A 72089-nucleotide genomic window follows, 5' to 3' on the forward strand; every position below is an offset into this window, starting at 1 on the left:
GGATCTTTCTGTGTGGGGTTTGCATATTCTCACTGTGTCTATCTCTCTGGGTACTCTGGCACAGGTACTCCCACAGCACAAAGACATGCAATTTGGGACTAGGCTAATTGATACTCTATGTTGACCGTAGGCATGACTGTGAGTGTGAATGGTTGTCTGTCTCTATGTGTTGGCCCTGCAATGGACTGGTGACCCCCTCAAGCCTGAAGGCTGCTGAGATTGGCTCTAGCTCCCTGCAAACAGGATAAGAGGTAGAAAATGGATGAATGGCTGGATAGATGAATGGCTCTACATTCTAAGTATGACTGTTTATGCGGGATTGGGCACAGATGATCTGGGAGAGCTCGGTCACCTTCATCTCACAGCGAACCTTGTACATCTGTTGTGGATGTCCAAGATACCGCGTACTCGTGACATAACAACATGTCATTGGAGGGGGCAAGTTCTAAGGTACCACCCACTCAAGACATGGTAACATCTCATTGGATGACCTCTGGTCAGGTCAGACCTGTCAAAAATGAGTCAGACAAGAAGTATATCACTCTACTCTCTCAGCTATATTCTTAGCTGCTTTCTTGTTGCTCAAACAATACTGAGATTCAACACATGTTTAATGTTGCTGTGGAAAGTTAGAATCAACACCTCTATCCATATCACTGACATTTTAAAGTCTTGATACAACCATCTTCAGTTGAATGATCTGTCTTGTTTATCATTTAATGCAAGAGACATAATCAGCTGATGGGCAAGAGACATTAGCTCTTAATAAGAGTTAGTGGCACAGCCAGCAATTCTTTCCTGGTGTTTATTCGTCTGAACAATACCACGGGAATGAACAGAAACAATGTGAAAGCTTGGGTGAGAGAGGCCAGGATTATAAGCTACAGTAGATGAGAGGAAAAGGGCAACATGCGTGCATGCAGAAAGCTCCAGGACCCTGAAATCACACCCAGCCTCTGAAAGCTAACACACACAATTACCAGTGACAAAGTAACAACATTCACAAAAATCCATCCACACACTAAAAGGTCAGCTGCATAGGAGGACGGGTCCTTTACTCTGGCATTTGAGGGGTTTAAATCATCAAAGAGCTATCTTTCTTGGCCTCCAGTAAGACAAAAATTCCTGCAGAAAGCATCTGAAATAAGCTTGTCATAATCTGTAAAGGTGTATGTCATCACAAAAAAAATGACAAGCCAAACAATGCATTATCATGCATGAGACAGGATATTCTGTTTCAAAAAATCAAGTGAAACCAGCAAATTAAGGTGCACAAATTGCACGTAAGACATCAAGCCTCCTTGCCTATATTTTACCACCAAGAGTCCCGTTCAAGCAAATTTGAACTGGAAAAATGTCAGTGTTGCAACTACAGGGCATAAAATGTAAACATTCGGAAAAAGGTGAAAATTGTTGTTAATGAATTAAGGCAAGGCAAGGCAATTTTATTTGAAGAGCTCGTTTTCACAAACAGTTTGTCTCAAAGGCTTCACATGGCATCATAACAACATCCTCTGCCCTCAGACCCTCACATCGACTGAGGAAAAACTCCATAGAAAACCCTTTTAACAGGGAAAAATCTGAGAAACCTCAGGGTGAGCAACAGAGGAGGGATCCCTCACCCAGGACGGACAGACGTGCAGTAGATGTTGCTACAGACAAGAAAACAGTTTACAATGCAGAATGAAACATGGAAATGTTAATAACAGTTGAAGAAGGAAGCTTCTGGAACCTTCTGGAAGCTTCTGTGTTTCCACAGATCCACCAGAGCCCCAACCGCCGCCTGCATCGCCCCCCCCCCCTTATTCCCTACTGTTACACTGGCCTGCGCTCCCCTTCCATGAACCAGTCTACCATCCAGTCCCCCATCAAGCTGGCTTGCTCTCCCTGCCTCCCCTTCCAGAAGCTTCCTTCTTCAACTGTTAACATTTCCATGTTTCATTTTGTATTGTAAACTGTTTTCTTGTCTGTAACAACATCTACTGCACGTCTGTCCGTCCTGGTGAGGGATCCCTCCTCTGTTGCTCACCCTGAGGTTTCTCAGATTTTTCCCTGTTAAAAGGGTTTTCTATGGAGTTTTTCCTCAGTCGATGTGAGGGTCTAAGGGCAGAGGATGTTGTTATGATGCCATGTGAAGCCTTTGAGACAAACTGTTTGTGAAAACGGGCTCTACAAATAAAATTGCCTTGCCTTGCCTTGCCTTGCCTGGAAGGGGAGGCAGGGAGAGCAAGCCAGCTTGATGGGGGACTGGATGGCAGACTGGTTCATGGGAGGGGAGCTCCGGGGGATCAATGGAAACACAGGGAGACTGTGAGACCCCAAGGCCAAACTACAAAGTGCTACAAGTAATGGTAATGACAGTTCCAGAAATGTGCAGGGAGGAGAGGAGGAGAGAGGGGGAGAGGAGAGGAGAGGAGAGGAGAGAGAAAAGAGGGCTCCATGTAACCTGATGTGTCCCCCAGCAGTCTAAGCCTGTAGCAGCATAGCTATCAATGGTTCAGAGCTACCTGAACCAGTCCTAACTGAAGGCTCTGTCATAGAGGAAGGTCTTAAGCCTGGACTTAAAAGTAGTTAAAGTGTCTGCCTCTCTGACCCATGGAGAGATGCTGGTTCCACAGTAGAGGAGCCCGGTAACTAAAGGCTCTACCTCCCAGTCTGTTTTTATTGATACTGGGAATCACTAAAAGACCTGCATTCTGGGAGCGGAGTGCTCTGGTCGGACAGTAGGGACTAATGAGCTCTTTCAAATAGGATGGAGCTTTATCATTGAGAGCCTTATAAGTCAGCAGAAGGATTTTGAAGTTGATTCTAGATCCTACAGGAAGCCAGTGGAGAGAACCTAAAGTGGGAGAGATGTGTTCTCTCTTCTTAACTCCCAAGCAATCAACAAGCAACAACATCCAAATTATGTTTCACACAGATGTATGTTATTTTCTTTTTCCCCTTTCTTACTACCTTTGAGGAAGTTATTTAATGAAGCTGGATTCCATGAAAGGACTTCATGGTATATGGCTCTCAATGCGCATACAAAAGAAATTCTGAAGGATGCATTTCCTTGTGAGAGTGGGCCGTCTCTGTCCGTTGTCACCTTGCAAGGAGTCTAAACAAAGCTTACAACTGCATGCTAATGAAATATGCTATAGACTAAGTGGAAACTGGGTGTGTTATCAGGAACAGGGAGTTTGCCTTTTCTCAAAGCTCAGGCATGTCCTCTGTTACCCAGAGATCCTCATCAGGAATGCAGCAGCTTATGAAGACGATGTCATGACAACCCTGAGTCTGACCTGGGCATCATAAAAATTTTCCTTGCTATAACAAATGCACATTGTTGTTTAAAATATAATAATTTATTAAGAATTGACATCTCCCACTTTACAAACACAAACCTGTGTTGATTTATGATGTTATTATATGGCACACCACTTGTGTCTTCTATATAGCTATCTTATGTTGTGCTCCCTATACAATTAATGGATATGCTAGCAGACTTTTAACCATTATTCTAACCATGGCTGATAAGATGTTTTTTACTCTGCCACTCTGTAAGAACAGTTGTTCCCTCTACCACATCTTTAGAATGAGTGGAAGATCATTGAACATTTAAAACTGGAATAACAAAGACCATAACTTTTTTAAAAGATTAATATCTTTAAATGCTTTAAATAAGTGAACTTGATTATGAGGTGGATTGCCGACAACCAACATGGTTTGATTCTTTGGGATTTCATCTTAAGTCAAATTTACCTTCAGATGTTTAGTGAATACAATGTGTTAGTACATTGAAACTGCTCTAAAATTCTTTGGCATGTGAAAATCTGAAACCTTATGTGACAGGCCTAAGGCAACACCAGATAATGAGCAAAAGTAGATTTAATATACTGTTTGAATTAAGTGGCTGCATGGTGGTGCAGTGGTCAGCACTGTCGCCTCACAGCAAGAAGGCTCCAAGTTCGAGTCCCCGCTGGGGCGCAGGATCTTTCTGTGTGGAGTTCACATGTTCTCCCCGTACGTGCGTGGGTTCTCTCCGGTACTCCGGCTTCTTCCCAGCATCCAAAGACATGCAATTGGGGACTAGGCTGATTGATACTCTAAATTGACCGTAGGTATGACTGTGAGTGTGAATGGTTGTTTGTCTATATGTGTTGGCCCTGCGATGGACTTGCGACCTGTCCAGGGTGTACCCCGCCTCTCGCCTGTCGACGCTAGAATAGGCTCCAGCCCCCTCGCGACCCTTAAAAATAGGAATAAGCGGAAGACAATGGATGGATTACAGAACTGAGTTTTTTTTCCTACAGACAGTTATTGTCTCACATGCAGTCTTTTCTTAAACATAGAGACGTGTTCATGTCCCGAGCTGAAACTGATCCATAGAATATGTGCCTGATGACTGAAGGCTCTGGCTCCCATTCTACTTTGAGACCCTAGGAGCCACAAATAACCCTGCATCGTAGGAGTGAAGGGTTCTAGCAGGGTAGTAGGGGACTTGGAGTTCTGTTGGATATAAAGGTGCCCTATTGTTGAAGGCTTTGTATGTTAGAAGAATAATTTTAAATTCTCTTCTGAATTTGACAGCAAGCCAATGCAGAGAAGCCAGAACAAGAGAGAAAACACCCCTTTCCACACCCCCACCCCAACCCCCGGGGCCAACTCTTGACGGTGCTCCTGGATGCTGCTGATGAAACCCCTGATTGTGGTTGGTGTCCAAAATGTTGCTGGCTGAGACCCAGGATCTCTCTTTGGGACCATACTCCTTCCGATCCAGATATTGACATCCTCACCCTTTTATTGCCAGCATCCTCTTCACCTTGTACACAGGTCATCCATCAATGAGGTGAGAAGTGGTGTTGGTGGCACCAGAAGACTGTCCTGATCTGGTTTCATCTGGCTGACATGAAGAGTTGGGTTGATGGGCATGGACCTATAGGGAGTCTAAGTCTCACAGCCACAGGATTAATGACCTTGAACGCAGGGAAAGGACCAATGAGCCAACTTATGGGATTCCACGTGGAGAGGTAGGTCCCGGGTCACCAGCCAGACTTGTTCCTCGTGGTACTGGGGGCTAGCCCTCTTTTTGCAATAAACAGCCTTCTTGTACAGCTTGGCGTGGCAGAAGAACACTTGACTGCCCAGTCAGTGCGAAAGTCAGGCAAAGCTATCCAAAATCACAAAGCAGGCTCATAGTCAAAAAGCAAAGCATGGTATATACACACATACAGGAAAACTACCTTGGAAGTAATGGGTTAACTAACTGGAACAGGACGAAGGAAAATGCTGAGTATATTTATACACTGACACAGGTGACACAACTAGAGAGAGGTGAGGCTCATTAGGCAGGCAGGGAGTGAGGAGACCTTAGGAGCGGGAGCTTGACATGACAGGAATTTAACGAGATGACAGCGTCACATCGATTAAGAGAGAGGTGCTAATTAGGGGTAAAGTGTCTTTAAGCAGCTTTGTTGGGATGGTGTCAAGAAGACAGGTATATGGTTTAAAACAGTGTTTCTCAAATGGGGGCACGTGTACCCCTTGGGGTACGTGGCAGCACTAGAGGGGGAATGAGAGAGTGGAAAATTGACAAATAAAAGCATGAAAAACATGGGGATTTTAAAATGTGTATTTTTGTTTAAAAATGATAATCCTAATAATGATGATATATCAGTCTTGGTCCAACACCAGGTGGGAGATGACCGGAAATGATAAACCATGCACCAGAGCTTATTTTCACTTTGAAAGCTGGTGAGCAGCAGAGGATGGAGAGGTGGCTATTAAAACAAGGGCCTCTGGCTAAAGATCCAGAAGAGCTGGTTGAAAAGAAAAAAAACAGAATCATAGAAATCCAGACAGTACTATGATGAGTAAATCGGGATGGGCTTCACCTGCACTTCACAGGACCCTCCGTTAGCTCAGTGCTTTTTATGGGGCGAGCTGCTGGCAAACAGCGCCATGAAGCCCTCCCATCTCCAGCGACATCTCTGGACAATTTTCATAGTATTCTGAACAAAATATTGTAGTCAGACAAAGGGGGTAATTGGATTCAGAAATAAGAGAAAGGGGATACTTGAGCCAAACAAGTTTGAAAACCACTGGTTTAGAAGAAGAATTTGTTGTACTAAGTTTGTGAAGGTAGAGGGGAAAAAGTTGTCCAGGTGTATGTCTTGGCCTATGGCTGCCTCTCAGGTTTCTGAAGTTAGAGTTAACGTTTCGGCTGATAGCAGGAGAAGCACTGCAACGTTCATTATCATATTACAATGGAATGGGTAGAAAACTACTGCATCCACCCAGGTGTCATGTTTCCATCACAACTGGTCTGTCCTGGTACTGATGAATATCCATGACTACAGTACATCAGTCATTTGATCCAGAATGAGTGATGGTTGTTTCCTTTCTTTGCAAAGACAAAATGGTTCTATTGCATTCATATCTGTTTATGAATGTCCATGTTGAGGTAAGTAACCTGTTTCCAGAATCCCATGTAATCATTTAATTTTTGCATTCAAGGAACCCTCAGTCAAATATGTCCATCTTTTATTTCAAATTTGATATTAATGTTATTTAATGGATTTAAGACTTTTTAATTGAGCGGTCGTGCGAGAGTAAATGGTGTCATCTCATTTAAGTGTTTCACAAATAATCATTCACCTCAGGGATGTCTACTTTCTCTTTAACTGCATATTCTATACACAAAGAGCTGCTGTAGCATATTTGATAGTGGAGACATAATTGAGTTCACAGATGTCTGGGTTATAGTCAGCCTGCCAACAAAAGAAAAACTGGGCCATTTGTGAATGGCTTTGTATCTGGTGCATAGTCTTTTTTTTTAATCAAATGTGGTTAAAACCAAGGACATCTCTCTATAAAATGAAGAAGTATCTGTCCATTTCTCCATCCTTTTGTCCATCCATCCATCTGTCTGATTCCACTTTTCTCCCCACCAGATCAAATTCATATGCACATGGCCATTCACAGAAATTGATGTGGCCAATGCCATTTAGTCAATGCCTTTTGGTGTACAAATACTTAATATGCAGTCAACTCCACCACTGCAGTATACATCGTGGTAACAAATGAAAATGTGGCAGACGCAAGATGGTGGTGTGTACAGATGCAGTGGCTTTGCTCCTCTGATTGTGGTTCCGTTGTTTGCTTTTCTATCAATCGGCAATCTCAACATAACAGGCAAAACTTGCCAAAAGACTGGGACATTGTGATGTGCAATGGAACTCACCAGCTATGTCAGGATGCTGTTTGTTGTCTTCAGCTCGGCATTCAATTCCATCGGCCCCAGCCGACTGATCAACAAACTGCAAACACTGCAGCTTTGAACCTCTCTCTGTCTGTGGATCAAGGACTTCCTGACTAACAGACCCAGCATGTCAGGATGGGCACCCCCACATCCTCCACCATCATTCTCAATACTGGTGTTCCACAGGGCTGTGTTCTCAGTCAGTCCTGTACACATTGTGCGATTGCAACGCCACCCACGCTCCAACACCCTCATCAAATTTGCTGATGACACACCTATTGTTGGACTGATCAGCAATGATGATGAGGACCCATACAGGGAGGAGGTCCAAGCACTGGCGGCCTGGTGCAGTGACAGCCACCTCAACCTCAACACCAAAAAGACAACAGAAATGATCATAGACTTCTGGAGGACAAGGACCATGCTGCACTCAGGCCTGAACATCAACAGGGATGAAGTGGAGTGGGTCAGAAGCTTCAAGTTTCTTGACCTGCACTTTTCAGATTGCCTGAGCTGGACTATGAACACCACCCACATTATTAAAAAGGCCCAGCAGCATCTTTTCTTTCTGAGAACGCTGAGGAGGAACAAACTCCCTCCACCTCTGCTCAAAAACTTTTACCGCTGCACAATACAGTGTGTTTACCTACGGATGTATGGTGTGGTATGCCAGCTGCACCGCATCTGAGAGGAAACAACTGCAGCGGGTCGTCAAGACTGCACAGTGGATCATTGGTTTCCCGCTCCCATGCCTGGAAGAAATTCATTCCAACCTTCTCCTCCAACGGGCCAGAAAGATCCAGGACAACCCTGCCCACCCAGGACACTCTCTCTTCTCCAGCCTCCCCTCTGGTAGACTCAGAGTCATGAGAGCCAGCTCCAACTGGCTAAAGAATAGCTTCTTCTTCTCCATGGCTGTGAAAAAACTGCTGGAGGGCTCATGACCCCCCCCCCCCAAAAAAAACCGCGCACACACACACACATAAACACACACAACTACTGCACAGCTTGCTATTTATTTATACATATATATAATTTTCAACTGCACTTTACTTAGGATACTTTATTTTTACAACTATTTTACGACTTTTCTTCTTCTTTTTAAACACATTTTAATGAATGTGCCATGTAGCTGTGTAAAAAAAGAGAGATGCTGCCAAACAAAATTTTGTTGTATTCCTGTACAATAACAATAAAGCTTCTTTTTTTCTTCTTCTTCTTCTTCTTCAACTACTACAATGCCCACATCCTGCTGCCACTGGAGACAGCTTGGCCAGCTGGGTCACCATGGCTTAGGACACAGAGCAGAAGAAGCAGGAGGCAACATTCAGCCCTGCACAGTCCCTCACTACTTAGCATCTTCCTGACCAACACCTCATTGCTCACCAACAAGATGGATGAGCTCACACTAATAATCGGGACTGATGCATTTCTCCAAAATACTTGATTATGGTTATCTTCAGAATTCATTCCTCATAGATATGTTTGTCTATAATGACCCAATAATCATATTATAAAATGTGATTGATCTATCTTTCTGTTAACATTCATTTGTGTTCTTATCCATTTCAACCAAACTAACATTATCTCCTATTATGCTAAGACAATGAAAAACGAAGCATACATATTTTTACTATGTACTTGACTTTTGCCATTTTTGTCTTCTCCTATATATGTGTTTGTGGAATGCAAGGTCTCAACAAATTTCCTCAACTCTGCCTTCAGTTGTTGTGGACATGGTTAAAACCCTAACCCTAACCCTAACCCTAACCCTAACCCCTAGGCATGGACTAATCATAATTGATTTAAGGAAGACAGCGCCCAGTCCCAAACTTCATGTGATGGATAGAAGTGAGGTTGACATGGTAGAGGACCGCAAGTAATAGGGTATCATACTTGTTTTTTATGAAAGCTGTGCTCTCAGGTGAATGCAAATACTGTTGAGGATTCAAAATTGCTTGCATTTATTGAAAAAAAATTCATGTTTCCACCAAAATGATGAGTGAATATGTGCGGTCTTTGGAATTGTGGTCTGGTTTGGCAACCTGAATCTGATGATATATATAGCCATGACAGAGAAAAACAAGCTAGCAGTAGATTTTGGGACGATTTGGCATCCCTGCCTTGTCCTGTTGTTTACAGGGATTGTGAGCACTGATTGTCTGGTGAACTGAACCTGGAAGTGGATGTAGCATGCTAGCTCCACTGGCTGGGAGGGTGGCCATACTAATCTCTGATGTGACGCTGACAAGAAATGGTCTTGTTTCAGTCATGGGTAAATAAATTTGAGGTTTGTAGCTAACTGGAATGTCTCTTTAGTGGTTAAACATGATATCTTAATTCCTGTGAGTCATGAAAATTAAGATAACGAGCAAACCTTAGCTGTGACCAGACAGAGCCCAAAGGTGCATGGCCAACCACTTATTGCAAGGACCACAAATTGCAAACCTCATCCAGATTCAATGACCATGGGTCAAATGTCAAAACAAGTCAATCACTGCTATTTCTGACTTAACAGAATAATGATCACCAAATAGGGCTTATTTTAAAGCCTGAGGAAACTATATATTTTAGCATTATTTCCATCTTTGATTGCCACCCAACAAAATATCCACTGGGCCCACTCACTTTTTTATAATCTATTTTGTAATTTTAATTATTAAAATTAACATTTTGTCGTGAGTTTTATTCTGCACAACATAAATATGTTGCATTATTAACTTGTCTGTATCAGAATATATACTCAATTTGAATTTATATAGACAAATAATTCATCAAGGGTACATTTCGAATATAACTACTCAGGAAATGGTATCACTCCTAAGTACATAAGTATGAATAACTACTGTTGCCACTATTCATTTTTTTAAAGATTTTATTCACTGGACAATTGATGAGGCTGCACGGTGGTGCAGTGGTTAGCACTGTCGCCTCACAGCAAGAAGGTTCTGGGTTTGAGCCCCGGCTCGGGCACGGGATCTTTCTGTGTGGAGTCTCCATGTTCTCCCCGTGCCTGCGTGGGTTCTCTCTGGTACTCCCACCCTCCCACCATCCAAAGACATGCAATTGGGGACTCGGCTGATTGATACTCTAAATTGACCGTAGGTATGAATGGGAGTGTGAATGGTTGTTTGTCTCTGTATGTTGGCCCTGCATTGGACTGGCAAATGGATGGATGATTACAGAAGGTTGCTGAATCACAATTGGCTAGCATTATTTTAAAACTAACTATACTCACTAATTATAAATAACTCAGGATTAGTGTAGAGACCCCATGGACTCTACGGTATTTGTTGTGAATTTAAATTTTCCTAACAAAATGAAAAAAATCAGCACTCATAGTGGCCTCTCTTCACAAATTACAAATACGAGCTCATTTCAAGACCTTCAAGGAACATACAAGGACTTTAATGGTCTTGTGCCATTTATATTAGCTTAGCTGATTACACTATATATAGCAGATCATCCACTTTACAGTAATGAAAGATTGTTCCTTCTGTTAAAAAAAAAATAGAAAACCCAGTGAATTTGTCCCCTGTGCCCATTATCTCTGGAAATGCCTTCCACTACATTTTTAGAGCCAAATGCAAGGTCAGGCTCATTGAAGTTTACTTTATGTGCGATGTGAATGAAAACTAAATGCTGTGTCAATTTAATGAATGGTCTGCTTTTCTTAATTAGTCATTGAATTTACTGTAAGTCCTCTGTTTGAGAATAGTGATGCTGCTTGCAACCTTGGTTTAGACTACCAGGGGATCTCCCGTGGTGCTGTGGGCTTCTCTCTCCTCCTCTCTCTCCTCATGTACTCATACTGTACATGTTACTAACTTGTCATCTTCTCCAGAGTCTTTGTGCTTTCCCACTTCCCAGATCCCTGACTGATGCTGCTGCTGGAGGAGGCTACAGACTGGAAGGACTCAAGCTGCCACCCTTCATATTAGTTGTAGTAGTGTTCATATCATCATTCCCAATATTATACTAGCATTGCTAGCACATAATTGCTCATATTATGGGGAAATTGATTGCTTGAGTAACCTGTAGATGTTATTGGTAGATACTTGTTGATATTGTTTGCCGTCTTTCTTCTAGCCTGTTCATTCCCCCATCTATCTGTCCCTTTCCCCTTTCACTCTCTCTCTCTTTATCTCTGTCCTTCTCTTTCCTTCTCCACAACTGTCTTTTTGTATTATCTGTCTTTGTCTATGCCCGCTCTCCTGCTCTCTTTCCCCCCAACCAGTGGGGATGCTGATGGCCGTTCCACATTCCTGCCTGTTAAAAGGAAGGTTTTCGTCGCTGCTGTTGCAGGATGTGCTTGCTGGAGAATTGTTGGTGTAAATTCATTGAAGGAGTGTGGTACTAGACCTGCTCTACCTGTAAAGAGTCATGAGATAACTTTTGTTGTGATTTGGTGAAATCTAAATAAATCGACTCGACTTGGCTTGTTTGCTATGTTATGTTAAAGCTAAAAAAGAGGAACATCTCATTACAACTGAGGGGGCATTTGGGTACCTACTGTTTTGAGTGAACATATTTGGGTGAATAAACTGATTCTTCACATTTCTATACAAACAGACAGTAGTGAAAATAAATGGTTTAATGAAACTATAACTATTGCGCAAATGTAACTGCTCTTGTAAAACTTTTGACTCACTCAGTCAACCCTGTGACACATTTCTAAGCCATACTGGTTCATAGGTCTGGCAAAAATTATAATTACATAACAGTGAGTAAATGATGTTTACTGTTATTTGTTGTTGTTTTTTAATTTATTAAAAATCATGTGTGTATAAAAACATGTATGTGCCTGGTGGGTAAATTTGATAGATGTATGTAGTAAAGTAGAATGTGTAATATTTCCCTGCTAAATGCAGTGAAGTGGAAGTGGAAGTGGTATTAGGTAAAATAACTTCCATTGTCATCTTCCGCTTTTTCCTTACTAGTAAGGGTCACGGGGGGGTGGAGCCTATCCCAGCATCTACGGGCGAGAGGCGGGGTTCACCCTGGACAGGTCGCCAGTCCATCACAGGGCCAACATAGAGAGACGAACAACCATTCACACTCACATTCATACCTACGGTCAATTTAGAGAATCCAATCAGCCTCGTCCCCAAATTGATGTCTTTGGACGGTGGGAGGAAGCCAGAGTACCAGAGAGAACCCACGCAGGCACAGGGAGAACATGGAGACTAACTTGAAGTTCAGAATTGTACATCACTGAAATATTGGATCAAATGTTCTGGGTTACATTCCATCACTACAGCAGCCATTTGAATCTGCAAATGAATGTGTTAATGTTTCCCTCTCACCCCTCTGTTATCTACAGCATACAACGGCAGTCATGGAGGTGGAAGGCACAATGGAACCAGCCTTTGTGGACGTGGACCAAGGTCTGACTCTGGCCTGCATTGCCTTCCTCTGCCTGCTGTTGGTGGCTATGATCATTCGCTGTGCCAAGGTCATCATGGACCCCTACAGTGCCATCCCCACGTCCACATGGGAGGAGCAACACCTTGATGACTGATGGTCTGTGCGTGTGTATTCCCCCACTCAGTACAACATTTCCAGACTGACAACGCAGGGATCTTAAAAGGTTCTGCAGTGAGGTGGTACTTATGTGGTACTCAACAGCTACCTCATTAAACCCATCAGTATATTTTTTAAAAATCTTATAATATTGATAGTTTGGATCATTGAACTTATTCTAAATTAATGAATTTAATAATTCATAGTTTTGGATGTACATGCACAACCTCTCCTATATTTAAAAGTATGTACTCTTACATAAATTAGCATTGTCCAATTCTATTTTTTTTAACATAGCATGTTTTTTTTCTCTCCTTGTTTTTTAAAGTATATCATTCAACAGAAATGTCCTTAGCAAAAACTGTCATATTTTAAAAGAATGACCTGGATCATATTCTTTCATAACGCCACAGTGCTTTTCTCCTTAGTCAGCAGGTTTTCAGTGCTGTTATAAGACAGGTGCTATCACTTGAAGAATATGAAGTTCAGGCTCTGTCATTAAAATTATTTTGTAAATGATATTATCTAGGGCTACATGGTGGTGCAGTGGTTAGCACTGTGGCCTCACAGCAAGAAGGTTCCGGGTTCGAGTCCCGGCTCGGGCGCGGGATCTTTCTGTGTGAGTCTCCATGTTCTCCCTGTTCCTGCATGGGTTCTCTCTGGTACTCCAGCTTCCTCCCACAGTCCAAAGACATCAAGAGGGGACGAGGCTGATTGATTCTCTAAATTGTGAGTGTGAATGATTGTTTGTCTCTATATGTTGGCCCTGCGATGGACTGGCGACCTGTCCAGGGTGAACCCCACCTCTCGCCCGTAGATGCTGGGATAGGCTCCAGCCCCCCCCCCCCCCCCCCCGCGACCCTTAATAGTAAGGAACAAGCAGAAGATGACAATGACAATGACCCCATGCTACGACAGTCACAGACAGACTATTATCATACAGACTATTATCAGGAGCAAACACAGTGGCCCTCATCTATCAAACAAATGCAAGACAGGAAATGGGTATGTAACTACCGTACAATCAGTCTCACGCACATCTTGCCATTCATAAATAAGTATATCAGCGGAGGCTACAATCAAATTTCATGTCAGGTTTGAGACTGTGTAGTTACATTTTCAACTCTGACTGACCTGATGGTGCAGCACAGGAGACCTGCCAGAGTCAGAGGATTGTTATGAGACCATTCTAATGGTCATCTAAGAATACATCGCCACATATTCATTAAAAAATAGATCAAAAAAATATAGATGTATGCATATACTGTATATACAGCTCATAGTGATTGCAGGGACACAGTTACAGGAGGGGAATCATCTCCTCACTTAGCAGCTGCACTGCTTTACATGCATGTTTTGCATTTAATACTTGATCAACTGCAGCAGTGCAAATGCACAGGTTCAACAGAGCATTGATACACTTTTATCGTGACAGTGCAGTGCTGCGTCAGGCAGCTGAAGGACAGACGACTGTCTGGATCAGCTGGGGGACTACATGCTGGAGGAAGTTTGTGACATTGTGGGGTTCTACATAATACTGCTCTGAACAGGGTATTATTGGATGTTCCGATGTGCACAGCAGTTCATGTGTGTCTTTTCCAACACTTACTGATGTATTCAAGCACAGCCATGTGCCTCTCTGAGTATCTAATAGTCATCTACTAATTCTAATCATCATTAATCAAACAAATATTAAATGATGTTTTAATGATGAGAACAACCCTGTTGACCATATGGCATTGATTTCAATCTGAACCTCAAATTCTGACGTCCTATTTTGCCTTTTCAGTCTGTCGCATTAAATGAGCTGAGTCAGTTGATATGGCGATGTTAAGGTTTCAATCTCCAGGTTCGAGAACTTCCTCTTTCAGTCAGAGGTTTCATGCTCCATGGCGTAAAGTCGCTGCATTTATCAATGATGGGTCATTTGTATGCTGTGAATCAAAAGGTATGATCAGTTTAATAAATCCATGCAAGTCTGATCATACCGTTGACTGTAGGGTTGTGTAGTTGTACGATGGCATCTGTGCTTGCTTGATAAATGAGGGCCGATGTATCAGATTGGAATTGGCATGAGCAGACACATTTGTATGGGGATTCGTATAAAGCAGTGTGGATAGGATCCAAGAAATTGTTCATTTGAGCAAAGGCTGCAAGTAGTACAGTATGCAGACAAAAATAATCAGAGTTACAAAGCCACGCGTTCAGTCACCTGTAAGCCGTTTGTAAATCATATTTCGACTGATGATGTCAGCATGTGGCTCAGCTTGATATCCCATTCTCTACATGAGCATGTTTTTGTTTTCAACATTCATGAGCTACTTTGAATTGACCATTTCTGGTTAAAATGGGACACTAAGACCCTCTCCTGTGCACTCTGGTGGGAATGTGAGGATGAAACGTTGAATAGACTAAAGATTTATGATCATACCACCTTACTGAATGTGTCACCTTTTCCCCCTGCCTCTAAAATGTTGGTATTGGTCAGAGTTTTCTTACAGGTGCACACATTCTTCCATCAGTTTTGTTTAATAGATCCCAACTTTTATACAAGAAATGGTGTACGACTGTCTGGCCTCATCTTATGCAAACAGATGGCTGTAAAAAGTGGTGGGGCGATGCCTACCATATGGCTGATTACTCTGCTATGGTAAAGCACAGCACCAAACATGACCATGCGACGTACAAATCCAATCGAATTTTATTTGCAGCCCAGAGGAAATAATGGCAAAGCCATTCTGTAACACAGGGTGGAGGATGACTGTAAAAGAGGAGACAGCTTGTGACATTGTGTCAGCCAGCAAAGCCTTCGTGGAGTGACACTGATACCCAAACTAAGTAAAGCACATAAACTTGGGTTGTTATCTACTTAGGGATGTCTTCAGGAGCCCACCGCTGCCTTACATTTCAGTTGGACAAACAATCGGCTGACCATGAGGATGCCAAGGAGCTGCACCTTCTTTTTCCACCCATTAAGACTCTACTGACAAAAATGCTGGACAGGAAGAGCAAACAATACAAGACTTGATAAACTCCCGAAAAACGTTTTTATTGCTTGCATAAGATGTGAAATTGTATGCAGGCAACCTATCATGAAAATATTCTAAAATAATGTATTAGCAAATATTTGCAGACTAGTAGCTTAATTTCAATAATAATCGCAATTTATCTATGTCAAATGATCTATGTTTCTAATTGCTGAGATCTGGGAAAAGAAGATGCTTTGACAGCCAAATTGGTCAACAGACTTAAACAGTCACACAGGTTGTAAACAAGCCCTCAGGTTAACCAGTCTAAAAATGAAATCAAGTCTTAGAAAAGAACTTAAGGTGGGGCAGTACAGTGGTGCAGTGGCTAGCACAGTTGCCTCACAGCAACAAGATTAAGGGTTCAAGCCCCGACCCAACTCTCTTTGTGGAGTCTCCATGTTCTCCCTGTTCCTGCTGGGTTCTCTCTGGTACTCCAGCTTCCTCCACAGTCCAAAGACATCAAGAGGGACCAGGTTAATCCAGACTCTAAATTGACCGTAGGTGTGGCTGGGAGAGCCAATGGTTGTCTGTCTGTATGTGTTGGCCCTGCCATGGACTGGTGACCCGTCCAGGGTGAACCCCGCCTCTCGCCTGAAGGCAGCTGGGATAGGCTCCACCCATGGATGGGTGGATACATAGAAATTAAGGTGAATAGTAATATGATTCACCTTTTTGTACACTTCCTTCTTCAACCTTTTCTTGCTTTACTTATGAAAGTAGTTTAGGTGTTTCTATCCTAATAATCTGACTCTTTGTGGTTCTCGAGAAAAGTGGCCATTACTGTCAAAACAAAGAGAAATGATGGCCAAAATGAAAAAAAAACAATAACCAAGTTATAATAAACTGTGAAGATGAGGGGATGAGTGAGGTCAGTGTTTGTCACTGCAGGCGTGAGCACTTTTAAAGCTATTTTAAGAACTCTAAGAACTCTTATGTACAAATTTATGCAACAGCTGGATGAATCTGCAAACAGTATCATAGGGGCACTCTCCAAACCCACAATGAGCTGTTTCTGTTGCTCATCCAAACTGAGGATACACTGGCTGACATGCCTATACATGAACTGTTCCTGAATGTATATTTTATACATATTTATTTACTGTTGTTGTAGTGGACGTTTTTATGGACCAGAGTCCGTCAATAAAGTTTGGTTTGATTTGATAATTTATTCAGAAGTAATGTGATGACAATATAGACATTAACATTTTTGTGACATTACTGCTGAGTAAATGGGTAAATGACAATTTTGCCATCACTCAATGGTTGAATTGCCAAGTAAAGAAAATTGATATAAGATACTCATCTCACTAAGGGACAGTCATATAAAATCACTGTTAAATCCAGGCTAAATGCTAAATTCTGTGACCCAAATGCATCTCACATTGAACAGTATCTAGTATTCATCACATTCCAGGGGATTACTATTCTCAGAAAATAAAACTATTGCTAAATATATGAAAAATATTCAGTTCAATTTAATTTGTACAGTACTACTACAACAGAGGCTATCTCAGGGCTCTTTTCATATAGGTCAGAAATGCTCTTCATAACTGCATAGAGACCCAAGAATTTCCCATTGACAAGAATTTGGCATCAGTTGTGAGACAAATTCAATTCAAGAAACCTCAGGGCGCAAGATGGGGAGCCATCTGCCTCAGTTAATTGCTGTGTTGAAAAGGAGGAATGAGCACAGCACAAAACAATTTCTAAGAGACATTTATAAACTTCAATAAAAAGCAAAGTCCCGTTAAACACAGATTCCCTTCTATCCGCTAATGTGGATACAAGTTTTGACAAAAATAACAGCACCATCAGAACCTGATCATAAGTGTTTTTCCTTTTTTCTCTTTTACTGGCATCCAAACCTCATACATACTTTCTGATCACCATAGTAACAGCACATATAAAAACAAAACACTGACCCCAAATGGGAAAATGCTCTTCTAGAATATGAGCCCAATGGTCCCAATTTAAGGCCCTAAAGTTGAAATTTCACACACAATTCCTCAAAAAATCAATTGCCATCAATCAAAATATCTTGTCTTAGGAGCTGAGCTGAGAAAGACAGTAACTTTATATTTAGCCAGTCATTGCAAATGTTGCCGAACGTGAATCCTTGTTCATGACGTACGCCAGAGAATTTTCTTGTCCAACCCACAATGTTGAAAACACATACCTCAAAAACTATATTAGTTTTAACCAATATTTGTGTGTATTTGCTTGCTCATAGTTCCAGATGCCTGATATAGTTTGAGTTAGGTGCTTCTTGACTCAGAACTAAACTAACTAAAGTGACTTCTTCCCCTTCCCCTTCCCCATTCCCCTTTTTTGAGGTTTTATGTCAGTAGGATGCCACAGTGTTGCTGTCAGGTGAGAAGACATGGCTCACCTTTGCGAAACCCTGAAACCTGCTCCCCAGATCCTTCCTTGTGGATTTAATTCTAATTTAGCTGCTTCTTTCTGCTGAGCATGTAAGAGTCTGAACCTGTGAATTGTTTGTGTTTGTCTTATTTTATTTTTAAGATTCCTCCGTTTTTTTTCGATTCATCGTGCTGTGTGACAATGTCCTAAGCGCTAAATTTTCAAGGGAATTGCATTGCTGCAAATTTCAACCTGATGTTATTATTTTTTTTGGTATTACAGTCTTTCAGTGGGATAACATGCATGAAAAATGGGACACAGAGCTGAGTCTGCTGGGCATTTACAGCATCATGGAAGCAAAATTCATGCTCACAGGGATTTTTTGAGTTTCTTCTAAATTAATTTAAAGCCATAGCTGTGCCCTGGGACATCTAGATTAAATACCATTGCAGGACCTCAGGCAAGTTATGGGCAGTGAGTAGTATACATGTTACATACATGTGTATATGGAAAGCAATTCCATTCCCAACTTCATTATTTAGGCATATTAGTCCGACTTTGAAGACAGCGCTCTCACTTGGACTGTGTTTAAGTGTATTCCTAGGTCTGGTTTTATAACATCACTGTCCTATGTCCATCTGAAAGAGGAGTTTTGAAAATTCTTTTCTGATGATGTCATTGGGCTTATGAGTTAGCATCTCAAGGAAAAAAAATTACGGAAAATCAATAAGAAGTTTGCTGCTGGACCCGTGATATTTTAAAATGTGTGTTTATTGAGGTGCAACAATTGGAGTGTCCAATCAGATGCGGTACCACCATATATGGAGGCCTTCATCATTTCATTTGAAACCACACAGGCAGGTTTTATAGGTTTTATGAAGAATTTTCTTTCTTCAGAGGAGTTGTTTGACCCGTGCTTGCTTCAGATTTAGTGTTAAAAAATATTCACTGAACTTTAAAGCATGGACCGTTTCCTGAACGCTTCGAAGTGGAAATCCCACAAAACTACTGCCACAGCATCTTGTCTCTTGGTACTTCACAAAATGTATGCATAAATACACAGACAAAACTGCAGAGCTGGCAGTACAGTACATCATAACTCACTGAGGTATGAGTTATTACACCCAGACACCATTGCTTCTATTAATAAATCTGCATTGTTTGCCTGTCTCAGCCATATTGTAATTTTAGAACAAACTGTGTTGTTCTTGCTGCTGATGATAAAATCTTCATCTAATTCATTTTTTTGCACAGACAGCGTACATGTATGAAATGATTGACAGTTTGCATGTTATGAAGTGCCTAAGCTTTCAGTAATCACAGAAGAGCACACGCTTTTTCACTCACACAATGAGCTCCACTGTCTGCTTCCCTTCTGTCCTTGGACAAAGGAACTCTTTTTGGATGGAAAATAAAACTTTACCCTGCTATTAAGATAATAGTTGTGCTCTGTCAGTCATCTCAGATGTACTAAAAAAAGGTGTCTTTCAGATGATTGCATTGCGCTAAATGTGTGAATGTATAGAAATGCCTACACTTGACAAATCAATTATAATGTTTGTGTTTCATTTGATTCAGAATTTGTGTAATGGTAAAATTCTTTGTCTGTGGATAAACAAGCAGCAATATGAAGTCTGTAATCATTCAAGCATGGAGAAATGCATGTATGCTGCAGGGAAGAACACATATATGTCTTTGTACTTTTGCGTATGCCAATTTAGATAAACTTGACTTTTGGTGAAAGAGGGGAGATGCTAGTCCAGCTTTATCTCCGGCGACAAGGTGTTGTATCGTGATGTTGAGATGCTAGCAGCCCCTAACTCAGTATGCATTTCCACTGACACAAGGGGTATCAGTTGCAGAGGCAGTTTTTCATTTTACTTTGATGAATTGTGCAACCCTGCCATTGAAACAATGTCTTCTTACTGTTGGACAACTGGCTGGGGGAGAGAGAATATATGCATTTCTTCATTTTTACTGCTCCATGTACTTGAATATTATTCAGAGCAACACAATTTGTTTGTAAAAAATAAAACATTGAGATAAATCTAAACTGAAAGACAAATAAGTGTGGGGGGACACAATTGACAGGGGACAGACATACAATAGAATAAGTGTAAACAATGATAAATCCATTGTTGCATGGGGGAAGTTTCCTTGGCCTTCTAACAGCTGGTGGGGGCAGATTGCCAGGATATACATGAATGAATCCATGACTGAATGATCAAATGCATGTGTGACTGAGTGCAGGTACAGTATATGAGATACTTTGTGTTTGTTATAGCTTGACTTCAGTGTGTCAGCTATGTACATGTTTGGGAATTACAGAACTGAAATACGCAACTGTCTCTGTGTGCTTAATAATTGAGTTCACTGAAACAGGAAGCTGATCACAGATCATTTCGGTCAAGTAATTTTGTCACACCAGAGGCCTTGATAAAACTTCATTCTGTACTTACCCATGGGGAACAGCCTGCCAGCCCGAAAACCTTTTTCATCAACTTCTGTCTCACTTAATAGGCTCAGCTGTACAGAGATGAAAATCTCCAGTCATGCTTAGAGGCAAGGGCACATTGTGCACATTCAAGTATCCACGAGCCTTAAAAGTTTAAGTTGAAGGTACATGCAGTATACTATCATAATGAGATGGACACTACACTGTGTGTATGTAAACGGTGAGTTAATTGGCCTTGACAGTTCAATTGTGCACTTCGCACTCTTGCTGTTAACCCTGAATACTTCAGTACAGTATTTGAGCAAAAATGTAGGTATAGTTACTTTCCACTGCTGCTTCTTATTGTCAAGAAGCAGTTAATGTCTTCTAGAAAAGCCTAAAGTTTTGAAGTTTAACTTATGTTTAATAGGTAAATACTTGGATGAGAAGGATGCTTCAGTTTCTGCCCACTAGGCCATATTTCGTAGTTTTAAAAGGATTTTTTTTTTAAAACAAAAATGAAATAAGTGTTAAGTGTCACAGGTTATATAAATGCCAGAACCCAAGCTGGGCTGTTTTTGTGTCAGTGGCTTACCAGCCTTAAAAGCTTCTAACACGTAAACTTATCTGTCCATTACCTTGGGGAGCTCAATACAAAATTCAGCCTTTTTATAGTTAAGGAAAAATAAATTCTGCTTTTGTGTGTCCTGCCCTCCCTGTGTTTTGTTCCCTTGCTTCTAGTTTGCATACCAGGATGGCCATGCATGTGAATCCCCTCCTTCAGGGACATGCTGGGCCACTAATTCAGCCTGGGAAATAGAGCTGCAGAGGCCCTGTAGGCGAGTGGCCTTTGGCCCTGCGCCAGCAGGCGCATTTTAGGTCATTTAGGCACAAATCACTGTCAGTGGGTCATGTTAATAACACCTGCCTTAACAATAAGTATAATTATAATAAATAATAATTAATTAATAATAAAGTATAATTATAGTTAGTATAGTAGTATTATAGTAGTTTAGTATAGTAGTAATATTATAGTATAGTAGTTAAGTATTATTATATATTACCATTGTACTGAATCCAAACAAGACCTTGCCTAGGTGACATTCACACTGAATTGCCAACTACTGTCAACTTCCATACCAAAATGTGAACTACTTTTCCCAATGGAAGACACAGTGCTGCTTTGTTTTACAACATAAAAAGAGATTTTTTTTTAGTAGCTCAGGAAACAAAGTCCAGGAATTCTAGCTGTAGCTTTATCAAACCAAGTTGTCCAGACAACTGTGGAAAAAAATCACTGAAGCACACTCCATCTTCAGGTGCAAAATTGAATGATTGCCTTTATAAAAACAAAACACAGGCGGTAAAATCACATAATCACAATCAGTGACAAGCAACAACAAGAATCTGAGATCAGGGAGCTTTAAGCAGGTATCAATGCTGTGTTGGATCGGAGTTTGGTGAGCAGCTTCAAGGAGGACGAGCATGCATCCGGAAGAGAGCACGTCAAGAAGAAAATGATCTTTTTTCGAACGAGCAATAGTTAAGAGAAAGTATGATAAAAGGCTTGGTTCAACACGAGTGATTTTTGGGGATTCATTTGCCTGCTGGAGGAGCCTCAAAGAATCTAAAGGTTTAGCTACAGATGCGCAAGTAACAGCTTTTCCTTTGGACAGGTAAGAAACCCATTTTCTCATTTTGCTAGCTATGTAGGCTATATTTGCAGTAAGTTACTGTCAATGTACGTTGTGAGCTAGAACAAAACACTATGTAACAGTCGCTGATCTATTTAGTAACATAGTTTACCAGGGAGGCCAAGTGGGAGTGAGGAGGGAGGATTCCTGATCAGAGTATGATTCAAAAAAGTTACACAGATTTATGCCATATTGTTTGTATATGGTGTTTCTTTTATAAAATTAAAAAAAGAAAATAAAAGAATACATTGAAAAAGTAAAAAAACAAAAAAACAAAATCAGGTGCCTAACCCTCCTTTAAGTTTCCACCGTGCCCACCATTTGTTGTGTCCGCCGTGCTGGGTCCTGCCCCTGCAGCTTCAGAATCCTTACTACCACCAGCCCTTCCAATCTGGAAGAGGTCTGCTAATTTTGCACATTTGGCAGCATCTTTCTTGAGCAGTTTTATTTTCCATCCATCCATCTATCCATGTTTTACCACTTATCCTGTTAAGGGTCATGGGGGGGATTGAGCCTATTCCAGCAGCCTTCGGGCGAGACAGGTCAGGTCGCCGGTCCTTTGCAGGGCCAACACATAGAGACAGACAAACATTCACACTCACAGCCACGCCGATGGTCAATTTAGAGTATCAATCAGCCTCGTCCCCTCTTGATGTCTTTGTACTGTGGGAGGAAGCTGGAGTACCAGAGAGAACCCACACAGGAACAGGGAGAACATGGAGACTCACACAGAAAGATCCTGTCCCCGAGCCGGGACTCAAATCTGGAACATTCTTGCGTGCTAACCACTGCACCACTGTGCTTCCCTCAGTTTTCGTCATCTTCCGCTTATTCCTACACATTAAGGGTCGCGGGGGGCGCTGGAGCCTATCCCAGCGTCAACGGGCGAGAGGCGGGGTTCACCCTGGACAGGTCGCCAGTCCATCGCAGGGCCAACATACAGAGACGAACAACCATTCACACTCACAGTCACACCTACGGTCAATTTAGAGAATCAATCATTCTCGTCCCCAATTGCATGTCTTTGGACTGTGGAGGAAGCTGGAGTACCAGAGAGAACCCACACAGGAACAGGGAGAACATGCAGACTCACACAGAAAGATCCCGTGCCCGAGCTGGGACTCGAACCCGTAACCTTCTTGCTGTGAGGCCACAGTGCGGACCACTGCACCACCGTGCTGCCCTCAGTTTTATTTTCTTTAATCTAATCATTTCTGCACCTTCAATTTATTTCTCACCTGTCTTCTTTCTTTTTGACATTTTTTCCTCATTTTCCATCATGTTCATGCCACAAAAAAAGCTGGCTTACTTTGGCATTATTAGGCTGCTGTGTTGCTACCTTGTTAAAAGATGATCATGTATTTTGGAAATATATAGGCCTATTAAAAACGAAACAAAACCAAAGCATTTTTTTGCAATCTCTGCGGCCTGGCCGGCCTGGGCTGGACCAGGCCATGACCATCCACCACAGATGACTTTATAAAGTGTGTTTCAATGCTGCAAGGCAGGGAGGATTGTTCCAGTGCAAGTTCCAAAGCCCACCCTGTATCCATCTCTCTCACAGTAACCTAGAAGAAAAGAGAATTACTTCATTATTATAACAGTATACAGTATTTTTCCTGAAATACTGCACACACCCCTCTGTCCTGGGGCAGGCAGCCTGAAATAAACGTGATTTTCTATCTGTGACTGGAATTGAAAATCTAGTGCAGGACTCTGCTTTGATTGGCTCAGCCTCTAGAATAGCGCTAGTGATCTAGGACAGCAAGAGGTTGTCAATGCAAGAAGGTTTACTGGGGTCTTCAGCAAAATGACGAATAGTGTAATTTCATATTTAAATGTTAGTATTGCATTCAGAAGCCATAAAACACAAGAAATCTGATGCATACATTTGATATTATAATATAGGAGTACACTTCTTGTCAAACTTGTTTATGACAGGTCTGACCTCAGGTTGACCTGAGGTCATGCAATGAGATGTTGCCACATCACTAGTATGTGGTACTTTTGAGCCTGCCCCTTCCAATAAAATGTTGCCACATCACAAGTAAGCAGTACCTTGGACCCTCCCCTTTCCAATGGTTTCCCCTGCCCCTTTCCCACAGTTTTCCCTATCCCTTGGATATTTTATTCTGATCCAGTGAGGTACGGCTCCATCATCACAGGGGGTCCTTTGTATTTTTCCTATGCTTTTCCACACCCCTTCTCCTCTCTACCTTATTTGGGGTTTGAGCCAATGAGAAGTGTGTGAATGCAATATGAATGAAACTGAGAGGGGGAGAGGTAAGGTGAAGCATAGTTGAGAAGTGGATAAAAACGAGATCTTTCTTGGCACTTTGTACGCATCACGGCTCTGTTGGAAATGATCTGTTGGGATGACGTGGTTTCTAAATCCCTGGATTGAGAAGAGGGTTCCTCCTTCTCCTCGGCTACAAGCTGTCCTGAAGACTCATCTAACAGGTTGTCATCATCAGTGCTCACCCCAACACCTGTAAAATTCTATGAAGACGTTATGGAAATACCAGGTGCTCTGAAAAATGAGAAGAGCTGCATGATGTATCTGTACCGTACCCCGATACCACCGCTGGCTGGTCTGCATGAAAAATGGCCTTGAGATATGTGGTGTCTTGGATACTGGGGTTCTGAATTCAAGTATGAAGTGGGTGAACTGTGGTTGTATCAGCTGGATAATGGAAAAAGCCTGGGTCTTTCAAGCACATTATGGTGTTGAATGCTAAGGATTGGGCCGTGATGAAGATATTGGTTAGGATGCTGCATTCTAGGAATAATAATGCTACAAGTAGGGAGAATCATAGTGAACAGCATGCATCAGGTACATACTCAGGGCACAGAGTGAAGGAGAAAGAGGAGAATCCTCATCTGGGGTGGGATAAGATGAAAATGATCTTAGGTTCAATTTGATCATCTAGTTAGTTTAAGGCAAATTGATAACTCGGGCCAGACTGCGTTCAGTGAATCCTGGGGGGAGAATGGCGAATATTTTTGTTTTTGAGAGATTTAATCCTGACTACGGGTTATTCCGTACCATGTTAGTCAAACCTGCTAGGGAATGGCTCTACAAGATGCTGGGGATCAGAAAGACAAAGCTGCTGCTGCTATAAAGATGCAGTGGTGAATAAATTCCCATGATCCTTAACTCTTACTACTAACTACACTGAACCTCCAACTTCCAAGCCACATCTCCCATCTGGTTTTATATCACCTCAGCCAGAGACTGCACGAGTATCTGGAGGTCTTGGAGGAGGACTTTAAAGCAGATCATTTTTACCAGCTGGTAAAGGATTCCTCACCCCCTGTTTTATTCCATCCATTCAATGCCTGCCTATCACCTGCAAGAACGGAGGACTTAAAGCTCTGCAAACTACAATATTATGATAGTGAGCATGTCAAGGGTTTGTCCTTTGAAGCCATGCTACATAGAGTAAAAATGACAGGGAACAATGTTTCATGCGGAGAAAATCGTGAAACTCTGTGTGATCAAATGCAAAAAACATGTTTTGTTCAAGTGGAAAACTGACTGACAAGTTCAACAGCTAAATAAAAGCCTCAGAGGTGGTCGGTACATATAAAAAACCCATACAAAGCTCATCAGATCATTCAGCTGAGGAATCATGGAACATACAGACTCTGAGGGGTTTTATGTAACCCTTCCAATCCCAAGGAATTATTTAAAATGAATACTGGTTGTGGTTGTTACGCCATGGATTTAGCTAAGCCCATTTAACTGACCATAGAATGGATGGTGGGTCTCTTTGAAATTATCTATCCTTACACCTCATTTGTGGCCTATATATAAAGATTAACAGTCGATGAATGGTGAAATCGAGAGGCGGATATACCACAGCGTAGATCAGCCCAACATACTCACAAGCGTTTCGTCAATAAACTGGTCTCTGAATTTCATGCAACCCTCCCTCAGAATGTCAGCGACAGTAGTACAGAGAAGGGTTGTCAAAAATAGATTTATCGATTAAATATTGATTTTTAAAAATAAAATGGCACAAAATGACTTTTCCAATGTATCAATATATCGATACTCTACCTGCCTCCTTGGTTTACACAGGCGCCGCCGCTGCCAACACACACACACAACCAGACAGAGCGCTGCCCTGAGGAAAGAGCCATTGTGCAGCAGCCCCTCCTTCCTGCCTCGCAGAGACGGAGACACTTGCTCATATGAACATATTCATATTTTTTTTAGTGTTGTCACTCTACGTGTGTATGCTGCCATGAGATGGCATCTGCAGGACCTTTGCAGCCAGTTTTATTAAATAAACAAAACAGCAAGGCAGACTGGTCCTAGGCAAATGGCCAGACAAAGAACGGTTCAAAAGACCCTTCATGGGAAATATAAGAACAACAAAGAGATTGTGTACCCAGCCCGGAGGGTTACTGGGGCCCCAGTGAGTGAGGGCAAGCATCTGGTGACTGGGCTTTCGCCAATGGGGTCCTTCTAGGCCCAGCCCAAAAAGGCTACATGGACTTGTCCCCTGTGGCCTACCACCCGCAGGAGGAACTGGAAAGGTCTGGTGTAATGTGTAAGAGACCGGTGTGGCAGCCTTGGCGGTCTGATCCCCAGACACGGAAGCTGGATTTTGGGACATGGAATGTAACCTCTATGGTGGGGAAAGAGTCGGAGCTGGTGGAAGAGGTTGAGTCAGCCTCACCTTGACACATGGCTGCGGTCATGGAACCCAAGTCCTCAAGAGGGGTTGTAATCTCTCTTTTGCTGGAGTTACTCTGAGTGAGAGGCAGAGGGCTGGGGTGGCCTTTTTGATAGCCCCCAGACTCTCTGCCTGTACGTTGGGGTTTACCTTGGTAGACCAAATGGTTGCTTCCCTGTGCCTTCAGGGAGGGGACTGGGTCCTGACTGTTGTCTGCTTGTATGTGCCGATCAACAGTTCAGAGTACTCCCTCTTTTTGGAGTCCCTGGTTAGGGATGCTTCGATGACGCCCTGACTGGGGAATCAATTGCCCTACTGGGGGACTTCAACACTCACGTGGGCAATGACAGCGTGACCTGGAGGGACATGACAGGGAGGAACAGCAGTCCTGACCTGAGCCTGAGTGGTGTTCAATGTGTTTAGACTATGTGAAGGTCAAATCCGTGCAGAATGTTCTAATTCTGTATTACTGGGTAGTGCCCTACATTATAAGTATGACCGTTTATGGGGGGTTGGGCACATGTTCTGGGGGAGCTGACTCAACCTCATCTCACAGCGATCCTTATACATCTGTTGAGGACATCCAGTAAAGTGGTCCAGTGTAAGCCATCTGCGAGTCTCCAGCCTGTTTCTTGTGTCTGATCAATTCCTTCTTCGCACACAAAATTCCTCCACAGTGTGCCATCAGACACCATTATCCCTCACATTTGATGTTTTACAATCTGTGCGTCTGTATATCCTTATCATGCAAAGACCTTAAGATTGACCTACGGTTGCTAAAGGTTGTTAAAGGTTCGTAATTGTTAAAAGGATAGGGTCTGGTCAAAACCTTCAGACTATTGAAAATGAGCCCTCTCAAAAGCTGCAGCAACAGCAACAGTGGAAAGGTGGAGTGAAGAGACCTGTCAAAAAAACAGTTTGACAACAAGTGTACCACTGTACTTTCTCAGACATTTCAATATAGTATATAATCTTACACATTAGGAACGAAGGCTTTTTTTGTTGGTGTTTGGATTTTTTCTCAGGGACTTTGGACAATGATTATATTGCTCAGGAACAAGCTATAAGCTAATTAGGGGCTGAGCCAGACGGTACTTCAGGCGAAGACCCCATTAAGTTTTTTTTTACATCTGTAGTCTCTAGGAGAAAACAAACCAAATCAGAGGATGAAATTACAAACTCTAAACATTAAATTATAATCGTGCATGTCATAAAAAGCCATAGAAAGTACTTGCAATATATAATACATTAAATGACTAATCACTATTACATCACAAATTTCCTTACAAATAGGAAATGCATTTTTGTCCATAAGCTATTTGGTAAGTGTATACTTCTAATGTTGGTCATATGGACCCCAACCAAGGCGATATGTCAAATGAATTTTTATAATGCTGTTATGTCATGATAACAAGATAATATCATATCATCTAGAGATTTTTTTTGTACGATAACAAGATAAAAGCTTTTAAAAAATAATTTGGAATATGGGCTCTTTCAGCTTCTCTACTGTAGGACTGCCCTTTTTTCAACCTTCTCACAGAGGACAGAGTCTTTGAACATGCACAGCCTTCAATTTCAAATCTGCAAGGCATTTCCCAGCCCAGCTGTCAGGACGACAAAAGCTCTTTGACTAACCTTTACAGATTGAAATTGGACACAACAATCCCACTCTAGTAAAGACTTGTGCTAGAGCTATAATTAATTCTTTCGCTTAACTAAAGGTACTAAAACGGGCTTTGTCTGAGGAACTTGTCTCTAACATTCTCAATCAGGTAGTGTGTATTATTTTTTGTTGCTGTTGCACAGATACAGAACTGTAAAATATCAGAAGCTAAAAAAGTCTGATGTTATGCCCACTCATGGCTTTTTACAGTAGTTACAAAAGTAAGTGCTTACGAGATGTTCATATTTTATTTCCTGATAACCCAGCAAATTCTTGCAAAATAGCAACATAAAGATGATATATTTCCAAAGGGGTTTTGTCTGACCTGTGATGGTGACTTCATCTCCATCCTTCAGGAAGGTTCTTGTGTTTCCTCCACCAAGATCAATGCTCTTGGATCCCCTCCATGATAGTTCCAGCATGGAGCCAAAAGTCTCTGGATCCTGTTGGGATACAGTGTGTGTCTGTGTGATAATATTGTATACAACATTTGCAACTAATGCTCATTTTTTATTGCATATGCAAATGTTGCTAACCAATTATACGATTAAGTTCCACAATTGGTGCAACATATTGCTATCTTATCTTAAACACGAATAAAACCAAAGAGATGATCCTGGATCCGAGGGAATGTGAACGTCACAGCTGTGCTGTTATCGGTGACTGTGATATTGAGCAGGTTGATTCATACAAATATCTGGGTGTAATGATGGATAACGCACTGAAATGGAGCGCACATGTTGATCTCTTATGTTCTAAAGTGTCTCAGAGACTGCACTTTCTACGCAGGCTTAGCTTGTTTGGCGTCAGCCCCAAAATTATGTTGACTTCCTATAATGCCATTTTTGATAGTCATATCAGATATGGTCTTGTCGCCTGGTTCGGCACTCGTTCTGTTAAGAACAAATCCAAGATAGATAAACTGATCAAATCTGCTTTCAAAGTGACAGGTCACAAAACTACCCATCTCTTCAGTCTGTCTTTGAGAGTGTCGCTGTAAATCAGACTCAGAAAATCCTTAATGACTCTACTCACATCCCTCATTCTGAATACCAGTTGTTACCTTCAGGAAGACGTTACAGAGCAAGTAAACATAAAACTAATCGTTACAAGCTCTCCTTCCTTCTTATGTCCATCACACTTCAAAACAAAGCTGCTGCTTAATTCTCTCTTTCTTCTTTTTTATTGTCTTGGTTTTTACCTGGCTTTTATCCTTCCAGCTCTCCTTTTGTATCTGTTTTTATCTTATTCAGATTCTATTCAGTTTCTCTTATGGTGCTGCTCTGCGTTTTTATTTCGTTTACTGATTTTATATCACTGAAAACCTGTTTTGAGCAGTTTTTATTTTTTATTTATTTGCTGCTGGGATCTGCAATAGTACAATAGCACTTTAGCACTCTAGCACTTTCTTGTAGACGATGCAGACAATGACGTTTGATGATTTAAAACACAAATGGCTCCTGTTAGAAAGTGAATGATTTGACTGCAGCAAGGTGCTTGTTCAGACCCAGTTCTGGGGCTTGTCAGTTGTACACCTTGGGCCCCGAGGGCCCATCTTTATCAAGTTTCTCGGAATTTTATTCATAAGAATACTGACAAGAACTTGACCCAAGTTTAAAAACATTCCTTGGCTCAGAGATACATTTAAAAGTTAGTTATCAAGCATGTCAGAATACGTTATGGTACACACATGAAATTAAAATAAAGTTGCCAGCATCTATCTATTACGGACTACATTTTTTCTGTCTCATAGCCAACAAGGATTCAAAAGTAAAACCAAAGACCAAGAAGAAGCAGTACTGCATACTCAATTTGTTGAACAAAGGAAAGTTGTTATGAAAGACAAGATAAGCTCAGTTTAGTTCAAGACATCCAAACACTGGAATGCTTCACAGAACTCACGCACATCACCACCATCTGCCTGGGAGCAGAAATGGTCCACAAGCTAAAGATGCACAGTTAAAATTACCTTCAAAGCTAACATTTAATAATAATAACAATAACAGCATAAGCAACAACAAAAACAACAACAACAATGATAATAATAATAATAATAATAATAATATTGATAATACATTTTGCACGGTTTACAAAGTTTAAAAGATCAAAATCAACACACTAAAATGCAGAGCAATACAAAACAAAATGCAAACTAGTCCAACATTAAACATTAAAGTCTGACCACAGTGTGTTTTATTTGTGTCCGACGCACAAAGCGGTCCTGAAGGAAACAAAACCTCTGCGGACCATTGGTTTTATTAACTTGTTGTGACTTACCATCCTGGGAATATGTGTACCTTTTTATGATTGAATGAGTGTTTCCTGTGTGTTGTATTTTTCTTTTTTCTTTTATTATACATGTTTTGTTTTTAGTTCTGCCCGCTGCAAAAAGAATTGACCCTCAGGGGACAATAAAGTTTCTTTCAAGTTCAAGTTCAAAGCAGTTTTGAACAGATGACTTTTGAGTAGTGATTTGAATGAGAAAGAGTCGGTGCAGTCTCTGAGTTGACTGTGGAGGGAGTTCAAGAGGGAAGGTGCAGCGATGAAGAGTGCTCTATCCCCCCAGGTCTGATGCTTGGTCTTATGTGGCACAGAAAGGAGGTTGGCATGGGATGAGTGGAGACAGCGTGATGGAATATGGTGTTGGAGCATGTTAGTGAGGTAAGGAGGTGCTTGAGGAGAAGGATTTTGAATTGGATGCGTTTTTGGACAAGGAGCCAGTGGAGGTTCTGGTGGACAGGGGTGATGTGGTCACAGGAGTGGGTATGAGTGAGGAGGCAAGCAGCGGAGTTGTGAATATACTGAAGTTTATTAAGGATTTTGCATGATGTGCCGTAAAGGATGCTATTGCAGTAACCTGTTCTGGATGTGAAGAAAGCATGGATCAGTGTTTCAGCTGCAGAGAAGGAGAGAGATGGATGGACATGGGCTATGTTTTTGAGGTGGAAAAATGTAGTTTTGTGATCTGGTTGGTATGGTGTTCAAAAGTGAGGTGACTGTCATGGATGACTCCAAGGTTGCAGGCTTGAGGAGAGGGGAACAGGGTGGAGTCGATGGTGAGGCTGAAAGTCTGGGTAGTTATGGACTTAGGGCTGATTATGATTAAGTCAGATTTGTCACATTTGAGTTGTAGGAAGTTGGTTTGCAACCAGGATTTGATTTCAGAGAGACAGTTGGACAGGGTGGAGTAGGTTGCTATAGTGATGGATTTGGTGGACATCGTCGGTATAGCAGTTGAAGTGGAGGCCATGATGGTGGATGATGTTACTAAGTGGAAGGATGTAGAAGATAAAGAAGAAAGGACCAAGCACCGAAGCCAGGAGGACGTCTTGGGACAGCAGAGTTATGGAGGAGGTGCAGTTGTTGATATTCATGAACTGATGTCTGTTTGTGAGATATGACTTCAACCAGGAGAGGTCAGTACCAGTAATGTTAAGGGAGGATTTGAGGAAGGAGAGAAGAATGGTGACGTCAAGAAGAATGAGGTAGTTTAGATGACCAGAGTCAGAGGAGAGGAGGAGATCATTAGTGATTTTGAGCCGCTTCTGTGATGTGTTGTGAGCGAAAACTGGGTTGAGGAGGTTAAAACAGATTGTTGGAGGTGGGGTGGGCTTTGAGCTGAGCTTTGAAAGAAAGGGGAGATTGGAGATGGGCTGGAAATTTGTCAAAGTAAGGGTTGAGTCCAGATTTTTTTAAGGATGGGGATGACAGCAGCCAGTTTAAGAGTTTGGGGTACTGGAGAGGCTAGTAGCCAGAGCCTAGAGTGGAGGCAAGCCCAGCACAGTGGTGTCTAATGGGACAAACCAGAGCTCAGTAGGGTGGCCGACAGCAGGATGGGATGATCCTAGCAGGCTAACAGCGAGTGGGCCCATGTTGGCCAGCGACGTGGCAGGGGGAAACAGGAGGCCCAGTCAGATACCTGTGTGAGTTGATCCAGGGAGACCTAGGACTAGTTGGAGAGGATCTTCTCCCACATGGTAAGATGTTGAGTTTGAGAATAGAGATCCAGTACAAGTGTCGGCTGTGTTGGAGGTTAAAGGTGGGAGAAGTCACTGACTCTTAGGACACCTTTACAGTCCAAGTTTAGCATCTGTGCAGCAGACGGAGTGGCAGCCAAACTGCACCAGCAGCCATCTTAGGTAGTGATGCCATCTTGAGCAGCGATTGGTGGATAGAAAGGGGCGAGAGGCTACCACTGTATCAAGTGCACTTGATCTCCTCTTAGGATACAGGGTGGTGGCATAAAGTGCATTTCAAACATTGGCATCAAGCCACTTTCATTCAACATCCTTGTGTCAAGAGTGAAGCCAAGCCCTTTAGGTACCACATAATTAAGTCCTAATTAAACACAACCTTCACCTTCAAATCAGCAGATAATGCATTGTTTTGTCAAGTCAGCGGTGAGGTAATATCCCTTATCAAGTCTGCAACAAAGATGATTCCTGCTGTTTCCAAACAACACTGTTTGGATACTTTCAAACAGGTAGCTAGGAAACTCCTGACCTATAGACCCTGCTGCAGTTTTTCTACATTCACCAGCAAGAAAAGTCAACTCATGGAGCCCCCCATATCAGTGAAATGAAACGCTCCTCCTGAATGGTGGATAAACTACTGCAGCTTCCTTATGCTCCCGCCAAAGTTCTGACATTCTGAGGTTGGTAGCAGTGTAGCCAGAGTCGAGTTTGTCTAATGCAGTCTACAGATTATCATTACATTTTGCCCATCCCTAATCCTAACACTAAAATTAAACCGAACTCTAATAACTGATATGTAACTCTAACTTTAACTTAGCTTCAATTAACACCTTAACTCTAAATTTAACCAGAAAAAAAAAAATTTAACCAGAAACTCATAAATGACATTTTGTTGAATTAGGACTGGTCTTTGGTCCCCATGAGGACTAGGGGGCCTGAAAAGGTTAGTTATTATATCAGAAAAGGCCTCTCATAGATAATAAAAACATTTATGCACACACATGCACGCAAGCACACACAAACCACACACCAGTGCACACACTGAAGACATAGACACTCACAGGTCCACTGATGGTACCAGAGGCCAGCAGGTCTCCTGGTCTGACATTGCAGCCATTGACTGTGTGATGGGCTAGTTGCTGCTTCATGGTCCAGTACATGTACTACATAGAGGAAGATGGAGGGGAAAGAGGATAATCAAACTTGAGAGTCTAGATCATCCTTGTTCTTCTTGTGAAGAGACAGCAACTGCTCAGACTTGCCGCTGCAGTGTAGAGATGACCAACAACATCTGTGTCTGAACTGCAGGTGTTCTAAATTCTTTGCCAACAATTATCAACAATGTGACTTATTTTTGAGAATTTGGTAAAATGTAATGGGCTTTTACTCAAATGCTGTGTAGATTGTAATTTATTTCATTATTTCAGTTCAATTCAATTATGCCACCTGCCGAAATTTGAAGACCACAGGCAGGAAGTCCAAGGTAGAAGGTAGATGATGTCACAATCAAAAAAACACACAAAAGCAAAAAACACAGTGGGTCTGATCAAGACAAACCAAATTTCTCTATTGCTTTTCGGCACTGTTCAAGAGGATGTGGCTCAGTAAACCAGCTTCTTACCTTGAAGTTAGATTTACAGATGGTTGCCATCCCTGCCATGCCCTGTCCTGCAGGAAAAAAACAGCAGAATAACTGAGAAACCACCTATTCATTACAAACTGTAATTGCAATAACTGCATTCAACAGGAGTCATTGGCAGTATTCATTCCTTCTAGTTCATGTAGACTGAGATGTCAACTACCATTCAGTCTAGTGGTGGAGGACAACGTACTGGTGCACAAGGCTACATTTCAGGAGGAATTAATACACTCAGCTGCATGTACTACAGACTGCTTTAAATGCTTTTTAACTTTTTTCCTTTACTAATTTATAATGATAAAAGGTAATAAAAGTTGTGTTTTATTTTACAGTAACTTAAACTACAGAATTACTGTGCTTGAATTAGCCGTACAGTACTGTACAGTATATAAGAAACCTTACTTTTGAAATACGGGTATTTTGCTGAACTTTTATTTGAGAATAATTTCAATGCAAGCTCTAGTGTATTGTACTTCTACTTTTGCCTCTACTTCTGGCTTCCTACCTTCACTAAATTATTTTACAAAATATCTGAATGGTTCCTCTAGTCACTGCCTTTGATTGCCTCCATATTCATCTTGCTGCATCTTGCTCAAGTGCAATGTGCACTTGAGTTGGTGTGTGAATATATGACAACTGACAAAAGAACACAGTGAAACTGTCACAGTTGATTTGATGATAACCACTGCCGAGTACCTTTTAGTGAAACAAACAGGTTAATGTTAAAGGTGTATGGATCTTGGTGTCTCAGGTAGGGGAGGGGCTCTGGATCCTATGGGAGGAGGGGAAACAAAATGTAAACTTAAATGGCACCATGAGAAGCTCCTCTGTCCATGTGGCATTTGAGGATAAAAATAAATATGAGTTGATTCTTCTTTGGGTCATACAACACCTATCCTCCAAATAGAATGAAACCTGTCAGGTTGTGGTGTGCATCTGGACTGACAGCAATGAAAATGCAGGATAGAGAGATCATGAGGTTTTTCATAAACAAAAATAAAACTTAAACAAATCAGATTCCAAAACAGCAGGTGGGAAAACAAAACAGGTGAAGAATAACAGGTATGGAGACATAAGGAACTGACAAAGAACTGAAATAGACTTAACTAAGGGATAACCTAAACTAGTGACACAACAAGAAACAGGTGGAAAATAATCACCTGCCACTGACAGCACTAACCTGAATGGCGTTGGGTTCAGCAAAAGGTAACAAGGCCTCCATGGGCACAACCCAAGGTGAGATGGTTGTCCCAAAGTTCTTCCCCAGGAATGGACCCAGAGGAACATACTCCCAAGCCTGGATGTCTCGAGCTGCAAGGAAATACAAGAATCAATATGTATGTAATTAAATCAGCAATAAAGAAATCACAAGTTTCCTTCATATTAAAGTTTTTCATTGAAACTTTTACACCTCCTCACTGATGTGTCTGAAGATGTTCAGTGGTCACTAATGAGTTGTTGTCTTTGATTTACATGCAACAGTCCTGTGAGCTGTCACAGTTCCTGCAGTTATCATCACCTTTGGGAGATGGTAACTGCAGGAACTAACTGATCACTACTTGTAGATCTGTTGGAGTACTAACCTGTATCAACAATGTTGCCTATTAATTAAACTAATAAATTTGATCGACAGGACCAGCTGTACTAACATCCACACAAGCATACATGCATGCATGCATGTACACGTGTGTGAGTGCATGCATGCATGTACACGTGTGTGAGTGCATGCATGCATGTACACGTGTGTGAGTGCATGCATGCATGTACACGTGTGTGAGTGCATGCATGCATGTACACGTGTGTGAGTGAATGCATACATGCATGTATCCACTCACACACGTGTACATGCATGCATGCATGCACTCACACACGTGTACATGCATGCATGCATGCACTCACACACGTGTACATGCATGCATGCACTCACACGTGTACATGCATGCATGCACTCACACACGTGTACATGCATGCATGCATTCACACACGTGTACATGCATAAACCCACGCTGATGATCTGATGAAGACAGACTCTGTCATTAATCTGAACCCAGTTCCAAATGGCCAAATATGAAGGGATTAAAGCAGCATATATAGTGCGGAGATAAATTTAGTGACTACATCAACATGAAATGTCACGGCTTATTAATGCAGCCTGTTTGAAAGTACAGTGTCAACTTCAATTTACAATTAGAACATCAGTCAAAGTCACACAGACTTTGTGGTTATCAACATCAAAAGTTGTCCAACCATTCAGCACTGCACATTGTTTCTGCTTGTTTATTCAGTACAACAACAAATGGCAATAAGAGATTCAATTAAGGGTAATTCAGCAATAATCAGCCTGGAAATTGATTAAGAATACAACTGACTTTGTTCAGCTACAAGGTTTAAGCTGAATCTCATCCCATTTCAAAATTATTTTCTGCCATGGTGCTGCTGCTCTGACATGTCTGATATGTATGCCTTTGCAACATGTGGCCCCAACCAACTGCTGTTGAAAAGAGTTAAGGAGTGAGGAGCCATTTATTTTATTTATTTGTTAATTTAAAAGGGACAATGCACATCAATCAACATTTTTAGTTTACACCTAAAATGTAAACGTGCCAGGGTTAGCAAAAAGCTAATTGTCATCTATAGTCCCTTGGCGGGTCAACACATCATCACATTACATTAATAAGAAAGAAAAACCACAAAGGATAGAAAGTAAAAAAGAAGAAGGGACGGGGAGAGAGACACAGAGAAAGAAAGATAGTAATAAAATAGAAGAGCAGCATAAAGAAGTTAAGTACTTATAATATTTGTATGTGATGGTGAAAAAGGGCTTTCAAAGAAATTACATGTAAATAAATGACATATAAAACTGACTTGTCAGTGAGAGGTAAAACATAAGAAAAAGGTTTTGGTCCTGAGAGATCATTTTGACATTGCTGTCCGAAGCTTAGAATAAAATTGCATCACCATTGGAAAAATACTGAAAAATACCTTGTTGGAGTAAACGGCAGCCATTTTATGGTTACTCATTTCTGCATTCTTGCTCAATGTCAGATCAATTCCAGCATTTGTTTGCCCTGTTTTATCAGTTAAGAGAGTCAAAGACCAAAAAACGGATGTGTTATGGATTGTGCAGAGCTTCTTACCACTCCAGTCATTCATGAGCACCATGCCGAAAATGTGTTCATGGGCTTTCTCAATAGGGATTGGCTCCCCAAGCGAGTTCCCTCCTCCAACAAAAAAAGCCTTTTCAAAGAAACCAGGACTTTCATTAATTATAACAGCGATTCCATTATAAGCCAGTATATTTTTCAGAATGTGTAAATTAAGTTTTATTTTCAGATCTGTCTAAACATAAACATAAGATAGAGTCAATACTGTAATCACCATCTCAAGCTCAATGTCCAACTGCTTTGATGGGCCAAACACGGGGGGTTTCGCTGAAAGGGTAACACAAATGTTATTGCGCACTCACACATCTTAAAAGTTTTGGACATTTACATAAGAAAAAACTTAGTAATGGTAAAATCAGGGAGTGATCGAGCAGGTGTTTTATTACAGTGTACAAAGCAGAGGGTTCTCCTCTGATGATCTTACTCTGATCAGGTCTCATCTGGCCTGAGGGGCGGCGGATCGGGGTCCCAGAAACAACCACTGACGATGCTCTCCCGTGATATCCCACTGGAAGCCTCAACCTATGTAAACAAAAATGATACTCAGGTCGATTCAACTGAGAGTAGGCATAAATGTTAATCTGCCATTTGGAGTTAAAGCCTTCTTAAAAAAAAAATGCCTAAGTCATTTTTTGACAATTTTATTGCCCAAAACAACTCCTTATGATGTTTTGTCTCCAGTTTGTTTTTTTCTGGAAAACTCAAAAAAATGACAGGCGATTATTTTAAGAAGGCAACGATATACGAGGGTGAAAGTAAAAAAGTGTTCGATAAGATGGTGTGATTTGATGAGATGACCAATCAGACTTGACGTGACTTGGCTCAACTTACAGGGGCCATGAATATTTGTACTTAACTCCATCTAGCAGCTGTGAGAAATCTAAATTTATGGCAAAAAGTGGAAACACTGGTGATGACATGCCGTAAACCACAAGTGTCAAACTGATCCAGTAAAGGGCCGTGTGACTGCAGGTTTTCATTCCACCCAAGCAAAAGCAACACCTGAATCTACTTAAATCAATCAAGCTGTGTCCTCACAGCTCATTGGTTGGATCAGGTGTTGCTTTTGCTTGGGTGGAATGAAAACCTGCAGTCGCACGGCCCTTTACTGGACCAGTTTGACACCCCTGCTGTAAACCAAGCCTTGGTGTGGCAGAAAACGAGCCACACATTTTTTTGCATTGAAATCTAGGACAAACAGCTTAGCGTTTTTTTCTGATAAGAAAACAGATCCATCACTTGAGGGTTAACCACAACTATTTATAAATATTTATATGTGTATCTATATGTACATTCTTATCTTAGCATATACTATGATGATCCGATTCACACTCAAAAACATTTTAAGAGTTCTTGGTGGTTGCTTGATTACTATGGGGGAGAGGCTCTATTCAGGAAAAAAATACCCTGCCAATGCCCTGTATGTCAGACTCAGAGACTGACCGGTATGTCCCAGCAGGCTAAATTCATCCTTTGAGGACCTGAGAATAGATAAAAGCTATCCGTGCTTTATGACAGAGGCATGCCAATAGAATGCTATAAAAGTCCTGCTGCTGTGTTTGAGTGCAAACCAACTCTCTAGGGCCTAAATCAATTAAAGGACCCTGGAAGTGTCCCAGCACATATCCCTGTTTCCTTAGACCAACTGAAAAAGACAGGAAGTATGTCAATGCTCACTCTGGTTGCTCCCACGAACAACTGATCGACTATTTACCAGTTTGGCATCAGAGCATTTTCTTTCCCCCGAAACATTATGCCAACATTGGTGGCATGATCCTTTGAGGAGTAGAAGTCGGTGTAATCCCCTGTGAGGAAAAGAGAAAAGCAGGCTTTAATATGCCATGTGCTCATTGACCTTACTCCTACCAACTGCTGTACCCACAGACTGCTGAAGTAAGTAGTTAATCACTTTTTTGGATGAGCAAACTTGAAGGTCTTCAGCCCACAAGCACTTGAACCCTGAACCAGCAGAGGACCTCAGAACTTTTTGAAATGCATCAGTGTTTGAAAAATACTATTCATCCATCCCTCCATCCATTTTCTTCCACTTATACAGTAAAGGGTCGCGGGTGTGGGGGTGGGGGGTGCTGGAGCCTATCCCAGCAGCCGGGTGTGAGGTGGGGTTCACCCTGGATGGGTCACCAGTCCTATCGCAGGTCCAACACGTATAGACAGACAACCACTCACACTCACAGCCACGCCTACGATCAATTTAGAGTATCCAATTGGCCTAGTCTATGCACATATACATAATCATCCAGGTACACACACGTATATATATATATATATATATATATATATGCATATATCTATATATCTATATAGATAGATATAGATATAGATATAGTCTTTGTTTTCTCTTCTTTGCTATTTTTCGATAGGGTTTCATTTATAATCTATTCTATGATAACAGTGCTGTCAATGAATGTTGAGGAGAGTGCAATTTCCCTGGCGGGACGTCCAAAAGGGATTAATAAAGTAGTCTGTCTGTCTATCTGTCTAGTCCCCATTGCCATGTCTTTGGAATGTGGAAGGAAGTCGTAGTATTGAGAGAATCCACGTAGACACAGGGAGACTCCACACAGAATGACCCCGTGCCTGAGCCTGGGCTGGAAGCCGGAACCTTCTTGCTGTGAGGTGACAGAGCTGACCATTGCACCACCGTGCCACTGAAAACTAATATTTCTTAAATAATAAACAATAAAAACTGCTGTCAGGTTGTCATGTTATTGCAGTGAATGCCAATTTCAGCGCATGTATAATTTTAAAGACAATAAATTGACAAATGGGGAGAGGGAGAGCAGAAATTATTCAAATTAATGCATCATTACTTGATTAGTGTTTGAAAAGACTTTGATAAATTGATGGAGACAAAAATAATTATATACACTGCACAGCCAAATGTAGATCCCCCCCCCCCCATTGCCCCTGCTTGCAGAAACGACTGGCAACAGATTGTGTTTGACATTGCTTCAACATTTAAAGTAACCCATCCATCCATCCATTGTCTTCTGCTTATTCCTCTTAAGCGGGGGGGCTGGAGCCTATCCCAGCATCTACAGGCGAGAGGCGGGGTTCACCCTGGACAGGTCACCAGTCCATCGCAGGGCCAACATACAGAGACTAACAACCATTCACACTCACATTCATAACTACAGTCAATTTAGAGAATCAATCAGCCTAGTCCCCAAATTGCATGTCTTTGGACTGTGGAGGAAGCTGGAGTCCCAGAGAGAACCCACGCAGACACGGGGAGAACATGCAAACTCACACAGAAAGATTGTGTGCCTGAGGCGGGACACAAACCCGGAACCTTCTTGCTGTGAGGCGACAGTGCTGACCACTGCACCACCGTGCCGCCGATTTAAAGCTACCATGTTCACAAAATCAAAAGAAATCGTGATATCCCCACTTCACAACTTCCCAGATGCTGTTGGAGGAGGCTGCAGACCTGAAGCGGCTCCTGATGTAAAATTCTTCTCATAATGCATTTAAAATATATGTCTTTTTTTGGATATCAAGGAATGACTTTATAGATGCTTTCTTACCCCCCAACAAGGCAAAGCAGAAGGCCGTCCCCATTGAGCCTTGATCTGCTCGATGTTCCTGCCTGTTGAACGAAAGCTTTTCTTTGCTGCTGTTGCAGGATGTGCTTGCTCATGGAAAATTATTGGGAGCAAATTCATTGAAGGAGTGTGGTACTGGACCTGCTGTACTTTCGAAAGTGTCTTGAGATAACTTTTGTTGTGATTTGGTGCTATGGCTATGTGGGCAGCATGGCTCAGGGGTAGAGTGGCCGTCTAGCAACCAAAGGGTCGCTGGTTCGATCCTCGACCCCGGTGACCATGTCCAAGTGTTCTTGAGCAAGATACTGAACCCATAATTGCTCCTGATGAGTAGGTTGGTGCCTTGCATGGCAGCCTCCACCATCAGTGTGTGAGTGTGAATGAGACGACACTGTAAAGAGCTTAGAGTGCCACTAAGGTAGAAAAGCGCGATATAAAATGAGTCCATTTACCATTTTACCATATACAAATAAAACTGACTTGACTTAAACTGCAAATAAAAGCAACATCATGTTTAAAGGCCTTAACACAAAGAAGAAACTACAGATTAAATCATGTTCTTTGTGGCCTATATTGTATAGTTGAATTTGTCATAAATCATTAGTACAAGCTATTTCAGAACAAATCTGTGCCTATGGGTGGTTCTTGCATGAGGCCCTATGCTCCGGGCTCAGGCTGACATGATTTAGGAATTGAAATTTGAAGTTTTGGACATAGTGGCAAGAAACTGCCGCATCCTCATTCTCACGAGACGTGGCTCAACTCTTCTGTCCTGGACACCGCCATTAGCCTGGACGGGCTAACAACATTCAGGTCCGACAGGAGCCATGCTGTCACAGGTAAAACCCGGGGGGGTGTTTGCATCAACACTAACAACAGCTAGTGTAACAACGCTACTCTGGTCTCCTGTCATTGCTGTGTGGACATAGAGTTTATGATTGCGAGATGCAGACCCTTCTTCCTGCGTCGGGAATTTACCAGCGTCACCATTGTTGCTGTTTACATCCCACCCAGCGCAAACGGTAAACAAGCCCTGAGTGCTCTCTACCGTGCCATCAGCGACATGCAATCCACACACTCGGAGGGTGTTTTTATTGTTGCTGGGGACTTTGACCAGGCCAACATGAAGACAGTGCTTCCGAATTTTTACCAGCATGTGGATTTTGCTACTAGAGGGGAGAATACATTGGACTTGGTTTACACAAACATCAAGAAGGCATTCAGAGCAGCCCCCCGCCCATACCTTGGCTCCTCAGACCACCTCTCTGTTATGCTAATTCCTGCATACCAGCCCTTGCTCATCAGAGGTAAGCCTGTTGTGAAGAAGGTGAGAGTTTGGCCTGAGGGAGCCATGTCTGCACTGAGAGACTGTTTTGAGTGCAAATGGAAAGTTTGGTGTATGTAGCCCAAGTAGAAACACCAGAACCCAGATTTGATCCTCAATTCTGCTCCAAAAGGCTCTCGGAGTGCAGAAGTCACAGACCCTGATTTTGCCGTTTAACAAGAGGACAGTTTTTTCTCTTTTAACCTAGGAAGTTGAAATTTTAGTTTGTTGTTCTGTCCTCCAGAAGGATCGCATCTGTTGTAATGCAGTACTACTGTACAGCATCAGAGACATTCAGTTATTGATTGCCTGAATGATTGAGTTACCCATGAAGAGGAACAGCTTTGTTGGAGCAGTAAAAATACACATATCGGAATGAAAAAAAATTACATTTGAAAAGAAATGACATGACATTACCAGCACAATATATGAAGAACAGTTAGGATAAATTTAACTGGCCAAATACCTTGGATTTCTTTAATGATATCCTTGATTAACCCAGACATCAGTGTGGTTTGTTCCACTCAATAATAAATCTGTAAATATAGCGTGAAATGATGGAACTAAAAGGCCACCTCTGAGTGCAGGAGTTAGCCTCTGTGACGGATGTGATGTCAGCAGACCGCGCCCATTAGTTTGAATCATTGTTTATATTCTTAATGCTGATTGGTAGATCTATAATGGTTACAAATCTACTTTGTAGGTAGAATAAACATCCAGAAATTATTTGTTGATTGTCTTATTAATCAAAAGATAAAGTATTAAAAATGTTTTTGTTTTTTTTTACTCGGAGTGAGCGAAAACTTCCGGAATTTCTCACGGAAGAACTGGGGCCGACTTCCCCGGAAGCAGATGTTTGTAATTTCTGGGGCACTAAAATCCATTTCATATTATTTTTATTGAACAGCTGTAGTCAACAATCACACAACAACAACAAACAAGCGTAGCTATTTTATATTTTATTTCCTGGGGCAATATGTTTTATATTATTTTTATTAGTCAACATCCATCCATCCATCGTCATCTTCCGCTTATTCCTACACATTAAGGGTCTCTGGAGGGGGACATTAAGGGGGACTGGAGCCTATCCCAGCGTCAACGGGCGAGAGGCGGGGTACACCCTGGACAGGTCGCCAGTCCATCACAGGGCCAACATAGAGAGACAAACAACCATTCACACTCACACTCATACCTACAGTCAATTTAGAGTATCAATCTCTGATTGATGTCTTTGGACTGTGGAGGAAGCTGGAGTACCGGAGAGAACCCACGCAGGAACAGGGAGAACATGGAGACTCACCCAGAAAGATCCCGTGCCCGAGCCGGGACTCGAACCCGGAACCTTCTTGCTGTGAGGCCACAGTGCTGACCACTGCACCACCGTGCAGCCCCCTATTAGTCAACAATCACACAAATATATTATCAATTCAGATAACGACGCAATGTAACGACAAAATACAATGACATAAACGCCATTTAGGTTTCCGTGGTTTTAAGCAGAACAACTGCAGAAAACTTGGAATGACGCTAGTCGCGTCCTTAGCAACCACCATAGCAACAGTAGAAAACATAACACTGTAACGACTCTCTTCCGAGAGGTGAAAGATTCATCGTAATAACGAACAAACCAAAGATTATACACAAGAACTGAGAGAAGATTATGAAAATAAAATGTATATTTCTTGCTAGAAATGTCATCAGACTGCTTTATTAAATCAAAACTATCTTGGAATAAGGCACTTTCCTCCGAAAATGACAGGAGCGGCCGCCATGTTTTTGTTTGGAGAGGCCCGCATGAAAGAGTCACATGACCTACCAGCGCTCCAATAGAAAAAAATAAGGGGAAAAAAACGTACCCATTTCACAATTTTGAGGCCTTCATCGTAGAACTGATAGGCTTTGACCTGTGGACAAACGGAGCCTTTTCACGTGTTGACATGAGACTGGGTTGCCCAACATTTTAAATATATATATATATATATGTATATATGTATATGTATACATATGTATATACTGTATATAGGATCTAAACCTACCTTAAACTGATATTTTTCATTATTCATTATTTCTTACATATATATATATATATACACATATATATATATACTGTATATATGTATATATATATATACATATATATGTATATATATATATGTATGTATATGTATGTATATACTGTATATAGGATCTAAACCTACCTTAAACTGATATTTTTCATTTTTTTAATCAACCATATCAACATCCTGTTAAGGTTTGTAGGGGGGGTGGAGCCTATCCCAGAGGCTACGGGTGAGAGGCAGGGTTCACCCTGGACAGGTCCCCAGTCCATCACAGGGCCAACACATAGAGACAGACAACCATTCACACTCACAGCCACACCAACGGTCAATTTAGAGTATCAATCAGCCTCGTCCCCTCTTGATGTCTTTGGACTGTGGGAGGAAGCTGGAGTACCAGAGAGAACCCACACAGGAACAGGGAGAACATGGAGACTCCACACAGAGAGATCCTGGCCCGAGCACGGGACTCAAACCTGGAACCTTCTTGCTGTGAGGGGACAGTGCTGACCACTGCACCACCGTGCCTCCCAACATTTTAAATATTGGCGGTTTATGTTGTTCCAAACTAAGCTTCTTGCCGATCGTCTTTGATGTCAACAACTTGCAGATTTGAAAGAAAGGGCTGGGAAGTCTTTCTTTCTGCAGCCGCAACCGACGACATTTCCATTCAGATGGATAGAAAATACAAAACCCTATGTTTTACTGTCCAAGGGACACAATCTGACGTTATTCGTGCTGAGGTAAAAGTGACCTTTGGATTCAGTTCATGTGTTCTGTACTGCCTTGAAAATTATAGTCCTCACACATACACACATGTACAAAACTACTCTGGAAGTTACTTTCTAACTCCCCTGGCTGTACACACCCCCCCCCCCCCCTTAGGAAGAATTTTGACATCAAAGAGTAAAGGACTTTCAAAGACTAGAGATCATAGAGTAATTCCTGATTCTTTGATGTCAAAATTCTGAATTCCGGGACATTTTGATCAAAGTATTCTTTGTCTATGATGTCATAAAAGCCTTTCCTGTGTAAGAGAAAGCAGAGTGGCATCAACAGTATCAGCACCTTCACAGTCCATTGGAACATCAGACATATTACAGGTCTGATTCCTAGCAACCGAGAACTGAACCAGGAACAACGAGAAATGGATCTGGCTGTGAGAGTGAGGCAGTACATGGAGGAACTGGAACGGGAGCGACTCGAACGAGAGAGAGAGGAAAGAGAGCAATACGAGAGTGATGAGGAGATGGATGGAATTGAGAGAGAGAGGGAGGAGGAGAGGCAACTCCAGAGAGAGGAGTTAGAACTGCTACAGTTTGAGAGGGACGAGGAAGAGCTGGAGAGAGAGGAAAGAGAGAGGGAAGAACTGCTACAGTTCCAGAGGGACGAGGAAGAGCTGGAGAGAGAGGAAAGAGAGAGGCAATACATGGAGAGAGAGGAACGAGAGAGAGAAGAGCTGCTACAGTTTGAGAGGGATGAGGAGGAGGTGGAGAGAGAGGAAAGAGAGAGGGAATACATGGAGAGAGAGGAACGAGAGAGAGAAGAACTGCGACAGTTCGAGAAGGATGAGGAGGAGGTGGAGAGAGAGGAAAGAGAGAGGGAATACATGGAGAGAGAGGAACGAGAGAGAGAAGAACTGCGACAGTTCGAGAAGGATGAGGAGGAGGTGGAGAGAGAGGAAAGAGAGAGGGAATACATGGAGAGAGAGGAACGAGAGAGAGAAGAACTGCTACAGTTCGAGAGGGACGAGGAGGAGGTGGAGAGAGAGGAAAGAGAGAGGGAGGAGACAGAGCGGATGGAGAGAGAGAGAGAGGGAAGAATGAGAGACTCCAGACAGAGAGGGAGGATTGGGTTGATTGTAAGAGAGCTGTGGAGGAGATTGAGGGAGTGGAATGAGAGAAGAAGGAGCTGGAACCTTTTGAGAGGGATGAAGAGCAGACTGACAGACTGGAAAGAGAGAGGGAAGATCTGGACTAATTTTCGTCAGATGAGGAGGAGATAGATAGAGAGAGAGGGAGATGGAGCGAATCCACAAAAAGAAGAAGGAGACGTAGAGGCTCCAGAAAGAGAAGGAGGAGACCTCAAGGCTCCAGGAAGAGAAGGAGGAGACCTCAAGGCTCCAGGAAGAGAAGGAGGAGACCTCAAGGCTCCAGAAAGAGGGAGGAATTCGAGAAGAAAAAGAGGAATGAATTACCATGTGAATGTGTTCATGAATAATAAATATATAATATAGAAATAAATAAAAGAAATATATACATTTTGAAAAGTCCTGTCTATTTCCTCCATCAATATCTCCAAACTGGCACATATACGCTTGTTGAAAAATCTCTTTGTGTTCACATTCGTTTCATGAATAAATGTTGATGTTGTGTTCCATGTTGTGGCTTGTTAATTTGAGGGCATGATTTCTTTCTCACGGTCATGAAAATGTTCATTGAAAGTGTGAAAAAGTCATGGAATCTCTTTGGGTAAAAATGTTTCTGACCTCTCTGTCAACAAGCCTGCTTTTTTATTTCTAACAGTACAAGAAGGAGCTTGTGAACATCAAGTCCATCCATTTACATACAAAAAAAGGAATTAGGTGATCAAATAAATGGTAGCTTTCCAACTGCTCTGGCTGTGTGGAAGGGACGGCTACTTTACAAGACATGGACGAGCAACCCAGTCTCATGTCAACACGTGAAAAGGCTCCGTTTGTCCACAGGTCAAAACCTATCAGTTCTACCATGAAGGCCTAAAAATTGAGAAATGTGTACGTTTTTTTTCCTCTGTTCTTTTCTATTGGAGTGCTGGTAGGTCATGTGACTCTTTCATGCGGGCCTCTCCAAACAAAAACATGGCGGCCGCTCCTGTCATTTTCGGAGGAAAGTGCCTTATTCCAAGATAGTTTTGATTTAATAAAGCATTCTGATGACATTTCTAGCAAGAAATATACATTTTGTTTTCATAATATTCGCTCAGTTCTTGTATATAATCTTTGATTTGTTCGTTATTACGATGAATCTTTCACCTCTCGGAAGAGAGTCGTTACAGTGTCACGTTTCTGCTGTTGCTATGGTTCAAACCACGGAAACCTAAATGGCGTTTATGTTCTTGTATTTTGTCGTTACATTGCGTCGTTATCTGAGTTGATAATATATTTGTGTGATTGTTGACTAATAAAAATAATATAAAACATATTGACCCAGGAATTACCATCAAAATATGAAATAGCTACGCTTGTTTGTTGTTGTTATTGTTGACTACAGCTGTTCAATAAAAATAATACGAAAGTGGGCCAGGAATTCCATTTATCCGCTTGCGGGGAAGTCTGCCCCGTTCTCCTGTGAGAAAATCCGGAAGTTATCGCTCACTCCCAGGAAAAAAAACAAACATATTTTTAATACTTTATCTTTTGATTAATAAGACAGTCAACAAATAATTTCTGGATGTTTATTCAACCTACAAAGTACATTTGTAACCATTATAGATCTACCAATCAGCATTAAGAATATAAACAATGATTCAAACTAATGGGCGCGGTCTGCTGACGTCACATCCGTCACAGAGGCTAACTCATGCACTCAGAGGTGGCCTTTTAGTTCCATCATTTCACGCTATATTTACAGATTTATTTTTGAGTGGAACAAACCACACTGATGTCTGGGTTAATCAAGGATATCATTAAAGAAATCCAAACTATTTGGCCAGTTAAATTTATCCTAACTGTTCTTCATATATTGTGCTGGTAATGTCATGTCATTTCTTTTCAAATGTAATTTTTTTTCGTTCCAATATGTGTATTTTTACTGCTCCAACAAAGCTGTTCCTCTTCATGGGTAAATCAATCATTCAGGCAATCAATAACTGAATGTCTCTGATGCTGTACAGTAGTACTGCATTACAACAGATGCGATCCTTCTGGAGGACAGAACAACAAACTAAAATTTCAACTTCCTAGGTTAAAAGAGAAAAAACTGTCCTCTTGTTAAACGGCAAAATCAGGGTCTGTGACTTCTGCACTCCGAGAGCCTTTTGGAGCAGAATTGAGGATCAAATCTGGGTTCTGGTGTTTCTACTTGGGCTACATACACCAAACTTTACACACATAATATGATGCCCCTAAACACAAGCCCCAAAGACTGCAGCAGTTGTTTTTATATATATAATGGAGGTGCACTGTCATTACTACTATATCTCAGCTCAAATGAAACCAGGGAAGCAGGGCCAGACTTTGAGGAGCCCCTTAGGGTTAGTGGATTCCCCGGGACCGTGCTTGGGCCCCTTAGCACCTAGATGGCTGAAATTCACAGCACACGCTACTCAGGAGGCATTAATATATTATTCTAATTTTTAGGCCTTTATCGTAGAACTGATACGTTTTGCACTGTGGACAAACGGAGCCTTTTTACGTTTTGACATGAGACTGGGTTGCCCTCCCCCCTCCCGTCCAAACCATGTTCTACAGAGGGACCATTGAGAGCCTGCTGACCAGCTGCATCTCCATCTGGTGTGGGAGCTGCAGGGCCTCAGACTGGAAGTCTCTGCAGAGAGTGGTGAGGACAGCAGAGAAGATCATCGGGACCCCGCTCCCCCCCCCATCCAGGACACAGCAGACAGCCGCTGCCTATACAGAGCCCACCAGATCCGGGTAGGCAGCGGCTCGCGGATAGGCAGGTTCTGGACAACATATTTCTCAGTGCATATTTTTCATATGGACAATACATTTCTGTGCAATATCTTTTTATTACCTCCTATTTGTGCAATAACGTACACTGAACACTGTACACTGAACTGTTTACACTGTTTATTCTGTTGTCTATATTTTGTTTTATCTATTTATTTTCTATTGCACTCATTATTATTAGCTCTTGTTTTTTAGTGACATAGTCTATATTTTAATTTTTAAACTGCCCCACATTTCCATCTCTGTTGTAACCCAGAGGCCAAGCAACGACATTTCGTTGCCAAAATCTCACCGCTGTGTTTTTCTGTGCAATGACAGTAAAGAAAGTCTAAGTCAAATGTGCGTTCACTGCCCAACAAACTGGAGGAACTACAACTGTTGTTGGGGAAAGGTCTTTTCGACTGTTTTGTACTTCACATAGACGTGGCTATGTGGATTAATACTGGACTCTGTGCTGCAGCTGGCAGGCTTCCAACCCTAAATAGCGGACAGAGACACGGAACTTTCTGGCAAAGCAAAAGGTGGAGGAATCTGATTCTACATCAACAGTGGTTGGTACAACGACGTGACAGTGATCCAGCAGCACTGTTCTCCTGAACTGGAATCTTTCATAATAAACTGTAAGCCTTTTTATTCACCCCGTGAGTTTGCCATTCATTCATTCTGGTCGGTGTTTACATCCTGCCGCAGGCCAACGTGCAGGATGCACAGCACAAGCTCACCAACCAGACACTGGATGTGGAGTGGACCAACCCGGACTGCCTAGTTATCGTTCTCTGTGACTTGAACAAAGGTAACCTCACTCACAAACTCCTTAAATACAGATACTTTTTTAACTGCCTGACCAGAGAGGAGAACATTTTGAATCATTGTTGTGCCACAGTCCAAGATGGCGACTTGGATTCAACTGACTGGGATGTGTTCAGCACAGCTACCAACAGTCTAGATGAGTACACGGAGGCTGTGACATAATACATCAGATTCTGCGAGGACTGCTTTGTCCCATCACACACCAGGTTTAGTTACAACAATGACAAACCCTGCTTCATAGCCAAATTCAGACAGCTAAGGTTGGCAAAGGCAGAGGCCTTCAGGAGTGGGGACCAAGACGGATTGAAAAGTTGCTTATATACTGGACAGCAATCCGCTAATTTGCCCTTCTTTTTTGTGACTCGGCCTGAGGTTTTAGACAGAGTGCAGCAAATTGGGGACAATTTTGGCCTGGCAACATTCTTCCTCCGAGGGCACACTTATTGCCGCTTCCAATGCCATGTAAATACAAGCCGTCAATGTGCTGGGTAGGTGTGAGGCAGCTGGGGGTGTCGATGATGACTCAAACTTCCAAACATAACACTCGTCAGTTCTTCTGCATCAAACAACTCAGAGAAAGTCGACACCAATGCTGCTGGCAGCCAGAGTGGAAAATTGCTGTTTTTTCACTTACAGACTGTATCACGGGGCTAAATATTCTTCCGACACGTTATACGTCACTGTTCACGCGCAACTTCGTGCTGCGCATCACGTCACATGTTTACACGTCCACAAGTGGTGGCTTTTATGAAAAGAGGAGTATTATGCCTCCATTTCACACGGACAAGATGGCAAATTCCTGCCTCTACTTGGCCGCAGATTTGGCGGATTCTGTGTTTCAACAGGGCCAAAGAGGCGAAGTACAAGTTTAGCAAGGCGGTGAAAGAGGCTAAACGCTATTCTGAGAAGCTCCAAAACCAGGTCTCAGCTAACAACTCTGTGCCTGTCTGGAAAGGGCTCAGGAAGATCACCAACTACATGCCGATAACCCCCCACTCCATCAACGACCAACGCCTGGTCAATGACCTGAATGAACCCACTGCAATTTGCCTACAGAGGCAACAGGTCTCTAGACAATGCAGTCTACTACATCCTCCAGCACCTGGACTCCGCAGGAACTTACATCTTCCATCACCATCTGGTACGCTGCGGCCAACACCAAAGACTGAGGCAGACGGCAGTGTCATTCGGTCTGCAGAGAAGGTGATTGACTGCAATCTTCTGTCTCTTCAGAACCTGTACACCTCCAGGACCCTGAGGCACGCGGGAAAGATTGTGGTTGATCCCTCCCACCCCGGTCACAATCTTTTCAAGCCACTTCCCTCTGGCAAGACGCTGCAGTCCATCAGGACCAAAACGTCATGCCTCAAGAACATTTTTCCCATCTGCCGCCAGCCTTATCAATAAGACCTAGAACCCCCCGACACTCTTCACACTCTGCCTTTACACATAATCATGGCATCCCTAACCCTATGCTATATATTAACAGTGAGCTTGGAACGTTGTCTACATATATTTATATTGTTATATTGATTTTTTCTATATATATATATATATATATATATATATATATATATATATATATATATTTTTTTTTTTTTTTTAAATTTGCCATGCAACAATAACACCACAACAAATTCCTCATATATGTAAAATCGTACTTGGCAATAAAGCTTTTTCTGTGATTCTGATTCTGATGAACAAAGTGACATTTGTCATGGGTGGCAAAAAAGTGATAAATATCCAAAAATTACAAATCCAGAAAAGAAGCATTATTCAGGGAGTGTGATGGGGAATATATATTGGTGATATATAGCAAAACAGAGGTCACATATCCACTGACTGCAAGTTTTGATGGATTCAGCCATGTGGTCTGCTGAGGTAACCACAGTACAAAGTGGAGGCTCACCAATGTCTGCAGGAAGATGCATGATCGCTGCATTCTGAGGGACAAATGCTCTGAAGAGACAAACATAGAAAGAAGAAAGAAAGAAAGAAAGTGAAACATACAGTCAAGGGATCATGATGAAAGTCTGCTATAGTAACATGACCAGTGACATGAGCAGACTCCAAAGACTGACCTGCTGCAAAGGCGAACATCATCTCTCAGTGTGCTCTCATTGGCTGACAGTAATGTCTGCAAGGTCCTTCTGGCCTCCCTCCAGGCCTCATATCCCAGACCCATGAAAGCATTTAATGTTGGCTGGTAGGTAGATCGACATAAGGAGAAGAAGATGATATATCACTACAGTACATGCCAAAAGACTGTGACTGATTGTTCATATCCAATTCAGAATTGTTATGCTAACTAATGGCAGCAACAGATGACACATTGGACATGATCAATGCATAAGTGTAAATCTGGCTATGGCTATGGTCAAGGCGCTTGTTAATTTTACTGACCATTATTTCCATATATAATGTCATTTTAGGTAAACAAATGGGACAGTATATACATACCTGTAGAAATACACATGTATGTGTGTGTGTGTGTGTGCGTGCGTGCGTGTGTGTGTGTGTGTGTGTGTGTGTGTGTGTGTGTGTGTGTGTGTGTGTGTGTGCGTGCGCAAAGAAACCTGTTTAAAGGCATCCTGGTATTTAGACATGACAGGTCCTTGAAACAAAAAGAATATCACACTCAGGTCCAGTATCTGGTCTCCAATGGCAACCCCGATGCGATGTTTGGGCTGAGGAAAGAACGCTTCTCAGGTCATGTATGCTTCCAGCGCACTGAATCTGTGAGTGGTCTCTTAAGTTTAAAATGGCCTGAGTAACCACATTGCATTATTTTCTCACATTTTGCACATGTATCATCTACATACTTATTGCAGTTTCATTAAAAGTAAAATATTTCCTTGGAGTTAATAAGAGGTAAAGAAATGTGCATAACTATACCTGCATTATACTGTCACAGTTCTCTTCAGTTTAACTAAATTATTCATTGTCTGTATTCCTCAAAGGGCATCATCTTTTCCTCAAGCAATTTTTAATTCCCTCCAAAGAAGCAAAATGCACTTACGTTGTCAACTGTGGAGAATATTCCAAAAGGAAGGTTGTGGAGGGAGAAGTCAGATGTTGCAGCAACTTTTATGAAGGACATTTTGTCTTTGACAGTGGTGTTCCAACCTCAAGCAGACTTAGGCAGTAACTGAGTTGGAACCAAGCACTTCCAGATGTTCAGCTGCAGCCTTTGGACCAACCCGCCTCCTGTATAACAGCCAATCACATGCTGCCTTTGTTATCCGCCCTAATACAGACCCTAAGAAGTTAATGCAAACCAGCCTGGTAAATGACTAAGCACAATTCTATAAGTATTAAAAAAAAAAAGTCAGGAAAAACTTTGATTCCAAAATGGCAGAATTGACCGTTAATTGATAAAAAAAAAACATGGATTTTTTTTTTAAGTTGTGACATGGGAAAAGTATTCAAAATGATTTTGAATCATGTAGGAAACCAGAGTAAGTAAAATCTGAGAATAATACACTGTAGAAGGTGGCACTTAACTGTAATTTATAACAAAAAAATTCCATTTTTAGTATCTGTACAGCAGACTGGGTGATAGCTTACTTACTGATAGCATGCAATAGCTGACTTCCAGAAAACAGCCAGTGACATCAAATGATTACACGTGGTTCTCCACTTTGTATTCAGGCTGTGAAAATGCAATGACAAACAAATTCTGTTGGTTTGGGTTTGACTCTGGGACCTCATTCAATCCAAAACCATGCTGCATACATCCTGTACTTTGGGAAATATTTTCAGTCTTAAATGGCAGACATGGAGCTTAATAATGACAAATACCAAAGGAAAAAAATGTCAACAAAAATGAGGAAACCAAAAAAAAAAAAAAAAACATAAAAAACTATAATAAAACTTAGTGTCATATATATATGTATAAATAAATATATATATATATATATATATATATATATATATATATATATATATATATATATATATATATATATATGAGAGAGAGGGAGAGAGAGCGCATAAAGTCACAGTCAAATCATTGCATTTGTCTGGACTTCATGAGCAGTGTCAGTGGGCCCATATGTTGTCGTTTCTTATGAACTCCACCAGGGTTCGCTGCGTGAGTGTGTGGTTTCTCCCAGGGCGATCAATGAATGGCTCAGGATTGGAGGTTGGACGAAGGAGAAAGGGACTGAGGGGCAGAGACAGACTGCTTCATCCAGCAATTTTGACCTGTTGTACATGTTTAATACAGAGGGCTACATATTCAGTATTTGCATTGCTGTTTGAATGTTTATTTGCAATAAAGTTTACTTCAAAAATCTAGTCAGATGCGATTGGTCCACTCCTGATGTCCCGCCCACACACGGACATTCATTGGCTGAACGGCCCATCACGCATATCTGGAGTAAACAGCTGGTTGGTTGGGGAATAGCTTTGCACGGTTATGGGCTCAACCGTATCAATGCTGCATTTACAAAGAGTATTTTTTTAACTTTTAAATTACGTACATGATTTTTTTTATTAATAAGTGTATGATTGGACAATGAACGAGTTTAATTTCAACTTCCAGAGCTTCTATGTTACACTCATGCAGTAACAGTTTACTGTTAAGTTAGTAAACTGCACATTCCGTGTCGAACTGCAGTAGCTACCATTCATTTTACTGCCTACCCTCGTGCGTTGATATACCGGTTAATATTTACCGAGAAGAAGGCTGAGGATGTCGAAATCGCTGCTTCTTCGGTCAACAAAAACAGTTACCAAGCTTTTCTGAAAAAAAAGAAAACTAAAAACAATACCAACTCGGTCGGCAGCATGGCTGCTTTGCGTGCAGCAAAGCAGGCTTTGAGGAAAGAAATAAAGCAGCGAGTTGCATCCCTGAGTGAGCAGGAGAAACGCCGGCAGTCCTCAGTGGTTTCCCAAAAGGTAAGTTAAACGGGCACTCGATGAGTCGGTCCGAGCTCCGGGTTGCCCGCGGCGGAGAAGAAGAGAACTGGACTTTTAGCCCCTGTTTTTCTGCACGCACACAAACTGCTGAGTTGTATCAATCAGCGACACTTCCTTTTCCTAGTCTGCATGAATGAAAAGACAAAAAGACACGTGAATAGTGAACGCTGGCAATCATTGTTGTCAAGGTTTGGTCAGTGTTTTACAGCATGAATCTCCAGTAGCTCACTCCTGTTCCCACCGTCTTCTGCCTCGGCCTACTGAGGCTGTAAACTGTATTGTTGGTTGAAATATGGTTTTGATTTTTTAAAAATATCAATTTAGAATGAAGCAGTGTATTTGTTTAATCTCATAGTTCGAAGATAATCTTCTAGTTTCTAAACACACACCTGGGTAAACTCAGTCGAGTGTTTGCAGTCTTCAAGGTGCTCTTTGGTGCCTGAACAGGCTGCGCAACCCTGTGCCATGGAGGGCCGTGTGTCTGCAGGTTTTCCTCCAAACCAAACACTTTAACAGGTGATCCCACTGATGAACACACCTTCAGCCACAGAGGAGTGTTCATCAGTGGGATCACCTGTCAAAGATGGCCAGCTTACCAGAGGTGGTGGAGTGGAATGTTTGGTCCACAGCACTTCTCTATGGAGGGGGGGACTAAAGTGGGGAGAGAGACGCAGATCTGCAATTGCATGAGAATCTCTTTAGCTTTTTATTGTATTTACAGAAGCCTACTATGAAATATGCTGCTTGTGAACATAGTTTGGGTTTGCTATCCCCTGTAGTCAAAGATATTTGTCTACACTATAGAATCCCCCATGCTTTGAGAACAGTTGCATATAACATCAGTATGAACGCAGTGCCACCACCTAGCAGGTACGTAGAATCGTATACTTCTCTTAACAATATGAATTCCTCTTTCACATACTTTCTCAGTTGTGGTCAATTTTGGTTAAATTATATAAAAAAAAGAAACCTGGCATTTCTTCTGCTACTGTATAGCAGCACCTGCAGCCAGTCAAACTTGAAGCACTTTGTCAAGGCCTTCCCTCCTGCCTAAATGCGTACTTGTTTGTTGCTTTGGACAAAAGGATCTGCCAAATGAAATTGTAGAATAGTAGAACATATATTTCCTCATTGAAAGGTTTATGCACGATGCCTTAGTCATGTAAAACTCATTCAGACTCAAATGAAAAGAGCATAAAGTGACCGTTTCAGAAAAAAATAATTTTCCTGTACCCTTGTGTCTATGATTGTCTTCTTCCTCTTTGTTTGTCCTCCACTTGTGTCTATGATTGTCTTCTTCCTCTTTGTTTGTCCTCCACTTGTGTCTATGATTGTCTTCTTCCTCTTTGTTTGTCCTCCACTTGTGTCTATGATTGTCTTCTTCATCTTTGTTTGTCCTCCACTTGTGTCTATGATTGTCTTCTTCATCTTTGTTTGTCCTCCACTTGTGTCTATGATTGTCTTCTTCCTCTTTGTTTGTCCTCCACTTGTGTCTATGATTGTCTTCTTCCTCTTTGTTTGTCCTCCACTTGTGTCTATGATTGTCTTCTTCCTCTTTGTTTGTCCTCCACTTGTGTCTATGATTGTCTTCTTCCTCTTTGCTTGTCCTCCACTTGTGTCTATGATTGTCTTCTGTCTCTTTGTTTGTCCTCCACTTGTGTCTGTGATTGTCTTCTTCCTCTTTGTTTGTCCTCCACTTGTGTCTGTGATTGTCTTCTTCCTCTTTGTTTGTCCTCCACTTGTGTCTATGATTGTCTTCTTCCTCTTTGTTTGTCCTCCACTTGTGTCTATGATTGTCTTCCTCTTTGTTTGTCCTCCACTTGTGTCTATGATTGTCTTCTTCCTCTTTGTTTGTCCTCCTCTTGTGTCTATGATTGTCTTCTTCCTCTTTGTTTGTCCTCCACTTGTGTCTATGATTGTCTTCTTCCTCTTTGTTTGTCCTCCACTTGTGTCTGTGATTGTCTTCTTCCTCTTTGTTTGTCCTCCACTTGTGTCTATGATTGTCTTCATCTTTGTTTGTCCTCCACTTGTGTCTATGATTGTCTTCATCTTTGTTTGTCCTCCACTTGTGTCTATGATTGTCTTCTTCCTCTTTGTTTGTCCTCCACTTGTGTCTATGATTGTCTTCTTCCTCTTTGTTTGTCCTCCACTTGTGTCTATGATTGTCTTCTTCCTCTTTGTTTGTCCTCCACTTGTGTCTATGATTGTCTTCTTCCTCTTTGTTTGTCCTCCACTTGTGTCTATGATTGTCTTCATCTTTGTTTGTCCTCCACTTGTGTCTATGATTGTCTTCATCTTTGTTTGTCCTCCACTTGTGTCTATGATTGTCTTCTTCCTCTTTGTTTGTCCTCCACTTGTGTCTATGATTGTCTTCTTCCTCTTTGTTTGTCCTCCACTTGTGTCTATGATTGTCTTCTTCCTCTTTGTTTGTCCTCCACTTGTGTCTATGATTGTCTTCTTCCTCTTTGTTTGTCCTCCACTTGTGTCTATGATTGTCTTCTTCCTCTTTGTTTGTCCTCCACTTGTGTCTATGATTGTGCTCGCAGGAAAACAAATCATACAAACATGATGTTATGGTTGATGTATCAATAACAAGGTGTCACAAACCTGGAGGTGTATTCAGACGTTCAGCCATTCCTAGGACGCCTATGTTCCGACCAATGATAATGGCACCTACAGAATTCTATGGTTGCAAAAGTACAAACAAAGAAGACGCTATTCCATTGAATTACTACTTACTGTCCAAACACTTGTAACTTTAAAGAATTTTTGCAACTTCTCCTGCGCTTGAGTTCTGATAGTGTCACTGACGTGTAATGTCTTTCTTTTTTTAGTTGTTCGCACACCCAAAATATGTGGCTTGTCAGCAGATTGCAGTGTTTGTCAGCATGGATGATGAAGTGCGCACTGAAGAAATCATCAAAGACGTGTTTAAAACAGGAAAAAGCTGCTTCATCCCCAGATACAGGAGTGGTGGCAGCAACCATATGGATATGCTGAAGCTCAACAGCCTGCAGGACATGGAAACACTGCCTCTGACGTCCTGGAACATCCATCAGCCTGCTGAAGATGACTACAGCAGAGAAGAGGCACTGGCTGCAGGTACACACACACACACACACACACACACACACTCACGGTCCAGCCAGAAACACACACACAAAAAAGGAGAAGAAACATTCTCATTACACCCCTAACGTGCAGTATTGCATGCAGTATATAAATATTTGAAATATAATTCCTGACACAAAGTTGCTCTTGTAATTCTTGGCGTCACCGCCACACACACCAGTCCTGGCAGTGCCTCCTTTTTGCTAATCTATTCACATTTTTTACACATAGAATGAACAGACAAGATGCATGTTGTGTATTGTTTGAGAAGTCTTCACCTAGAATTGTATCAGTAGATACCACCTACTTATACCTTAGCCCGATTGATGATATACAGTATTTAGAAGCAGTAATCTTCAGAAATGAGCAATAGCACAATAACAACATGCCAATACATGACATTGTGCTATTCAGGTCAGAAATAGTGCTTCTGAGATCGCCGCACAATGTTTGCAGATTTTGGAGGGAAACTGTGTGAACATCTCAGTTGCTGGCTTTATGGGAGAGACCTGGAACAAAGGAACTAAAATTCCCAACCGGTTGTAGAGTGATATCCTACACACTAGCATACTGTGGGCCACTCAGTGTACGAGGAGTTGTCTTCTGAATGTTAACAATCACAGCTTGGATAGGTTTTGATCATAGTTGGTCAATGTTAACAGGCAAAGCTAGACATTTTTCATACTCTCACTGATTACACTGTTTATTGTCATTACCCAGGAGGTCTGGACTTGATCTTGATGCCAGGGCTCGGTTTTGACCGGTCAGGGAATCGTCTAGGACGAGGGAAGGGCTTCTATGACGCCTATCTAGAGCGGTGCATCAAACATCCCCGAGGGAAGCCCTACACAATCGCCTTGGCCTTCAAAGAGCAGCTGTGTCAGGACGTTCCTGTTGATGACAAAGATGTGCTCATTGATGAAGTCCTGTATGAAGATGACAAATAGCTTGTAAGTGTAGGTCTGAAAAACTTGCTATGGTTGCATGTGAAATACCTAAATAAATGAACTTAAATGTGCTTTATTGTCAGCTTACAAAAGACCTTTTCTTCACCATCATGTATGGATTTGTTCATGACCTGAGTGTATATTCTTACAATGGCATCATCGCCCTCATTTCAAAATCCAGAATCTGTGATGACAACGTTCATTTTAACTGGTTAACTGCTGGACACAAGACATCTGTGACTGCCAATAAAAGGAAGCTATCAGTGAAACTTTGGACTTGAAGGATCAAAGTCTACACAAACTTCATCTCATACATAGATGCTCAAAGGCAGCATCCGTAACAACACAATGATGGGATTATCGGAGGTAGCCTGAACATCTGTCTAATTACCCCGAGGTAACACCAACACTAACATTACAGTTCACACATGTTTGTACCGGTCCTTCAAAATTTGACTGGCACTGACTGACAACCTTTAATGTCACTCACATTTCATCCTCACAGATCGTTATTTCTTGACTTTATTGGTAGCCCCTTGTGGTTCCATTTCTTCAATGCTAAAATAGTATTAGACTAAGACTGTGATAAGTGGAAAAAAATTCAACATTTTCTGACTGACAGTTTTTGTATGAAGTATGTTTGAGAGAGGCATCTTGACTTTCATTTTTTAGGCTGTGATTGGTTGTACTATTTAGTGGCCTGGTAATTAGTGGGAGCTGCTAAAAGTATTTTATCACCTTAATTCAAATGGGATGGACAGTCAAGAAAGGCCAGTGTGGTTCAGTAGAATCAGTTAAGTTCCCCCTCCAGCGTGTCCCTGAAAATGAATCAACTTCTCACTCAAACAGATCCAACACAAACTGAACATTATCATCCTAATTAAAGGGGGTTTATTGCAGGGCTGGTGTATTATATTCAGTACCAAACCTCTCAGCGATGTCATTTCTTCAGCTGAGTGGTCTGCAAAGACCACTTGTCATCACAACAGTCTTCAATGGTCAAGAAAGAAGAGAGAAATCCACAGCTTATTCAGAATTCAGTGTTGGAAATTATGTCCAATACAGAATATGTACAATATAAAGTAGTTGACTTCATACTGAAATTAACTGAACTTTGATACAAAGTTTCAAAGTAAGTATTATTCAATGTACCTCACTGCATGCAGACATACAGGGGCATGGCACCAAATTCTGGGCCCTGTTCACTCAGTGTCAGTGGGCCCCTATCCACGCCAGTGCATAGGGCGTGTGAGAGAAAAAAGGGGTATTTATTTAAAATAAAAAAGCATAAGTAGGGTTTTACGCCCAAATCAGACTATGTTGTTGCTGGAGTGGACTATGTTAAATTTAATTGGACTTTGCATAACAAGCAAGCTTGGTTCACCTTTGGGGAAATAGCAGTCAACAGCTGCCAGCCCTCGTTCTGCCTTCTCTCTGTTTCTTTCCTCCCTTTCTTCTTTTGATACTCTGGTTTATGCTTCTTGGGCAGAATGATGTCATTCAATCTGGGCTCATTGATGTTACACTTGTCGCCAGTCGCTGTCAGGTAGGCAAGCGCATTTTGAGCCTCAAAGAGGGGGCCCCCCTCCAATATGTTGGGAGGACTGTGACATAAAGGTCATTCTCTCAGTTGATGATATCATTATATTTGAAATAAATTATGACACCAAGAAATTGGAGGGCCCAATTCATTCGAAATAAAAACATCACAAAAAAATCAGGATTTTCATGGGCCCCTCTCCCTACTCGGGCCCTGGGTAGTCAGGTGCACTCCCCCCCCCCCCCCCGCTACCCCGCCCATTCAGACAAATATTTCCAATGTGTCTGTGATGGGGAAGGGTTAGCGGTCATGTTGCTATGTCGTCCAACTGGGTAAAGTTGCTTACCAACACGTTTCAGTTAAGCACTTGACTGCCCATTGATGAACTTTGAAACAAGTATTAATGTGTGGTGTCTGTTCTTTGGATTGCATGTGTAACTTCTTATTATTAGTGCTAGTGTTTTTGCTCTTTGTAAGAATGTTGCCATGACAGTTTGGGACTTTGCATCAAAAGTGAGCCCAAGCAAACACAACCTGCTGTGACATCATCAGACTTGGGTGGCTGTGCAGTGGAATAACTCTCATACTTGAAAGTTGTTTCTGCAGTAGATATGAAAATCAAATTATTTGACAAATGTTGTAAAATTATTAGTGAGCAGGATCTTGCCTGACCTGGGGCAAGTTTTAACAAGAAATAATACACTGTTAAAAGACAACAATCAGTTTAACTGAACTGATATTTAAGCTTTTGAGGTTTATTCAGAAATGGAATCCTTCTTTTCACATTCTAAAATCAACAAAATTCTAAATCCAGCACTGTCACCTCACAGCAAGAAGGTTCCGAGTTCAAGTCCCGGCCACTGCGTTTAAGTCGCTTCTTGATTCTGTTGGCTTCTGACAGAGGGTAAACAAACCCACTCACACTTTTAATCGCATCCTTGATTTAGTACTCACTTATGGAATAGAAGCTGACCAGCATCACAGTTCTTCCTCAGAACCCCGTCTTGTCTGATCACTCCTGAATTACATTTGAATTTACTTTAACAAATTATATCCTACCTGGGAAAAAAATCCTGCTTCAGTAGATGTCTATCTGACACTGCTGTTTCTAGATTTTAGGAGCTTATTCCAGCAGAACTTGCTGCCACATCTTGTAGTAATATAATGGGCAGTGATGCTGATTTCACCCCCTCGCAGGTAGACTATCTTGTGGACAGCACTGCAGCAGCACTCCTTGGGACACCTGATGCCGTAGCTCCCCTGAAAAAGAAGGTTATCAACCAGAAAAGAACAGTTCCCTGGTACAGCCCAGAGCTGCGTGCCTTGAAACAGAAGACCAGACAACTGGAAAGGAAGACACATTCCAGCCAGCACAAGGAAGTCCACCAAGCCTGGAAGGAGAGTTTATTAATATATAAAAAAGAACTCTGTAATGCTAGAAGAGCTTACTACTCATCCTTAATAGACAAGAAAAAGAACAACCCCAGGTTCCTCTTCAGCACCGTGGGCAGGCTCACCAAGAACCATAGTGCTGTTGAGCCATGCATCCCCCCAACTCTCAGCAGTAACGACTTCCTATCTTTCTTCATTGAAAAGATTGTGAATATCAGAACAAAGATTGCCAGTAATGGAGGACAGACTACAGTCCCCATAGAAGCACCTCCCAGACTTGGTGCATACTTGGACAGCTTCTCCCCCATCGACCTGTCAGAATTAACTTCTGCAGTCACTTCCTCCAAGTCAGCCACTTGTCTGCTGGAGTTAAGAAGAGAGAACACATCTCTCCCACTTTAGCTTCTCTCCACTGGCTTCCTGTAGGATCTAGAATCGACTTCAAAGTCCTTCTGCTGACTTATAAGGCTCTCAATGATAAAGCTCCATCCTATTTGAAAGAGCTCATTAGTCCCTACTGTCCGACCAGAGCACTCCGCTCCCAGAATGCAGGTCTTTTAGTGATTCCCAGTATCAATAAAAACAGACTGGGAGGTAGAGCCTTTAGTTACTGGGCTCCTCTACTGTGGATAGCATTGATAGCTATGCTGCTATAGGCTTAGACTGCTGGGGGACACATCAGGTTACATGGAGCCCTTCCCTCCTCTCCTCTCCTCTCCTCTCCTCTCCTCTCCTCTCCCCCTCTCTCCTCCTCTCCTCCCTGCACATTTTTGGAACTGTCATTACCATGACTTGTTCCACTTTGTAGTTTGGCCTTGGTGTCTCGCAGTCTCTCTGTGTTTCCGCAGATCCACTGGAGCTCCATCTCTCTCCTCCAACCGCCGCCTGCATCGCCTCCCCCACCCCTCCTTTTATCCCCTACTGTTACACCGGCCTGCGCTCCCCTCCCATGAACCAGTCTGCCATCCAGTCCCCCATCAAGCTGGCTTGCTCTCCCTGCCTCCCCTTCCAGAAGCTTCCTTCTTCAACTGTTATTAACATTTCCATGTTTTCCACATTCTGCATTGTAAACTGTTTTCTTGTCTGTAACAACATCTACTGCATGTCTGTCCCTCCTGGGTGAGGGATCCTCCTCTGTTGCTCACCCTGAGGTTTCTCAGATTTTTCCCTGTTAAAAGGGTTTTCTATGGAGTTTTTCCTCAGTCGATGTGAGGGTCTGAGGACAGAGGATGTTGTTATGATGCCATGTGAAGCCCTTTGAGACAAACTGTTTGGGAAAACGGGCTCTACAAATAAAATTGCCTTGCCTTGCCTCCATCATGGGATCTTTCTGTGTGAGTCTCCATGTTCTCCCTGTTCCTGCTGGGTTCTCTCTGGTACTCCAGCTTCCTCCACAGTCCAAAGACATCAAGAGGGACCAGGTTAATCCAGACTCTAAATTGACCGTAGGCGTGGCTGGGAGAGCCAATGGTTGTCTGTCTATATGTGTTGGCCTGTGATGGACTGGTGACCTGTCCAGGGTGAACCCCACCTCTTGCTCGAGGGCTGCTGTGATAGGCTCCACCCCCTCATAACCCTTAACAGAATAAGCAGTAAAAAATGGATGGATGGAAGGAAATTCTAAATCACCTCATTACGGAATTGAACAAATATTCTTGTTGGAACAAGCAGGAGGCAGCAGAGACCTATCATTTCTTACGCCTCATTTTTCATTTGCAGTATAGGTCCAGCTCAGGTCACAGTGATGCTCTGCTGTTTTAGCTATTGGCTAACACACACACACACACACACACACACACACACACACACACACACACACACACACACACACACACACACAAATGCTTCCAGTGGGAGGGGTCAACACTACGCACTAATTCATGGCATCACTGAAAACATTGGAGGATTTTCTGCTGTTTTTCATGTTGAAACAGAAACAAACTGTCAGCTCTCTCCTGATTGGTGAATTTTCATGCAGATGTGTGATCTGATTGGATATTTTTAACATCATGTTAGTGTGTGTTCAGTGAAAAGTGACCCGCAGTCAGTTTACATCCAGGAGGAGCCGCTCCCAGAGCGTCATGGGTAAATTTCCTGCTGTAACCTGAGCTGAGCTTGAGGCGATGGAAACATCTGGAAAAGATTCATCAGCCTGCAGGAGCACAATAAACTCTGCTGGTTTCAAACAGTCAAACTTTTGTGTCACATCAGATCCTACAGACAAACCAATATCTGTAAGAAAAAACAAGGTCAAAGAGAGGAATAGAGGAGCACTTCAACCAATTTGCAGCTTTACCTTTGCAACAGCTTTTGTATTGTGACCTTTAATGCATTCCAAACTGCAACAGAAATATAGGCTGTATGACTGAGTAGATAAAGCCAACACAGCTCATGTGTTTGTTGAGTCTTATTTTGAAGCCTTGATTCTGGAGCTTTTGTTGTCCCAAATTTGGCATTGTGGAAGTAGACATGATTATGTCAGATTGTGGGTTAGAGCAGCGTGAGGATCTCACTAAGATGCACAGATCGCTGTGGTCGCAGCTTGTCACTCTAAGGTAGCCATGTCCCAAAGCAAACCTGCCATGGTCGTTTTTTTTATCTAAATGGGATTATAGTTAAATATCCAAATTAACATCATAGTGTGTTGAACAAGACTTGAAACTAGTGATTAAGATCTTGACCTCACTCGGAAGATGTCTACTGAGGTAATATTTCAAGTGAGAAGCGCTATTGTCTGTGCCATTCTGGTCAGTGGAGAGAGAGCAAGTTTAAGGCAGTTCAGAGCTTGATTGCACTTCTTAGGGAGTCTGTCCAGCCAACAGCTGATGGCTGTTTGTCAATGTCCAGGATGCATCCTCAGATCTTGGCATTTTAATCATGCTCCATCTTTGAATCCTGCTGAAGGACTTTTTGCAATGTCCAGGAGTGTCCATTTTCAGAGTACCCTCAGCGGTTCTAAATTACTCATAATGCTCTGCACAATTAATGCTGGAGTCTATTCGAACTGACATTGGGTGACAGGCGGGGTTCACCCTGGACGGGTTGCCAGTCCGTCACTGGGCCATCGGGAACAATTTGCTGAAGGATACTTGGACATGATCACTGAGGGAAGTGAGGATCGAACCAGCGAACCCTCGGTTGCTAGACAGCAACTCTGACTGTGAGCCGTGCCGCCGTGAATGAAGGACTTGAAATGTCATAATTCCCCTTGGAAAATAAATTTTAGACTCACAGATAAGGGTTACTGCCATATGAAGCATCATACCACCTCTTTACACATTTCAGTACAGCATATCACAAAAAATATAAAGATGAAAACACCTAGCAAGCTCTCCCTGTTTACTGACATTGGAGCAGAGATTGCCGATGTACTGGACTGAACTGACTTGAGGCAATGTCATAAAAGTACCATTTAATCTGGTCAACAAAACGCTATTTGAGATGATGATATCAAAGCTCGCAGGAAAGGGAATAAGAAAGAAAAGTAGGGAAACATGAATTGCACTAGAAATCATAATGTTTTTAATCTCAATAAATATGCAATTTGAATATGTTAGAGAAGAAAAATGTACAACAGCCTCAGATTTGGACAGGAAGGGAAAAACTACACTTTTATGTAAAGGTAAGAATACCTCGATGAAAATGATGTAGATGGAAATAGACCTCTGGAAAAGATCTCCATTCAGAATTCTACTTAGAATTGAATATGAAAGCTAATTCATTATATTTCCTGTGCATGTTCAACCCTTGAATCACTGACCTCCACAGGTCATGTAAAAGTTGTTTGTGATCCAACTGCTGCTCTGATTTGTCTTCTTCAAGCTGGTACCTTTAGACTTGAAAGCATATCATCCTCAGCAGGTTTTGCCATGTGATAAAAAGTAACAAAGTTAGTAGTGATGGGTTCAAATAAGTGTCAAGGAGTAAAAAGTGCAATTTCATCGAAACTATAATTATGCAAGTGAAGTACAGATAACTGGCCATTGTGCTTAGTGTAGTTAGTTACTTCCCAACTCAGCATGCTCATCCTAAATTCACATCAAAATTCTACTTTGTCACAGTCCAGCTCCTCTGACATGCTGTCTGTGGTTGAGCTCAAGCTTTCTACTGGTTTCAGCCCCTCTAGTAGCCTTTCACACTGCTAAATGTGTCTGGTGGTCTCTGACAGGGATATCTGAGGCTTCATGCTGTCAAACTTTTCTTTTTTCAGGAAATGAAACTTTTCACAAACACAATTGAGCAAATTGCCTTTCATGGAAATTTAGGGATCATTTACAACAAAAGAAAAATAATATAAACAAAATAAGACATGCAAATGTTCGTAATTGATCTGGTAACTAATATTCAGTTAAAAAGGTTGCTCTTTGAAATGTTAAATTCTAAACCACACTCATCTCAGTGACTAGCTTGTTCCCTGTGATAGTCAGTTGCTGTCCTCCTGTTGACTTTTAACCTTGAATTTAAGAGTCACTTCCAGCTGGGGATGTTTTTCAGTCCTGTGATGGAGCCCCAAATGTTCATTTGTTAGATTAAGTAAACCGCCGCTCATCCTGTCTCCACGGAAACACACCCTGATTTATAGTTTCCACAACTGTTTGACATAATCCTGTTCCTGTCCAGCTGAGACAGGATGTGAAGTCTCATCATATCTATACAGGTTATCATGTGACTATTGTTCTTTTTTTCTTTTCTAATCAGTGAAGGTTAACATGTTTGTGCAGGTGATATATGAAAATAAATCAAAGCATGATGGGAAATATGTTGAGATATGACAGCAGATGTTCGAGAGTTCAACTGAGTCAAACTCAGTCTTTGGGTGACATGAGCTGCTTCTGTGTTTTTAATCCATCCTCAGAAGCATGACACCACAGGGCCATCCAGGATGATTGCATCATCCTGTGGAATGACCTCAAACAAATGGTAAATGGACTCATTTTATACAGCGCTTTTCTACCTTAGCGGCACTCAAAGCTCTTTACAGTGTCGTCTCATTCACACTCACACACTGATGGTGGAGGCTGCCATGCAAGGTGCCAACCTACTCATCAGGAGCAATTATGGGTTCAGTATCTTGCTCAAGGACACTTGGACATGGTCACCGGGGTCGGGGATCGAACCAGCGACCCTTCGGTTGCTAGACGGCCACCCTCCCCCTGAGCCATGCCGCCCAATTAACCGCCAAATAACGACTGTAACAGTTCGATTTGTCATTTGTTTCGCAGCTGGATGCTCTTGATGTCATTAAATTACATGCCGTGCAATTTAGTGATGGCAAACAGTGGTAATGATTTCACATTTGCTCTGTCACCCTCCAGTCTCTGGGCCTGTGATTGCTCTGCTTGTATGAAGTTTCAATTCATTGTCATATTCATGTTGGAAAGGATGAATGAATGAAAAAGTGCCTAAAGTGAAGAAAGAAAGGGTAAATTAATGACCAAGAAACCAGGATTATTCACAAGAAATTGAGTCTCCAGGTTGTCATTCGAATATAAACATTTTCATTTTGATTAATCTTCATGATAGGCACTAATTGTGCACCTGTTGGATACTGTGAGGATTCACAAATTAAAACTGATGATGGCAGTAAAGTTTTGAGTTTCATGATAAGTGTTTATTGTTCTAAACAATACATGATCATTTAAACATAGTGCCTAAGGAATTAAAAAAAGACCCACATAATCTCCCCAGTTGTTTTATTGTTTCAGAATGATCTCGATGTTGATTTAGAGGCATATGGGATTAATTAATAGTGATTGTGAGCACTGAACAGGCAGAGCCATGTGTAATGCTGTAGATAATTCCAGTGATTGTGGCTTTGAAGTGATTAGAGGACTGTCAGTGCAGGAATGGAAGCCACGTGCTTGTCTGCCTTGGAGGGAACTGGGGTGTCCCAACTCCCACTTGTGCTTCACACTTGAATTTCGTACACTGATACACTTGTTTCCATTACATCTGTTTGTTTTTTTAAACCCTTCAACGGTCTGTAGCTCAGGAGCCACTTGACTGATGACTTTTGTCAATGTTCTGTCAAAATAGCTCTTAACCTCTCCAACCATTGTTTTCACTGACAGGCCTAAAGGTTGGGTGAACAGCAACACTGAGTTCGGTGATTTTTTTCAGGAGATGAGCTCCTTGAGCATGAGTCAGCCTCCACCCTTCCCTGTTTGTGGGAGTGGGATAATGCATACAAATCTTTATGAATCTGACTGAAACAATGGAGGCAATATGAAAATGTCTGTCTTTGTGTGTGCACATATTCAGTCATGAGAGTACTCTGTAGCTTTCCTGCCCCTGCAAGGCATGTCCCAGCTTTAGATAGAGGAAGTGGTGATATTAAGTTATCCTACCAGAGGCTGTGGAAGGATGGACTGAAAACCAGCACAGAGGTTCCACTCACGGCAGCACAAGAACAGGCACTTAGTACAAGAATAGAGGCCTGGTTCTAGACCACCAGACAGGACCAAAGGTGCAGGCCAGGGTCTAGACCACCAAAGAAGACCACATGTGTAGGCCGAGAAAAGATGTCACTAAAACAGTTGAGCACATGGAAGCAGGGTGATGATGGGGGCAGGAACATGGAGTGCCATAACCAAGAGGCTGTGTAGCATTAAAGAACACATTATACACACACACACACACACACACACACACACACACACACACACACACACGCACACACACACATATATATAAATATATATATATATATATATATATATAAATATATATATATATATATAAATATATATATATACACACAAACACACACACATACACACAAACATATGTATATATATATCTATGTGTATATATATGTGTGTATGTGTGTGTACAGTATATATATAAAAAATATATATGTATATACCCACACACACATTTGTCTACACATATATATATTTTCAGAGATACAATTCATGTATTAAATACAGTTAAGAAGATACATTCAGCCCATGATTATGCTGTTCAAATCCATTTTTAATGCAACGATTCAAGCTACCCAGTTTCAAATTCTTATGTAAAACTTTCAATTCACTTCTTAATGACAAGCACTTCAAGAACCCAAGTGCTCAACACTTTGATCCAAAGCAGTTTCTTGTTTCCAGGACTTTTAAGAGGTGAAAGAGAACAAAAGATGTCCTGATAAAATGAGCTGAGTCCAGCTAAAGGCCTGAAGCAGAAAGATGTTCGCTTGCCTTGCCCACGGCCTCTGTGTGTTTATAGCAAGAGCCATGTCCACTGTAAGCAAACCTTCAGCGTCACGTAGTGATAGAGAGCTTCCTGTTTACTTTAACCTTCATTTAAGTAAAACATCTGCTAAATTTTAAGTTGATGATGTCAGCACACTTTGTATTCTGCTTGTCAGATTACAGTCTGACTCAGTTTCCTTCGGCTTTTGTCTGCAGCAGTTTCAGATTATTGTGCTATCATTAATGGCAACATGAACAAAAACTACCATGTTGTTTTTCTCAATCAATTATTCTATTGCCCTCATCTCCCACCTGGACCTCCCAGGCCCTCTTGCCCCCCAATTCTCTCCCAGGGCCCCTATTCCCTCCCCCTCCTTCCTGGAACCACTGAGCCAACCCAGGCTTTTGCATAAGTGTAAGAAAGTTACAGCTGAAAAGTTAATTACTGGCAAGAGGACAAAGTCGAATTGTCTGAAATAGTTGTGAGACAGCAGAGATTAGGTGGGCTTCAGCAAAACAGGATCCTGAGAGAGTCCATAGGCTATGTGCACTATCCAGGACCAAAGATGAGTGCACTCTGTCTTCAGGCACAGTACAAAGGATTTTATCCTAAGAGCAAGGAAACAAGGAAGAACCATGTATGCTGACTCTGTCATCAGCAGGTGGGTTCCAGATCAGAACTTCAGAATGTGAATCCACTCAAGCACCCAACTTTAAAACTGGCCATACCTGAATACGCACAGTAATAACGTTTCTACAAAAGTAAATTTGCTGCTCTTGCCCACTTTTTGCACTGTTTCTGTTTCTGTTTCATATCTCATGTTTCGCAGCAACACAGACAGTTTGAACATGTCACAGGTTTGAAAAGCTCATGGTCTTTCTGCTCATCAAACTGGAATACATTTTCTAAGAAATGTTAAGGAATGACAGAGTGAAATGCATGGAATTCAAAACAGTTTTTTTTATCATTATTATTTAGAGCTGTAAGCCCAATTCCCCCTTGTTGTGACACCAAAATCATGTGAATGCAGCATCTCTTAATTCATTTAATCTTCAGTGTCCCTTTCTCAGGAGTCACTCATTGTTTGTCACAGTTCACAGTCATTTGGCTTTTTAAACCGGTCTTCAACCAGATGAAATGCATAGATATGTAATCACCAAAAATACTGTGACTGTCTTTCAAGCTGCTTGTGTTAGTTGTGATCTGTTGTCCAAGTGGACCGAAGCAGTTTTTATAGCTGTGTAAACTTCTGTTTTAGAGTGGTTTCTTTGGAAAAATGCGGTGACTCAGAATGTTGGTCTTTGCTGGAGGTTTGACTCGTAAAATGATTAAAAAAAAAGAATTGCTCCTGAACAAACCATGAAATTTTTTCTGCACTGAATCCTATTTAGCAAACTGCTGATGGAGGTCGGAGGTAAATGATGACACCACAACAAAATTATTTTGATCTTTCAAAATCATTCACAGTTCAATTCCATGTTACATCACAATACTTCATGAGGCTTCAGCCTGTAATGTGTCCTTCACTCCCATTGGGACTGCCTTAAACTCCCCATAAACTGCATGAGGAGAGTCAAGAGTCTCAGCTGATAGCAGAGATATGAATTGTTTTCTACGAAATCAAAATGTTGAAATTTTTCACAAATATAGTTATTTTTTGGTTTATTTCCTGAAGCTCCGGTCATTACTTTACATTGGAGTTGAAGGGATAGCTCACTGAAAATGAAATTTCAGTTATCATTGACTCAACAGCATGCTAACGGATGGTTCGGGAACTTTGTAGCTGATAAAACATTGCTGGAGTGTTACAGGAAAAAGGCTTTGCTGTAATCTTCCAAACTTTGCAAGTGAATAGTGACCAACTTATAAATGTAAAAAAATATAGATAATAAAACCATAAAATGACTCCATGCTGCTCTTCTGAAGTGATCTAAATATCCTGAAGCCTCAACATGCCATATTGTTAAGAAAATGTGCTGTTCTTTTAGCCTCACTAGAAACATCATCATGGCTGAGAGCTCCAGACTAGGGTGAGCTGGGGGCTAAAAACATTGCAACATGACAAGCTTTCACTGTTTCAACCACCTGCATAGTTTTGGAATATGATCAATAGTTGGATTATTGCCATCCATGTGAATGTCGCCAATGAGGGCTCACAGGTTGGGTGTATATGTGATGGGCTGATCAAAGCTTGATTGTATTTTCCAGGATGATGAGATCAAGGAGGTTCTCCACCAACTCCAATGCTGGCTGTTGATGAAAGTGGGCCACTGACGGTTTGTCACTTTATTTCAGGAGTAAAATTTGTCCTCATTCATTCTGGGGATGTTGAGGAGGTGAATGTACACTGCTGAGTGAAGAAGAAGATTAAGGCTAGGCTGTGATGAAATCTATGGAATTATGAATTAAGAACATCTGCACCTCAGGGTTTTAAAGTCAGCCTGTAGGCCAAAGAGACTTGAAAGGACTATGGTCAGGTGTTGTCATGGTTTGCAGTTTTCACCACTGGTTTCTTCAAGTGACCCTGAACGCATCACCTCTCACTCCCTCAGCCAACCTCCTCTGCCAATCAGTCTCTCTCACCTGCACCTGTCCCATAGCTATATAGGTCTCCCTCTCCCTTTGTTCTCTGCCAGATTGTGATGCTCGATGCTAAACTCTCCAGCGTTTTCTCTTGGACTGACTTCCCGGCTTCGACCCCGCCTGCTTCGACTACTCCCCCCTGCCTCAGCCCTGGTAACCACTTCTGCCTTGGTTCACTGCAAGACTGCCTCTGTTTTTGCCTGCCTGATACTGTGGTTACGTTCCTGTGGAAGACTTCTCCAGTTGACCTGTTAGCCCCAGAGCTAATCCCCCATATTCCTGTTGACATTGTTACGACTCAAACCAGCCTGGTCATTCCCCTCCCTCAACGCTCACCCAACTGCCATCTGAAGGAAGAACTCAGTTACCATTGCCTTCTTTTTGTTGAGCTAAATTCCTGGCATCCTCAGAATAAAGTTCATTACCGATTCTACTCCTGTTTCTAAGTGTGTTGCGTTTGGGTCCATAACCCCCACCGTTTCAGGTGTGTTTTGTGTCAGAGAGGCTGGGCTAGGAATATCACACTGTTCAAAAAATCTTAGGTCTGGGTGGCGATGGGTCCATCCT

General features: G+C 41.8%; 2 protein-coding genes across 3 annotated transcripts; one reads left to right on the top strand and one right to left on the bottom strand.

The window, feature by feature from the left end:
* Positions 1-15513: 15513 nt before the first annotated feature.
* Positions 15514-55282, bottom strand: fah (fumarylacetoacetate hydrolase (fumarylacetoacetase)). 2 transcript variants are annotated; one of them, XM_086223081.1, is made up of 17 exons: positions 55151-55282; positions 54518-54886; positions 53410-53490; positions 52858-53045; positions 52415-52525; positions 51920-52041; positions 51748-51797; positions 39127-39217; positions 37837-37934; positions 37627-37679; positions 37386-37485; positions 35429-35559; positions 34945-35020; positions 34231-34277; positions 33671-33772; positions 28961-29078; positions 15514-23852 (listed from the first exon to the last, which is right to left on the bottom strand). In XM_086223081.1, exons 4-17 carry the CDS (start codon positions 52936-52938, stop codon positions 23776-23778), a joined length of 1257 nt encoding a protein of 418 aa, XP_086079207.1. In that variant the 5' UTR covers positions 52939-53045; positions 53410-53490; positions 54518-54886; positions 55151-55282; the 3' UTR covers positions 15514-23775. The 2 variants fall into 2 exon arrangements, with proteins under 2 accessions (XP_086079207.1, XP_086079216.1); XM_086223090.1 differs by lacking the exon at positions 54518-54886 and having other exon boundaries at positions 55151-55168.
* mthfs (5,10-methenyltetrahydrofolate synthetase (5-formyltetrahydrofolate cyclo-ligase)) lies at positions 54211-59071 on the top strand. Its single transcript, XM_086223105.1, has 3 exons — positions 54211-54740; positions 57596-57863; positions 58593-59071. The coding sequence occupies exons 1-3, from the start codon at positions 54630-54632 to the stop codon at positions 58817-58819; spliced, it is 606 nt and encodes a 201-aa protein (XP_086079231.1). The 5' UTR covers positions 54211-54629; the 3' UTR covers positions 58820-59071.
* Positions 59072-72089: the final 13018 nt, after the last annotated feature.

This window comes from Aulostomus chinensis, chromosome 2, assembly GCF_037954235.1.
Source record: "Aulostomus chinensis isolate RoL2024-O1b breed Wild chromosome 2, RoL_Achi_v1.0, whole genome shotgun sequence".
Classification (NCBI taxonomy): domain Eukaryota; kingdom Metazoa; phylum Chordata; class Actinopteri; order Syngnathiformes; family Aulostomidae; genus Aulostomus; species Aulostomus chinensis.

Excerpts from the sequence above, each read along its gene's own strand:
- fah (XM_086223081.1), bottom strand. The coding sequence starts at position 52,938 with ATGTCCTTCATAAAAGTTGCTGCAACATCTGACTTCTCCCTCCACAAC. Across the intron at positions 37,935-39,126 it reads AATGCTCTGATGCCAAACTG|GTTGAGGCTTCCAGTGGGAT; the intron begins GTAAATAGTCGA and ends TTGTTTACATAG. Across the intron at positions 23,853-28,960 it reads AGATGAAGTCACCATCACAG|GTTACTGTGAGAGAGATGGA; the intron begins GTCAGACAAAAC and ends CTTTTCTTCTAG.
- mthfs (XM_086223105.1), top strand. The coding sequence starts at position 54,630 with ATGGCTGCTTTGCGTGCAGCAAAGCAGGCTTTGAGGAAAGAAATAAAG. Across the intron at positions 54,741-57,595 it reads CCTCAGTGGTTTCCCAAAAG|TTGTTCGCACACCCAAAATA; the intron begins GTAAGTTAAACG and ends TTCTTTTTTTAG. Across the intron at positions 57,864-58,592 it reads AGAAGAGGCACTGGCTGCAG|GAGGTCTGGACTTGATCTTG; the intron begins GTACACACACAC and ends GTCATTACCCAG.